General features: G+C 41.4%; 1 protein-coding gene across 1 annotated transcript; it reads left to right on the top strand.

Moving 5' to 3' along the window:
- Window positions 1–27,557: 27,557 nt before the first annotated feature.
- Window positions 27,558–65,851, top strand: LOC117876521 (NACHT, LRR and PYD domains-containing protein 3-like). Its single transcript, XM_034768784.1, has 3 exons — window positions 27,558–29,364; window positions 64,479–64,745; window positions 65,677–65,851. The coding sequence occupies exons 1-3, from the start codon at window positions 27,602–27,604 to the stop codon at window positions 65,849–65,851; spliced, it is 2,205 nt and encodes a 734-aa protein (XP_034624675.1). The 5' UTR covers window positions 27,558–27,601.
- Window positions 65,852–72,089: the final 6,238 nt, after the last annotated feature.

Raw genomic sequence — 72,089 nt, 5'->3', positions numbered from 1 at the left:
AGCTGGAAGCCTGAGAGTGGGTGCCCTTGCTGGATCACGGAGGCAGAATACAGGTGCAGTCGTGCTGATCTGTGACACTCTGTGACGCTTGCTGTAGACACACATCGGCCTGACGTGGAGGATGCATAGGATGGCAAGGGTCAGGATGGCAAAATTAAGATTATTGTGGGGCCTCAGTTCTGCATTTCTACACTTTCCAAAGTTGTCTTTTCTTCCTGTAACTTTAACACTGATTTTCTGGCATTTGTGGTTTTAAAATTGCAGTGCTCTATTAAGATTTGTTGTTATTAAGTTACTGGAAAATATTTACAAACTTGACTCTAGCTTGATAAAGACTTTTGGCAATTGTATTTTTTTTTTTAAGTGTACAGTTAGAATATATTGCTCTGCAGCAATGCATTTATGTGTTTCAGGTTGCTGTCCTGGAGCATTTCTTACTGAATATAGGTGTGCTGTGTCTTTTGTTTCAGAAAGTTTGTAATCGCAGGCATTTGAACAACTCTATAAATGAAACTGATGGTTCATTTTTCTTTTCACAGCTTGTCTGTCAATCACATAAATGAAAATACAACAAAGGAGTTGAAAGTTTTGCAGAAGAAAAAACCTGATCTGTTGATTGTGCATGATCGAGAAACCAACCATTGGACCCTAAAAACACAGACAAGCAGGCCTGTGTTTCCTCTACGTCCTCACCATACATTCATTTGTAAATTGTCTTGTTGTGCAGCAATGATGTGGAATATTTTTGAGAGTCACTGGCTGGTTTCTGGACTTGTTCTGCTGTTAAGCATTGTTGTATATTGTCTTCTCTGGTTGATGAATATATAAGTATCTGAAATACTCCTGTTCTCCTCCCTGAAAGGAACCTTTATGATGCAAGATGTTTGAAGTGGGAATTGAAATATGTCTGACTTCCCTTTAAAGCCAGAATGTTAAAACACTTTGCTTGGGTAATGTGAGCATATTGCTGCAGGATGTACATCCAGAGAGGTCCCACCACCACGGGAGATTTGAATGTACTGGTACTAACGGGGTTTTCCAGAGACCAACAAGGAAAGGGCTTTTGGCATCACAAGGCTGAGCCTGAATTAAGGTGGGGCCTTCTTTTGATCTAGCAAACAGACAGAGCCTTCTGCCTAAGCGGGCCCCAATCCTTGGGCTTACTAGGACCCCATAAGACTGAGGGTGACCTCTGGTAAGCTTTTAGCATGTGTGTAAGAACTGGTATTGTTTTGTATATGTTTCCTCTGTAATGTTTTGGATATGTTGTTGTAGCTCCTTGAGAAAGATTAACCACAAGTGCTGGATTCCAGGCAGACCTGCTGGGGAAATCACAGTGAAGTGCAGCCTTAACAGCAAGCCTTAACCTCCATTTGGTGGGAGAGAGAGACAGGTCTCTGCCAAGGGAGGTGATGTCTGGGAGCCTGCACCTTAAGGAGAAGCTCTCAAGGAAGACCAGCAGGGGAATCAAAACTGCAGTTATCGCTGAACCTGGGACATACCTTATTCACAGAAATGAAGTTTACCTAATTCCTCTTCAGTTCCTGAGTCTGTTTGTTGCACAAGTGCCAATATCATGGGGCCATGCACACTCTTGATGCTGCTCCATACTGGCATTGGGAGTGTAACCAGCACAGTACAATGCTGTTCATGCAGGTTTTGCAATATTAGCAAGTTGTTGTTGACAATTGTGACACATTTCTCTTTTCAGGTCTCTGCTCCTTTTGAAAGACAGGAATAAATCCTTCAGGCACCTGGGCAGGCTGCAGATCTGCACATTTCTGAATCTCAAAACTTGTACCTAACTGTACAAGTTCATTGTATTATGGCAGGAATCTGTGTGCAGATGTGGTTGCCCCATCTTAAAGATATATTGGAATTGGAAAGGGTTCAGAAAAGGGCAACAAAAATTATTAGTGGTATGGAACGGCTTCTGTATGAAGAGAGATTATTAAGACTAGGACTTTTCAGCTTGGAAAAGAGATGGCGAAGGGGAGATATGATTGAAGCTTATAAAATCATGACCGATGTAGAGAAAGTAGATAAGGAAGTGTTGTTTACTACTTCTCATAACACAAGAACTAGGGGTCACTGAATGAAATTAATAGGCAGCAGGGTTAAAACAAATAAAAGGAAGTATTTCTTCACACAACGCACAGTTAACCTGTTTACAAAACATATTATTCAATTTTTTTTCCAATTTTCATCCTACTTTTGTATCATTCAAATTATAAAAACTCATTTTTTATTAGGAAAATACAATACATTGAATGAGATACGTATTGTGATAATACATTAGTCAAGTAAGGCTATGTATTAGTCTAGAAGTTACATAGAATAAACCAACAAACAGGCACACACGCAAGCGCTGAAGAGAATGTGCATCTGAACTTACTGATGAATCTCATGCTCACCACGTACATATTTCAAGCTGTTACCAGATAATGATTTAAAGATTTGACCCATTAAAATGGGAAGAAAATGAAAATCTGTATCCCAATACGTTTCAAAACACGAGGAAGTATTTGAAAGTTTTTAAAAAAACAAACAGGAGAAAAGGCAGAAGTTGAGTGCATGCACTGCAAAGGGTGTGACATCGAAGCTGATCCTCAGGTTGACCGGATTAAAGAACATTTGGAGAGCAAACAACACAGTTCTAAAACAAGAAGGCGAAAATAGAAACAAGCAAACATTGGAATCATCATTCATCTAGTCACAGCAGAAAAAGCGAGATCAACAAGATGTACTAAGTGAATTTGGACGTGCCCTCTGCTTTTCAGGGCAGCCGTTAGGCCTTGCTGTTGCTCCTTTCATGAACTTTATATGAAATATATGTGCATCTGCAAAATCCTTGTCAAATTCAATCTGACCAAGAAATATTTGGAGGAGAATGATGTTGCTCTGACCAACAAAATTAAAGAGAAGAAGGCAGGAAATATAGTTTTTTGATTGTTGACAAATCACCATTATTCTTGACCGCCCTGTCCTGGAGATTTTTGTTTTAATTTTTTTATTTTGTTGTGGTGAAGCCTGCACTTGTTTTGGCAGATTTGGAGTTTGTGAAGTTAGCAAACAGTCAAACAGTTGCAGCTTGTGTCAGTAAAACTTTAAAATGAATATGCACTTAGCTGGAAGGATGTGGCAACACTGAATTCCACCTCTGCTTCTTACTTCACAAAGTTCTCACAAGATGTAAAGCTGAATGAAAAACCTGAATTGCTTCATTTGTCTTGCCCAGCTCACCTGCTGCACATTGCTGTCAAACATGCAACAGGTGTTCCCAAAATGGCTTAATTAAAAAAAAGTTCATAATAGATGCTGGTGCAGTTTTCAAGCATTCAAGTAAAACACAAAACCCTATTCTATGATGGCAAAGAGATTGCATTCAAATGCAGCATTCCAGTTCCAGTTGTACAGGCAAGATTGTTTAGTCTGTATTTGGCTGCAGAGAATGTTCAGAAGGCATGGGCTATCTCAATGTGACTTTTAGATCACAAAGAGTTCAACAGTGGAAAAGCGGCAATCTCAAGCAGCTACACAAGGAATTAGGCAAAGCCTTCATCAAAAACTCGAATTCCTGATTGAAACACTTCAACCACGACATGACACACAGAAGAAATTGGAATCCAATTCTTTACCAGATGGCACATTTTCTAATACAGAGGTGTATGGCATTCTGGTTAACTATATCTCTGCAGAACTTTCTTGCAAAAGGACATCTGGGGAGATTCCAGAAAAAAAAAAATCTTTTCACGTCTGTGTTGCCAGTCACTGCGAAGGACAACCTTGCAAAAGGTTTCAAAAGTTTTTACGAAGAGCTGTCAAAGACGTGGGAAGCTGTCACTCACAATATATCCCCTGAAGCTTTTCTCAGCGAATCATCATTCTGGAAAGTCATTGTGCTGTTTGACTCTCATCATAAAAGTGTGGCCTCAGCTGATTCATTTAAAGAGTGTGTTCATGTAATCTCCCCCTTTGTGGCTTGTAATAAAGAAAGTGCAAAACTGAAAAGTGAATCCCCTGCCTACATGCCAATCCCTTCTCTGGACAACCGCTCCATCACTCCTCTTGAATTCTGGAAAATTCCAGAATTTTTACAGCACTGCCTTTCCAACTTTGAGCCATGCTGCCTCTCACATTCTTGGTGTCTCACCTGGCTTAGCTGCCGTGGAGAGAGTATTTTCAAAATTTGGTATATCCAAGACTGTAGGAGAACGGGCCTTGGAAAAGACTCCTTAAAAAGATTGTAAGCCTACATTATGCAAGACTTTTGGAAATTACACTGAAGGACTTCACATAAGGCGGTGAATGTTTGTAAATAGGTGCGGAATGAATTTTGTTATGTGCATCAATATGGAGGTGATGTGTGGTGGGGGTGGGGTCGAGGGGGCGGAGTGTGGGAGGGCTGGGGCAGAGGTTGGGGAGGGGCATGGAGTGAGGGCTCCACCTGGGGATGTGGGCTCTGGCGTGGGGCCAAGAATGAAGGGTTTGGGTTGCAGGCTACCCCAGGGCTGTGGCGGGGAGAGAGGACTCCCCTTGCCCTCTCTCGCTGCAGCAACACCTGGACAGGGGGTGGGTGGGAGGAGAGCATTTCTCCCCAGCTGCAGCAGCTCTGGAGCTGGGGAATAGCATCTCTTCCTCACCTCTCCCTGCTGCGGCAGCTCTGGGGCTGGAAGAGAATGAATGTCTCTTCCCGCCTCTCCCCGGCTGCAGCAGGTGTGGGGCTGGGGCTGCGGGAGAAGCGCCTTCATGTGTCCCCACCACAGCCCTGAGCACCTGCATGGCCCTTGATAGGCTGCTGCATGGCCGCGCAGCTTAGCGGGAACTTACATTTTCACTTTTTAGGTGATAAGTTAACATAAAGTTCAAACATTGGATCTCTTTATGATGTCATATGCACTGTCAGTGATTCCATTAACTGTTATTGTGAAAGCATCTGTGCAACTCTGCTATGGAGACAGTTACTTCATTCAGGATAGTTACACTATGGCGGCAGCTCACTGTGATGGGTTCCCTTCCCCCCACTCCGGGGTGCAACCTGGAACTTACTAGGGTACCGCTGAGCTGGGTTCCCTCTCACACAGTGATGTAATAAATTGCAAAGCCCTCCAAGCTTGCCCTTCCACAAACATTCACAGGCAGGGGCCACACCCAGCCATGTTCATGAATGCTCTGGCCAGCCCTGGCATGAACCAATGATAGAGAGATTCCAGCTAAAATACCCCCAGCTCCCCACCCTAAGAGCCCAACCATCCTGCCCTGGTCAAAAGCCTGACCAGTATGCATTTATTACCCAGTCTGCCTCTCCCTCGATATGGAAAGGACAATGTACCTGCTCCCTGTTCCTCAGCAGATTTCCCTTTGCACTTCAAACAACAGATTGTTTTAGGTAAAAAGTATAAAATAGATTTTAAATGATTATAAATAATAGCAAACAGATCAAAGATGGTTACCTAAGAAATAAACAAAATCACAATCTAAGTCTTATACACTAGATAGGATTTGAATCAAGCAGTGTCTCACCCTGTTACCTACCACAAACAGTCCATTAAGCACATACACAGGCACGATTCCTTCTTCCCTGCTTGGGACCAGCCTTCCACACTTCAATCTTTGTTCCTAAAGTGTTCCCAGGTGTTGTGTGGGGAGTGAGGCCCCTTGGTGATGTCACTTCCCCCTTTTGTAGTTTCTTCCATAGGGCGGGAACTCCTTTGTTCCAAGCCAAGTTCCCAGCCCAGTTTTTGGGAAAAATGCAGGTACCAAAATGGAGTTCAGTATCATGTGGTCTAGTCACATACCCCTGCATGCTGGATAAGTCATTATCCATAGGTTGTCTGAAGCATCCCCCAGGTGAGGACAAGCTCTTTTCATGGCCCATTGTTTTCGCTGATGGGCCATTAGCACTGTCTAGCTTCTTTAAAGTTGTGGGTTTCAGAGTAGCAGCCGTGTTAGTCTGTATCCGCAAAAAGAACAGGAGTACTTGTGGCACCTTAGAGACTAACAAATTTATTAGAGCATAAGCTTTTGTGGACTACAGCCCACTTCTTCGGATGCATATAGAAACTGGGAAGCTCTCAGCTCTGGCTGGTGCTGAGTTTACAGAGACTTTCTAACTAGCTACTCCCGAGGATGTAAAAAGAAAAAAAACAACAACAATTCAGCTTGTAAATTCCCCTTACCTTGTCTTTTGTTTGCTCATTTGAACACTTCTCTTAACAAAGGACCTTGTTAAAAAAACTTAACACCTCTGCCTTCAGGCAAGGAGAGATAAGATATGCATCTATCTACCTCCAGCTCAGCTTTCCAAGCAGCTAGAAGGAAAAAAAAAATCTCACTGGCTTTTGGGTTTAAAATGATCCCACCGCTCTGCCACACAAAGTTGTGGGTGTTACCCAGGAGCAAGCACATTTGAAATACAGATGCATAGTCAATATTCATAACTTCAGATATCAAAATGATACATTCATACAAACAGGACAATCATATTCAGCAAATCGCAACTTTTCCATTGACACCTCACATGACACATTTTGTACAAGGTGCATCATAATTGTCATAATCATACCACTATGGTGAACAGAGGTGCCAACTTCCCTAGTTCCCAGGGGGTGCGCAACCCACTCTCCACCTCTTCCCACCCCTGCTTCAGCCCCGGAGCACCTACAGTATCAGCACCTATGATAGTGAATATGGGGTGAAGAATATCACACACACTACAGTTATTTCAGCTAAGTTCATCATATCATAAATGAACAGAATATACATTTATGGGTAGATCCACAAAGGGGACTTAGGCTTAGCATTGCAAAACCTAATGCTTCTTTAGGTCTTGTCTACATTAGAAAATTAGGTCAGTTTAACATAAAAGTCAGAATTGGTTTAAAAGAAAATAAAAGATAAAATGTAAACTAATACCTAACTTAGCTAGCTAAATGGATTCAAAGCCAAGGTTTCTCTCACCACATGCTCTTTGAAACTGGCTGGAAGCCTCCAAACCAGACCCTGCCCTCAGTTCTGTGTTTCTTCATTCTTTTATTATACTCCCCACTTTGAGGATTATTTCCAGCTGGGGTCCAGGCGACATGAGGTGTGGGGGATGGGATACCCCAACTGTTTGTTTGCCAATACAGTATGTAAATTTCTCGATTACATCCTTCTTCCTGCCAAAAATTGACTGACTAGGTGACAGTCCACATGACTTTGTTGACACCTGGCTTAGATGTCGGTTTTTCTTTTGTTTCTGAGGAACTGATTTGTGCTTGCTTTTCAAAGCTTGGCACATGTTACAGCAACATTGTACAGTAGAAGCTTACAACTTTACATACAATGTTGATACACATATTTTATCAGGACAATGATGTTCAGCAGATTGAATTTTCAAATGATACCTCACAAGGCCTACTTTGTACAAAATATATCATAACCTTATAAAATGATGAACATGGAGTACAGGGTGTCACAGTTACTTACCTTGAATAGTAACTGGAGTTCCTCGAGATGCATGTTCCTATGGGTGCTTCATTATCCATCCTCCTTCCCCTCCTTGCTTTGGAATCCCCTATCCAGGTGGGGATTCCTTGGTACAGAAAGAACTGAAGTGGTGGTTCATTTGGCTCTGCCCTACATGCCCTCAGTACAGGGCATGAGGATAGCTAGGGCACATGTGCAGACCGCCTGGACATTGCTGGAAAGAACTCTTTGATGGAAGACACATGGGGCACACGTACATCTGAAGTGCAGCATCCACAGAGATACATCTCAAAGAATTCAAGTTACTGTATCTATACTGTAAGTAATCGCTCCTTCTGATAAAGGCTACCTTTTGAGGACGAGGTGGGTTATTGTTTGGGACTCTGCTCATTGTCAGGAATCAGGGCTTGCTGCAGAACAAATCTCCAAGCCACCTAATGAGCACAGTTGGCCTGTAGTAAGCTGCCTTATTGGCTACAGAGCCTGATTTGTTGGTAGAGTCATCAGAATTGGCTCTTCAGCCCAGTAGCAGCAGCTGTTCAGCAGCTGCTCAAAGCATTCACCTGAACCTGCTTGTTCCCTGCCTTGGCCCTGGCCTTGCCCCTGTCTTGCCTCACTCCAGGTAAACTGGTTTTATCCCTGCCTTCAGGTTTTGGCATGTCATCTCTGGCTCTGGTTCTGATCCTGGGTGCTGATTCCTGACTACCGACTCCTGCTCTAACAAGTAGGCCTCATTCCTGCTCTGACCACTGGGCATGACCACTCACATCACCATCACTTCATGCATCTGATGAAGTGGGTTCCAGCCCATGAAAGCTTATGCCCAAATAAATTTGTTAGTCTTTAAGGTGCCAGATCCTCGTTGTTTTTGCTGGAACAGACTTACATGGTTACCCCTCTGAAACTTATCACCATCACGGACGCTCATGGATTGATTAGTTTCTGTTTGGGATGGGGAGCAGCTGTTGGTTTTGTTTCATTGTGCAATTGTATTTTTAATGTATGGCAAATGTGCCTAGAACTTGGCATAGGCATTTTTTTATATAAATTATAAATGTGGAGTCATAATCTTAGAGGTAATTATTACATTTTGTACAGATAGCTTATATTATTATTAATTATGATTACATTTTGTCACACCAGTGTTGGGGCACAGGCCAGAAACCAATCTCTGTCATCCCTCTGTGTCATTTGCTCCTACTTCCATTTGCTCCATGGTATTGAAATCCAGTGTTCTGCTCTCTCTGCTAAGTGGTGTTCTTAAGGTTTCTCTTGATCTCCCTCTTTTCCTCACACCAGTTGGTTTCCACTTGACAGCTTCCTGCAATAGTCTGTGTGTTGGCATCTGGTGTACATGCCCCAAATACGTCCAAGGCTTCCTTTTCATTTTAGTGGAGTTGAGCTGGTGGTTCTCTTCATTGATGATAAAGTCTCTCCATCCAGTGCCCACAATCTTTCTTAGGCATTTATTTTCAAAGCCATCTAGTTTTCTATCTAATGTCTCAGTAGGTCTCCAACCCTTGTGGCCATTTGTTAACACTGAAATCACATTTTAATTATAAATCCTCGGTTTTGTTCTAGTGCTTTGATTCCCATACATTGTTGAGTTTAGTGGATGCCTTTCCTATCCTTGATGTCATTTCTTCTTTCTTGAGGTCTCTGTTGGCCAGTATGGTGCTGCCGAGGCAGATGAACTGTTCTTCTTTCTTGAAGTTTTTGCTTTCTAATATGGTATAACTGCTTGATGTCTGGGTTTCAAGGATGTTTGTTTTGCCATAACTGATTTCTCAGCCCTTCTTCACCTGCTGTTATTGCCAGAATGTCTGACTTTGTTTGTAGCTTTTCAGGTATGTCATGGCGTAGCACAATGTCATTAGCAAAATTTAGGTCATCTTGGCATTTGCCATCAACCCATGCTATGCCAATGTTGGTATTGCTATTACACTTCTTCATTATCCAGTTCATGGCAATGCCAAACAGCAGCAGAGATAGAACGAAGTTCTATTTCACACTAGAGTGTACATTGAACCATTCTGTTATTCGCCTTTATCACACACTTTGTATCTTTGTACATAGCCTTGATGACGATGAAGACTTTAGCCAGGATTCCATAGGACTGAAGAATATTCTGCAATGGATGTCTATACAAGTTGTCCAATACTTTCTGAAAATCAATTAACTTGATAATATGGGGAGCCTGCTGTTCTATACATGCTTCTGTGATGGCCCTTAGTATAAATAACTTATCTACACAGACTCATAGAATATCAGGCTTGGAAGGGACCTCAGGAGGTCATCTAGTCCAACCCCCTGCTCAAAGCAGGACCAATTCCCAACTGAATCATCCCAGCCAGGGCTTTGTCAAGCCTGACCTTAAAAACCTCTAAGGAAGGAGATTCCACCACCTCCCTAGGTAACCCATTCCAGTGCTTCACCAGCCTCCTAGTGAAAAAGTTTTTTCTAATATCCAACCTAAACCTCCCCAACTGCAACTTGAGATCATTACTCCTTATTCTGTCATCTGGTACCACTGAGAACAGTCTAGATCCATCCTCTCTGGAACCCCCTTTCAGGTAGCTGAAAGCAGCTATCAAATCCCCCCTCATTCTTCTCTTCTGCAGACTAAATAATCCCAGTTCCCTCAGCCTCTCCTCATAACTCATGTGCTCCAGCCCCTTAATCATTTTTGTTGCCCTCCGTTGGACTCTTTCCAATTTTTCCACATCCTTCTTGTAGTGTGGGGCACAAAACTGGACACAGTGCTCCAGATGAGGCCTCACCAATGTCGAATAGAGGGGAATGATCATGTCCCTCGATTTGCTGGCAAGGCCCCTACTTATACAGCCCAAAATGCCGTTAGCCTTCTTGGCATCAAGGGCACACTGTTGACTCATATCCAGCTTCTCGTCCACCGTAACCCCTAGGTCCTTTTCTGCAGAACTGCTGCCTAGCCATTCGGTCCCTAGTCTGTAACAGTGAATGGGATTCTTCCGTCCTAAGTGCAGGACTCTGCACTTGTCCTTGTTGAACCTCATCAGGTTTCTTTTGGCCCAATCCTCTAACTTGTCTAGGTCCCTCTGTATCCAATCCCTACCCTCCAGCATATCTACCACTCCTCCCAGTTTAGTATCATCTGCAAACTTGCTGAGAGTGCAGTCCACGCCATCCTCCAGATCTTTTGGTCTTGAATCCAGCCTGTTCTTCCTTAAGTTTGGCATCCACTGCCTCTTTCATCCTGTCTAGTATCACACTACAGAAAACTCTCTCTACAACAGAGAGTAGTGTAACTCCTCTCCAGTTGTTGTAGTCTTTTCACGCTTTTTAGGTATTCTGACAATATTTTCACTAGTCAGGAGAGGTCTCTTTTCCCCAGGGTTCATTGAATAACCATGTTAATTTCATTAGAAGGGTGGCACTTTTAGCATTTCTGCTGTGGTTTGATCATCTCCCACCACTTTGTTATTTTTCAACTTCTTGATTGAAGCTTGTGCTTCTGACATCTCTATTGGACCCATGCTAATATCAAGGTGATCAGATTTGCACATTCCATTGAACTTTGGGGTTAAAGTAGGGCTGTGTCTGTTGAGGACTTCTTCAAAATGCTCTGCTAAGCTGTTTTTATTTGTTCTACCTGAGCTGTAAGCGTTTCTCCATCTTTGCTTTTCATTGACCCATTTCCTGTTTTGCAGTTTCCACGCCATGTTTTAGTGATTTGGTAAATGACTGTGGTTTCCTACCATAGCAGCAGCTTCAGCTTCAGCTGCCTGGTCTGCAGCACATCTCCATTAATCTTTCCTTGCATTGCTTTTCACTGCTTTGCCTGCATTCTTGTTCTATTTTTCTTTTCCCCATGATATCCTGGGTCTTAGCATTCAGGAGATTTCCTTTTAGTGCTTTTCTTTCCTCAATGAGACACCACGTTTCTTGGCTTTATCCAATTCTTGCTCTATGTTGATAGGCAACTGTGACTGCTGCAGCTTAAAATCAATATTGAATCATATTGTCTTTGAAAACTGCCTGTTTCTCTTCAGATCCAGTCAGTGTCTTACGTTCCTGTGCCTCTAGAAGTGTCACAAATCTGTGGTTAGTTCAAGCTGGAATTTCTCACAGTACTCTTTTGTCTTTAGTTCTGTACTGTTGAATTTCTTTGTCGCTTTTTGTTTAAAGCTGATCTTAATTTCAGTTTGGCAATGCAAAAATTCTAGTTATCTCAGCCATCCGCTGCTTGATATTCCCTTGTGTCTTGGACAGATGACCTGTATCTCAAGTTTATGCAGATGTGACCACTCTGGTTTTTTTTGTTTGTTTTGCTATCTGGCGAATTCCATGTTTCTTTGTGTACGTCTTTATGGAAGACCAGGCTGCTTGCAACAACTAGCTCAGACACCAAGCACAATGTAATGACTCTTTTGCCATTTTGGTTGATGATTCTCAACCTACACTTCCCCACTGCTCTTTCCCTTCCTTGGTTGTCACATCCTAATTTAACATTAACAATAACTCCATCACATGGATTAAGTCATGTTTTGGTACTCTCTCAATCATAGAGTCAGAGAAATGTAGGGTCAGAAGGGATCTCAAGAGGTCATCAAGTCCAGCCCCCTACACAGAGGCAGAACCAAGTAAACCTGGACCATCCACACGTGTTGGCCAACTTGTTCTTAAAAACCTCCAATGATGGGGATTCGGCAATCTCCCTTGAAAACCTATTCCAGTGTTTAACTACCATTATAGTTAAAACGTTTTTCTTAATATCTAACCTAAATCTCCCTTGCTGCAGATTAAGCCCATTGCTTCTTGTCATACCTTCAGTGGACCTGGACAACAATTGATCACAGTCCTCTTTATAACAGCCCTTAACATATTTGAAGACTGGTATCAGGTCCCCCTTTAGTCTTCTTTTCTTAAGATTAAAGATGCCAATTTTTTAAAATTTCCTCATAGCTCAGGTCAGTTTTGTTGCTCTCCTCTGGACTCTCTTCAATTTGTTCACATCTTTCCTAAAGCGTGGCACCCAGAATTGGACACAACTGAGGCCTCACCAGTGCTGAGTGGGACAATTCCCTCCTGTATCTTACATATGACATTCCTGTTAATACATCCCAGAATGATATTAACCTTTTTTGCAACTTCATCCCATTGTTGACTCATATTCAATTTGTGATTCTCTAGAACCACCAGATCCTTTTCTGCAGTACTGCCACCTAGCCAGTTATTCCCCATTTTGTAGTTGTGCATTTTGATTTTTTTTCCTTCCTAAGTGAAGTACTTTGGACTTAACTTTATTGAATTTTATCTTGATGAATTCAGACGAATTCTCTAATTTGTCAAGATGGTTTTGAATTCTCATCCTGTCCTCCAGTGTGCTGGCAGCCCCACCCAGTTTGGCGTCATCTGCACATTTTGTAAGCATACTCTCCACTCCATTATCCAAGTCATAATGAATATATTCTCTTACAACACAATACAATATTTATTATATTATACGACATACATATATGGTGACTTATTTTATATGGCACATTTGACATTTTGAAAAACACCTAGACCTGTGGAGTGACATTTCCATTAGAATAAAAAATAATTTTAAATACAATTACCTGGTGGAAGCTGAAAACAGAGCTCTCTTCAGCTTAGTACTGTGCAAACTTACAAATGTGCTTTAATTTTTTGCATTGTAAGTAGCTGTGGGAATATAGGCCCACATTAGTTTTGGGTGAACTATGGTTTTAAACTGAGCTGAGCTATTAGCATGAGAAATAGGCCCAAAGGATGCGACCAAAAAGAATGGGATCATGAGGAAGAAGAGTTGTTGTATTAAACTTGTACTGACCTTTGAAAATACCAGTTTTATCTTATTTTTGGTTTGGTGAAGTAACATAAATAAAACACGGTTAACTGGGAACCAGGTGTAATAAATAATTGGCTGCATAAGAAACTTCTTCATCTAGCCTTAGCTAAGGTCTGATAATTAGCAATGATATCACTGGTTAAAGGGTATAAAAAAGTAATCTCTGAAAGGGTTCATTGCTAATACCTGCCTAACCCAGTTGGAGGCGACCAATATGGGTTAAGCACTCCATTCTTGATCAAATGCTTATAAATATTTTTCCGAGTGGTAGCTGTGTTAGTCTGTATCAGCAAAAAGAACGAGGAGTACTTGTGGCATCTTAGAGACTAAAACATTTAGTTGAGCATAAGCTTTCCTGGGCTAAAGCCCACTTCATCAGATGCATGCAGTGGAAAATACAGTAGGAAGATATATATATACAGAGAACATAAAAAAATGGGGGTTAAAGTGCATGAAGTTGAGCGTGTACATAGAAACCTTTGCAGGATTGGGGTCTAAATGAGTTCTGTTCTCAGTTTCCATCTGATGCTTATATTTAAAATATAAGTAAGACTTTGCAAGAATAAGGGCTGTAGTGTGGCTCCATCTGGAACACTGGCTCTCTAGTGCTGCTTGTTACTGCTGGGGGGGGGGTCTATGACAAATGACGACAAGCTGCTGCCCCTGTTCCTCACACAAACATTGTGTGCGTATCGCACTGATGGCTTTGTAACATTCATCCCAGCCTCAGGTCACCTGCAGGTTTAACCTACTGTAAATGGTGGATTTGATGTAACTTGAAGTTGTTAAATCATGATTTGAGGACTTCGGTAACTCAGCCAGAGGCTAGGGGTCTATTACATGAGCAGATGGGTGAGGTTTTGTGGCCTGCAATGTGAAGGAGGTCAGACTAAATGATCATGATGGTCCCTTCTGCCCTCAAAGTCTAGGAGGCTGAGAGATGATGCAGGCAGGTGCTTGGCCCATTTCCTGTTTGTGGTTGAAGGTATTTGGCTCATTTAAGACCATAGCCTGGCCAAGTCAGGGTCAACCATGGCAGTTTTGCTCCTCTAATTTTTCAACCTCTCGGGTACTTTTTCACTTGCACAGCCACTGACACAGTCTGACTGCACCTTGTCCCTGAACTGAAAGCACAAAAGTTTACATTCGTGACCAAACATGTACAGCTGGCCCAAAAGAAACACACTTTTTGGGCATGTCTACACAGGAGCTGGGAGCTATAATTCCCAATGCAGGTATTCAGACACCAACTCTGCTTGAGCTAGCACCCGAGAACAATCCTGCCCAAGAACCCGGGTACATATTCAGGCAGCTATCTCTACCTGTTGCCCATGCCACCATGGCCACACTCCTATTTTTAGCACACTAGCTTGAGCAGAGCTTGCACGTCTGCCTACCTGCACTGGGAAACATGTTCCCAGCTGCAGTGTAGACATGTCCCTGTGTCACAAGCTAATTACTCCTGTCCTCCCGTATTTTTCCTACACGTACACAGTCCAAAAGGGTCTTGGTGGTGAAATTCATCCTATTGCACTGCAGAAGGAGCACCACGAAGAAAACACAGAAGAGGAACAGAACTTTCCCAGCTTATCAATAAAATCAAGGTGAAATTATTTCAAGCTGAGTGAATAGACAGGAAACAGGGGCTGCTTGTAAATGTGAACATGTTTTCTGTTGCGACAGTAGTGAGCCACAAGCTTCCTTCTGGGGTGAATTTTAAAAGTCGAATTCACCCCAAATTAGCTCTCTTCAGCAATGCACGGTAAGCACAGACTGAGTTATATTTCAATTGAACTAAATCATATTAGATACAGCTTTATGAAGAAATTCTAAATCTCTTATTAGGAGAGAAGAGGAGGTCTGAGCTGTTTGTTTTCTTCTAGAACTAGAGTGGCTGTAATCTCATAATTGTGTCTTTATTTAATCTCCAGGTACATGTTTTGTATTTAAACCTTAAGGAAGAAAAGTGTTGTGAACATTGCTCTAGTTTGCAAACATCTTTGCAGATCTATGTATGGGAAAAGTAAAACTGTAGTCCTAATGTAAACGTGTGAAGGAAGTTGGGATTCAGAAAAACACTTAAAACAGCATTTCAGTCCTTTTGCTGTGCACTTTATTGTCTGAAATCCATCTTCAAAACTCAGGGCCTCTCCCTAAGCAATTGGAATTTTTTATAATTCCCCCCCCCCTAAACTATTTAGCAATGTGTTCAGGGGAAACATTTTAAAAAGCTCCTTTTGGAAGTTTTGACCCAACGGCCTCACTTTTATTTTACCTCTCTGGCTAAAGAATCGCAGATGCCACAAATTCTCAACTTTTTCACACACATTGACAGGAATCTCTCAGTCATGGGCCACTTTCAAATTTTTAAAAATGGAATTTTAAAGTTATTTCCCATTTTTGATCAAAACTGAAAATTTATGTTCCAACAAAAGCTGCAGCAGCCTTTCTGGGACACAAGGATTTGTTCCAACTCAACCAAGGAACTCTGCTGCACCAGCGCTCATATTGGTGACTGTGAGTACATTCCTGGGGTGCCTCAGAAGCAGTAATGACAGGGCTTCCCTGGTTTTTGACAGGGCTACCTGCCAGTGACCAAACTTCTCTCATTCACACACTCCTCCAAAAATAACATTTTTTTTCAAGTTAGCCCCTGGGTCAGAACCGTTATTTGGAACCCGACTGCTTCGTGTTATCACTGCTGGGTTAAGTGCAAAGGACACAGCCTCCACATTCCTCTAAAAGCTTTGAGTGTCAACTAAGAAAGCTGGGGCATCAGTTAACACTTTCTCCCCCGGAGTGTAAAGATTTACACAGCACTAAGATGATTTTCACCACCTCTGGGGTTTCCTTAGCTCTGCTGGTCTTCCAGCTCTGCTCTCAGGACACTCAGCCAGTCCCTTTCCACTGTTTTAAGCCCTAAGCAGGCACCATCCCCTCCCCATTTTCCCTGTGCCCCCTATCCCTTGTCTATTGCTCCACCTCCACTGACTGGTCCACTTTCCCCTGTAAACTATAAGCACTCTGTTTGTTTGTTTTCTCTCCTTTTTTGTGGGGGTGAGAGTCTGAGCAGCATGTCGGGGTTGCCAGAGGGGTCTGAATCTCTCCACAACGCACATGAGAGATGGAGAGAGAGAGCGTGAGTGGGGCAGACATGTCCAGAGGTGACAAGAAGCAATGTGTTTAAACTGCAGCAAGGGAGGTTTAGGTTGGACATTAGGAAAAAGTTCCTAACTGTCAGGGTAGTTAAGCACTGGAATAAATTGCCTAGGGAGGTTGTGGAATCTCCATCTCTGGAGATATTTAAGAGTAGGTTAGATAAATGTCTATCAGGAATGGTATAGACAGTATTTGGTCCTGCCATGAGGGCAGGGAACTGGACTCGATGACCTCTTGAGGTCCCTTCCAGTCCTAGAATCTATGAATCTATGAGACTTGGCATTGCCTTAAAATCACCTAAAATGCAGGCTCTTGCACTTGGTATTTCAGATTTTTCTAGGAGAGGGCCCCTGAAAACCTCACCTCCAGTCATAGGTTTGTAGCCTTCCCACAGCTCCTTCCTCTTTGCTGCCTACAGTCCTGAGGTCATGAAACCACTTGAACAAAACCCATTTAACTGGTTACATGAAAATATTTTTTGTTTTTATAATTGCATCTTTCTAGCTGCTCCTGCAATTTTATGATGCCAATAGCTGCATGACGCTGTGTATTGCTTTCTGTGCCCTACAGGGCTATGCATGCCATTAATTTTTCAACAAAGAAAAAATAAAATAAATAATGCACATCTTAGTTTAAATCCTCTAATTTGCCATTTGAGATCCTTCCTAATATCCCATGATGAGTGGAGGGAAGTCGCTAACTGACGTCCTTGTGCAGCGACTGGGCAATATGCCGTCATATGAGGCCTGTTATAAAAATCAAGGAAGCATTGAAGATCAGTTTTAATTGGAGATGTTTTAGTTTCTTTATTGAGAATATAGCCATTTGCTCAAAGCTTTTCTGTTCTTCCTCCTAGATTTTTTGTGTGTGCTTCTGTGTTTGAGCCCCGAGAAAACTGAAGGAAACAAATCAAACAAATCTAATTGGTAGCTTTCTAGCTAATGGTAAATTCATCACTCCCTGCATTTTGACTTGGAATGGGGTAAATTTAATCTGAAGTAGTTATAGTTTATCCATTCAGTTCCAAGCCAGCACTGGTTCTCAGGACACAGGGGCTGATACTCCAGAATCTGATGCACAGATTCCAGACTGTGCTAGGTTATTTTCTAATTTAGGTATCCTCACCCCAAGGTTTGGAAATACATTCAGATGCTAAATACTATTCTAGCACCTTTCATCCTAAAACTGCAACTGGCTTTACAAACAGTAACTTAGCTGCATAACACTCCTGTGATTTAGATGAGCACAATTGTCCCCATTTTACAGATAGGGAAAATGAAGCACAGGAAGACAAAACTAGCTATCCAGTGAATAACTTGTGAGGAAAAGCACTGAGGAATTATAAGCCCCAGTGACCCGCTCTCACCACTAGGCTACACTTATTTCCTCTACATGGGAATTACAGTTGTTATTCCATATTAACTATTAATAATGGGACTTTACATTGTATTTTAGGTCCCCCCCCCCGATACTGGTGATGGAAAACCAAAGCAGCATCAGTGACCTGCTTGTAAGTGCCTTTGACAACATTCTTCAAGATGACTTCAAAAGATTTAGAGACAAACTATCACACTCTGACTTTAAGGGGAAGGGTCCCATCCCCCGAGGTCAGCTGGAGAATGCCGACAAAATAGACACTAAGAACCTCTTGATGAAATTTTATGGTGCAGAGACTGCAGTAGATGTAACGGTAGATGTTTTCATTCAGCTCAATCTCAGAGATGCTGCTGAAAAACTCAGAGAAGAAAGAGAGAAAGGTAAGAAACCTAAAGTTCTTAAAACCCGGGGGAGTCTCCCCCAGGGCAGCAGGAGCAGAAAGAGAAACTGGCTGATGGCAGGAGTGACAAATTCTGAATCCCAGCTGGAAATGAGGGGGACTCAGATCAGAGATGCCCACAGCAGATTCTCTGACCTGCTCCACTCCCTTTTTACCACTCAGTCAGCACAAGGGGAGCACAGGAAGCCTGTAACTCTCCATCTGAGGAAATCCCTAGTGTGGGGTGTCCCCAGTGGGTGTAGAGCCAACAAAACAGTGCAGAGAGTGTCCTGGACAGAGAGGTGGGGAGGAGGAGTAGCTAGAATGCATCCCCAGCCGGGGGACGCTTCCTTGGGGACCTTGGTAGCTGGTGCAAGTTAGAACAGCTCCCAGGCTGCTGTAACCTGTGCTGCAGCTGAGACATAGAATTGAGGATCTGTAACTGGAAACTGATCACAGCAGAGATTCTGGCCCAGTAGATTCTCACCAAACAGCTGACTGGCCCTGTGACAGTGGTCCCAGTAGGAGCCAGTTGAGGTCATTCAATTAGGATGAACAGCAAACAGAATGGGGCGGACAAACCCCAAAAGCTGGCAGATATTCCAATATTCCAATTTACCAAGCTAGCCTGAAACAGCTTCTGTATTACCTCACCAGTTACTCAGAAGTCCAAACAACACAGTTTCCTTAAAGTACCCAGCCTCAGCCCTCCATCCAGGTACCCACATCAAAATATGATGAAGATTTCTGAAAATCTTGTTCCATCATAGAAAAGAAAAGGTTCTCCTGATCCCAAAGGACCAGCCACACCCCCAGGTCAAATTATAACTTAGATCTTATCCAAAATACATGCTTATCACCAATTCTTATTAACTAAACTAAAAAAATTTAAAAAGAAAAGAGAAAGAGAGTGTTGGTTAAAAGATCAATATACATACAGACATGAGTTCAATTCTTGAAGTCCAGATACATAGCAGAGATGATGAGCTTGTAGTTGCAAAGAGTTTTTAGAAATAGTCCACAGGTTATAGTCATAGACTCATAAACTTTAAGGTCAGAAGGGACCATTATGATCATCTAGTCTGACCTCCTGCACAATGCAGGCCACAGAATCTCACCCACCCACTCCTGTAACAAATCCCTAACCTATGTCTGAGCCATTGAAGTCCTCAAATCATGGTTTAAAGACATCAAGGTGCAGAGAATACTCCAGCAAGTGACCCATGCCCCATGCTGTAGAGGAAGGCGAAAAACCTCCAGGGCCTCTGCCAATCTGCCCTGGAGGAAAATTCCTTCCTGACCCCAAATATGGCAATCAGTTAAACCCTGATCATGTGGGCAAGACTCACCAGCCAGCACCCAGGAAAGAATTCTCTGTAGTAACTCAGATCCCACCCCATCTAACATCCCATCACAGACCATTGGGCATATTTATCTGCTAATAATCAAAGACCAATTAATTGCCAAAATTAGGCTATCCCATCATACCATCCCCTCCATAAACTTATCAAGCTTAGTCTTGAAGCCAAATATGTCTTTTGCCCCCACTACTCCCCTTGGAAGACTGTTCCAGAACTTCATGCCTCTAATGGTTAGAAACCTTCATCTAATTTCAAGTCTAAACTTCCTAATGTCTAGTTTATATCCATTTGTTCTTGTGTCCACATTGGTACTAAGCTTGAATAATTCCTCTACCTCCCTGATATTTATCCCTCTCATATATTTATAAAGAGCAATCATATCTCCCCTCAGCCTTCTTTTGGTTAGGCTAAACAAGCCAAGCTCTTTGAGTCTCCTTTCATAAAACAGGTTTTCCATTCTTCGGATCAGCCTAGTAGCCCTTCTCTGTACCTGTTCCAGTTTGAATTCATCCTTCTTAAACATGGGAGACCAGAACTGCACACAATATTCCAGATGAGGTCTCACCAGTGCCTTGTATAACGGTACTAACACCTCCTTATCTTTACTGGAAATACCTCGCCTGATGCATCCCAAGACTGCATTAGCTTTTTTAATGGCCATATCACATTGGTGGCTCATAGTCATCCTGTGATCAACCAATACTCCGAGGTCCTTCTCCTCCTCTGTTACTTCCAACTGCTGTGGCCCCAATTTATAACCAAAATTCTTGTTATTAATCCCTAAATGCATGACCTTGCACTTTTCACTATTACATTTCATCCTATTACTATTACTCCAGTTTATAAGGTCATCCAGATCTTCCTGTATGATATCCCGGTCCTTCTCTGTATTAGCAATACCTCCCAGCTTTGTGTCATCCGCAAACTTTATTATCACATTCCCACTTTTTGTGCCAAGGTCAGTAATAAAAAGATTAAATAAGATTGGTCCCAAAACCGATCCCTGAGGAACTCTCTAGTAACCTCCTTCCAGCCTGACAGTTCACCTTTCAGTATGACCCATTGTAGTCTCCCCTTTAACCAGTTCCTTATCCACCTTTCAATTTTCATATTGATCCCCATCTTTTCCAATTTAGCTAATAATTCCCCATGTGGAACCATATCAAATGCCTTATTGAAATCGAGGTAAATTAGATCCACTGCATTTCCTTTGTCTAAAAAATCTGTTACCTTCTCAAAGAAGGAGATCAGGTTGGGTTGGCACGATCTACCTTTTGTAAAACCATGTTGTATTTTGTCCCAATTACCATTGACCTCAATGTCCTTAACTACTTTCTCCTTCAAATTTTTTCCAAGACCTTGCATACTACAGATGTCAAACTAACAGGCGTATAGTTACTCGGATCACTTTTTTCCCCTTTCTTAAAAGTAGGAACTATGTTAGCAATTCTCCAGTCGTACGGTACAACCCCTGAGTTCACTGATTCATTAAAAATTCTTGCTAATGGGCTTGCAATTTCATGTACTAGTTCCTTTAATATTCTTGGATGAAGATTATCTGGGCCCCCTGATTTAGTCCCATTAAGCTGGTCGAGTTTGGCTTCTACCTCAGATGTGGTAATATCTACCTCCATATCCTCATTCGTCATCCTACCATTATCCCTAAACTCCTCATTAGCCTCATTAAAGACTGAGGCAAAGTATTTGTTTAGATATTGGGCCATGCCTAGATTATCCTTAACCTCCACTCCATCCTCAGTGTTTAGTAGTCCCGCTTCTTCTTTCTTTGTTTTCTTCTTATTTATAGGGCTATAGAACCTTTTACTATTGGTTTTAATTCCCCTTGCAAGGTCCAACTCTACATGGCTTTTGGCCTTTCTCACTTTATCCCTACATGTTCTGATCCCAATAAGGTAGCTTTCCTTGCTAATCCCTCCCATTTTCCACTCCTTGTAGGCCTTCTGCTTTTTCTTAATCACCTCTCTGAGATGCTTGCTCATCCAGCTTGGTCTACAACTCCTGCCTCTGAATTTTTTCCCCTTTCTTGGGATGCAGGCTTCTGATAGTTTCTGCAACTTTGACTTGAAGTAATTCCAGGCCTCCTCCGCCTTTAGATCCACAAGTTCTTCAGTCCAATCCACTTCCCTAACTAATTTCCTTAATTATTTAAAGTTAGCCCTTTTAAAATCAAAAACCCTAGTCCAAGATCTATTTTTGTTTATCCTTCCATCTAGTTTGAACTGAATTAGCTCATGATCACTCGAACCAAGGTTGTCCCCTACAACCATTTCTTCTATGAGGTCCTCACTACTCACCAAAACCAAATCTAAAACGGCATCCCCTCTTGTTGGTTCTTCAACTACTTGGTGAAGGAATCTATCAGCTATCACATCCAGGAAAATCTGAGCCCTATTACTAGTAGTAGCACTTGTCCTCCAGTCTATATCTGGGAAGTTAAAGTCTCCCATGATCACACAATTCCCATTAGTGTTTACTTCATTAAAAAGATTAAAGAGGTCTCCATCCATATCCAAATCGGATCCCGGCGGTCTGTAGCACACCCCAAGCACTATCTCAGAGGAAGCTCTAGTAGCTTTCTTTCCCAGTGTGATTTTGCCCAGACAGACTCTGTCTTATCCATTCCATCACTTCTTATTTCTTTACAGTCTACCTCATCATTGATATATAATGCTACTCCACCACCTTTGCCTTTATTTCTGTCTTTCCTAAACAGCACATAGCCTTCAATACCTGTACTCCAGTCATGACTACTATTCCACCATGTTTCTGTTATCCCTATAATATCTGGTTTCACTTCCTGCACCAGTAGCGCTAGTTCCTCTATTTTGTTACCTAGGCTCCTCACATTAGTCTAAAAACATCTTAATTTTTGCTGTTTGGCTTCACTGACATTCTTTACCCAATTAGGCACAGACATTCTACCACCAGTATCAATTATTAGACTGGTATCTACACAACCCTTCCTCCTTACGTCCATTATCTTACCCATGGCTGTATCCTTTCTTACTTTGTTTTCTTCCTTCTCAATGTTAAATTCCAGCGTGGAGATTACCTGGACATCTCCCAACCATCTCCCCTAAATTCTTAGTTTAAAGCTCTCTTAATCAGTTGTGCCAGCCTCCATCCTAGAAGTCTATTTTCCTCCTTACTCAGGTGAAGTCCATCCCAAGAGAACAGTACTCTGTCCATGAATGCTTCCCAGTGGCCATACATCCCAAAGCCCTCCTTATAGCACTGCTGCCTGAGCCATCTGTTGATCGCCATAATCTTGTCACACTTTTGTCGCCCTTCTCTAGGAACAGGCAGAATCCCATGAATGCTTCCCAATGTCCATGTTCAGTGTGATTCCAGTCAATGACTGGGATCCAAATCCGTGTGGCTTAGGTTTCTCCAGCATGAAACCAGAAGCAGATCTGAGATAAAAAAGGATCAGGTCCCAAGGCTTTTATATATTTCCAGAAGCCTCTTGACCATTCAGTCCCGGGTGAACAATATGCTTCTGATGTGACTCCTTGTTTCCCAAACAGCACTAACAATTAACTATGCAGATTAACACAAGGTAATTTTAGTTTGTCCATTAACAGTTCATATACAGTTTACCACAAAATTTAAGAGACATATAAACAATGCCAGGTCTAATGGCACAAGGAATGTAGCAGAAAGCGGAAGGGGAATCCCCAGCTAGCAGAGAACTGGCCTAGGCTTCTCCTGTGCCACCATCTCGTGCAGTCCCTAGCACAGCAGGCATGGAACGAGCACTATTGTGCTCCAGCAATTTCTGCAGCTCTACTGGCCACTTGGGATCACAGCCGGCTGGTGTAATTTAGAACAACCCTCAAGCTCAGACCATTTGAGAACTAGCCCCAGCCTCAGGATCAGGGAGCTGCAACTGGGGGAGGGCAGGAGGGGGGAAGAACAACCAGACACTACTGTGGCCGCAGCTATAGTGCACAGCAGAGCATCTACCCCCTAAGGGAGATCTTGGGTCCTTTTATTCTTGTTAGTTGTAGTTTCTAAACCTTTTTCCTGTGAGGACAGCCTTTAAACATCAAACCAATCATGAGGGGTGAAAGGATGAAGCAGCGTCTGCATTTCTGTAGCTGGAAGCTGAAGGGACCTAAATACACCCAGTGGACTTAACAACAGAATTACATAGATCTGTTTGAGATGTACCTAAGGGCTAACCCTTCCTAGAGCCTGGAGGTCAGCTCTGTGCATGCTGCTGCATTTGTGGTGGGCATGGGATCCATAGAGAGAGGGAGGTGAGCTAGGGCAGAAAGCTGAGGAGAAGGAGTAAGGCCAGAGCACGGCCAGGGAGGGGGAAACACATTATCTCCCAAGTCCCATTGGACACGTCACTAACTGGCCTGGGGCTGTATGGGCTGTTTATCAGAGCTCCATCCATGCAGGTGGATCCCTGGGACAATGTGGCTCCATTGGAGTTGTGCTGCCAGGGAATGGGGGGAGCAGGGGAGGGGCACAGGGCACGTCTGCACATATCAGAGAGATTTTTGCATCATCATCATAATTGAGCCTCCTTGGGCCAGTGTGGTGCCTCTTGTGGTGACAGCAGCAGTAGGGAACTCTGATTTTGCTGGAAAAGGGAAACTGCTAAGGGACAAATATTAACTATTGTTTAAATTTGTGAAACTTTGACATTTTACATCATTTTAACAAACAAAAATATTGAAAAACATAATAGATAAATTAGGTGACACTCATGTTTCAATAGCCAATGTTTTGTGAATTCTTGGATCAGAGAAATGCTTTGGAAAGACGGGTGCAAATGCTTTTAGGCTTAGGAAACTTTTGTAAGCCTTGCTCCTGGCCAGCAATGATCAAAGAGACATTCAGTCCCTTATTCCCAGCAACCACAATCTTCTTGAGCTGCCTGGCATGCATGGGAAGTGTGACTAACAGGGTACAGCACATTGTCAACAGAAAATTGGGTTTTTGTCAAAACAATTCTTTTGTGTGAAAATTGTCAGCATTCCATGGGAAAAACAAACTTTTCTTATGAAAACAGAAAAAGTTTGCTTCTGAAATGCTGCTGAAGTGCTGTATGGGAGTCATAGTTCAGGTGTCTCATGACCCCTTTCTTCTCTATGGGCCAGGCTCCCTCTCTGGACTACATGTCCCATAATACTCCATGGTGGCTCAGCAAGAGAGAAAACCATGGTGCATCATGGAAGATGTAGTCAGGCTAGGGAACTTGGCCCATAGAGGAGAATGGGAGCATGAGACAAACAAACTAAAATTTCCATAACACATTGCAGCAGCATTTTTTTTAATTGAAATTTTGGTTTTCAGCCAAAACTTTTTGGTTTTCAAGGTTTTCTGTTTGTTTTGTTTTTTTTCCTACCAAAACCTCAAAATTTTCCATGTTGGGGAAAAACAATAAAAAAATAAAAATATTCTCCCATGTGTGCTGCTCCTGCTCAGCAGTCAGATGTGAAGGGGAACAGGCTCAGAGCTCTACCTCCTCTCTGATTTTCATTGACCTTTTGGGGTGCTGGTTCTCCCATGGTTACAGTCCTTCTGCTCCCCTGAGAGCAGGTACTGCAATTATCTCTGGTTCTTGGGTGGGAATTACAAGGATGTGCGATTAGGACCCTGCCTTCTCCCTCTGCACCTGTGTAAATGCCAGGTCCAATCTAGCTCTATTATAACAATAGCATCAGTGACACTGGTTATGGTGAGGTGGCAATGCCATGATAAAACCCTGGGTAGGATTTTCTAACTTGTGCATGTAAAACAGCAGGGCAGATTGGCCGTGGCTTTAGGTTTTTTCTCCTTTCCTCTGTAGCAGGGCCGTCCATAGGGGGGTGCAGGGCCTGGGACAACACCTCCCTCCACCCCAGGCCCCGCCCCCATGCCAGCCCTTCCCCCAAGCCCCCACACCGGCTTCACCCCCTCCCCATCCTCACTCCACTCCTTCTGCCAAGCCCCCACCCCCTCCCCCAAGTGATGCTGGGAGCTGGTAGGGTGGGACAGAGTGGGGTGGGCTGGAGCCGGATTGCTATGTCCGCTTCCCACTGGTGGGTGTGGGGACAGGCCTGATGCCTGCTGCTGGTGCCAGGCCACCTGCTAATCCCTTGGGCCTCCCTGGACCCCGCATCCCCCTGAAGTGTGGGGCACCCCAAAACATGGGTCTCGGGGCAGTTGGCCTGGTCCATCTTATGGATGGGATGGCTCTGCTCTGCAGTGTGTGTGTCCGGGATGCTAGGCAGGATTATCAGGGTAATCATTTCCCTGCCATTGAGGGTGCCTCAAACACTGGTGCACCTCGGTCCCTCTTATCCTGTGCCTGTGGCACATAATAGTCTAGTCTTCTGTGGACTGTAATACTCTGGTCTGATTTTGGTTGTTGGGTTTCATGTGCTGGGGATGGGTGTTGTTGGTTGCCTGTGATGTACGGGACATCAGACTACATGATCGAGTGGTCCCTTCTGGCCTTAAAAGCTATGGTATTATTGCAATTAGATTTTTCAAAGGAAAAGGAGAAAACAGCAAAAGTTGAAGAAGAAGGAAGAGGGAACAACAGACAAGGGGATCTGGGACCACGTGCAGAGATACACCACGCCAAGGAGCAGGGAGAAGAGTATCCCTCTCTGAAAGACTCTGGTAAGACTTAGAATACTGCATCCACCTCTTAGTCCAGTTATGCCGGGTGGATGCATCCCAAACAGAGGGAACTCAGAGAACAACAATAAATGTAATTAAAGGACTGCACAATTGATCTACGAAAAAAGAACAAATAAACTAAACTGTTATGTTCAAAATGTTATAGAGGGATGAATCCCACATGACACATGCAGGGGTGTTTCCTAGGAAGAAGCCATTTCCTGTGCACTTAGTGGCTCAATTTACACTGTATTAGGAATTGTGTAATGACCATTTCTAGAAATGGTTCACATGTGAATGCTGCTAAATCAATTAATGCATTGTGGTTGGTCTGTGTGCTCCTACTCAGGCTAGAACATGTTTTTATTTTCTTAAAGTGTGCTCATATGGTTTAGCCCTATGCACACAGCCTGTAGACTGGTTTAATGGTGCCCGTGGCCTAAAACATTTTAAAGCATGTCTTTCTAACACAACTGAACTGCTGCTAGTGTGCTGTACGGGAGTCCTAGTTCATGTGCATTCTTTCTTCTTTCCTGGCCAGGCTCCCTCTCTGGACTACATCTCCCATGATGCATCATGTGGCTTAGCAAGGGAGAAAACAATGACGCATCATGGAAGATGTAGTGAAGCTAGGGATCTTGGCCCATAGTGAAGACCAGGGCCTTCATAAGCAAGTCAGCTGTCCACTGAAACAGTGGCACTCCATGTCCCACCCTGCACTACTTAGGATTAAAGATGGGCCCAGTCCAATCCTGTCCTCCAGTATTTGGAGTGGCAGTATCAAGGAGTGGGGGTGCAGGGTGAGGCAGAGAAGAGTATGTAGAGGTGAGAAAAACAGAAAGGGATTAAAAGAGCTAGCAAACAGGAGAGAAGAGAAAACACAACCAAGGGGCAAGAAGAGAAGTAGTTTAAAATGACAAAAGAAGACAAAAGTGGGAGGAGAATAAAGAATTAAGATAGAAATTAGAAGAAAAAATCAGAATGAACAAAAAACAAATGAGCCAAATTATCCTTATTCAGAAAAACACTTAAGCAAATTCTTAACTTTAAGCACATGCTCAAATCTCATTTATTGTAATGGGACTTAAATCTGTGCTTAATTGCATTGATGAATCAGAACAAAGATGATAGAGGATCAAGGACAAAATAATTAAACTATAAAAGATGAGACTATTTTTAACCTGTGAAATTCTAGGAAAATATCAAGTCACATGATGGTGGGAATGCTGGGTGAAAGGGGAGGGGGAGAATGGAAAGAGTAGAATGCCACCAATATTTTGTCCTGTCCAACTTTTGGATATAACCGATAAATGGCAGTTCACATGACCTTTGTTTGATCAACTGTACTCAGTACGTCTAATGCTTCATGCCATTGTCATTGAATTAGATTACCAGAAGAAGTATAGAGAACATATACAAGAAGAATACCAAATAATAGAAGACAGGAATGCTCGCCTGGGTGAATATGTAAGTCTAAACAACAGATACACAAAACTGCTTATTGTAAAGGAACATCGGCAGCGGGAGGAGAAAGAACATGAAATAATCACCAGAGGAAGGAGACATGCAGAGTTGATGGCTCAACAAACCAGTCACACTAAGATTAGTGTTTTATTTGACCCTGATAGAAATCAGGAAATCCCAAGAACTGTTGTGCTGCAGGGAGCTGCTGGAATTGGGAAAACAATGACAGCAAGAAAGATCATGTTGGACTGGGCAGCTGGGAAACTCTATCAGAAAAAGTTTGATTATGTTTTCTATATAAATTGCAGAGAAATAAACCGTGTTACTGCAGAACAAAGTGTTGCTGATTTGCTTTTAAACAATTTTCCTGATGGAGTAAGACCAATTAAAGAAATCTTTAAGAAGCCAGAAAAACTCCTGTTTGTAATAGATGGTTTTGATGAATTGAGTTCCTTGCTAGATATTGATGAAGTTAGTCTGTGCACTGACCCATTTGAGAAGAAGACAGTGAAAACCATCCTGTGCAGTTTACTGAGAAAGAAAGTTCTTCAAAAATCCTTCCTACTAATCACTACAAGACCAACTGCTCTGGAGAAACTAAAGCAGAATTTGAGGTTTCCATGTTATGCAGAAATAATGGGATTTTCTGGAGAAGACAGGAAAGAATATTTTCATAAATTCTTTTGTGATGAAAAGAAAGCAACACAAGCCTTTAATTTTGTCAAAGAAAATGAAATGCTCTTCACCATGTGCTTTGTCCCCATTGTGTGTTGGATCATCTGCACGGTTATGAAGCAACAGATGGAAAGAGGGGAAGATCTTGCACAAACTTCAAAAACAACCACCTCGGTATATTTGCTCTTTCTGACCAATTTACTAACTGGTCATCTCACTGGCTCAATACAAGAATCTAAAACTAACCTGTGGAAGCTTTGCTCATTGGCTGCAGATGGAATTTTAAAACAGAAAATACTGTTTGAAGAAGGTGACCTGAAGGAACACAATTTATCCTTGTCTAACATTCAGTCTCTCTTTCTGATTAAAAGTATTTTTCAAAAAGATACTGAATGTGAGAGTGTCTACAGCTTCATTCACTTGACCTTCCAAGAGTTTTTTGCAGCTCTGTTCTATGTGCTAGAGGAAGATGAAGAGACAATGAAAAAATCATTGACTTTTAAGAAAGATGTGAACCACTTGCTAAAAACTTATAGAACATCTAAAAATAATTATTTGATGTTAACAGTACGTTTCTTGTTTGGTCTCTTAAATAAAGAGAGACGAAATGACATAGAGAAAATGTTAAATTTTAAAACAACCTCTGAAATAAAGCTGGATTTATTGAAGTGGTTTGAAGCAGAAGCTAAAAACATCTCCTCTCTGCCCTATAAGACCTATGAGGAACTGTGTGACCAGCTTGAGTTGTTTCACTGTTTGTATGAGAATCAGGAAGAAGAGTTTGCGAAAAGCGCAATGGATAATTTCCAAGAAATTAGACTGGAACACATCAGGCTTACAACAATGGATGAAATTGCTCTTTCATTCTGTGTAAGGAATTGTTGTAGTAAGCAGTCACTTTACCTATGTAATTGTACGCTTGGGATTGGAGAACAAGAAGAGGGATGGAGAGCAAAGCTACGGAAACGATTATTTCCTCTGTAAGTATCGCAGTTTAATATAAATCTGTAAATCCTTAGAGTGGCATCCGTCATGTCACCATTATAATGCCTCCCTTTCAGAGATTTATAAGATATTTGCAGATTTGTCTTGGTCTTTCCCAGTAAGATGAGGTTATGCTATCCATCTGGGCCTGGTCGGGTCGAGGTAGCTGGGTCAGAAAACTTCATGATTCCAGAGAAGGCAGGAATTGGGAAGCAAGGGTTAAGCAGAAGGACCCAGAAACAGCTGGGACCAGTTAGCTTCCTGAAAAACTAGATTGGATCAGATAGAAGGATGAGGAAGCAAGTTGCTTTGAACTGTCAGCGGTTGCATAGCTACGTACCTGTCTGCATTGAAGAATATCTGTTGAAGAGAGATTTCTAAGACTGTTGTTAGTTCGCTTTGTTAAATTTAAAAAGTCTGTTTGAGAGCTCTGATCTCTCTTCCCTAAAAGGAGAAGTAACCAGAGACTCTTTGCTTGATCCTGAATGCATAGACTCTTGGACACATTTGGTGTATCTCAGCCCAGCAAAGGACCACTTGCCACACAAAGGCATAATCATATGTTGTTCAATTAAACAATACCTGTTGCTCTAAGTGCACACATCCCAGAATTGAAACTCAGCTAGCACAAATTGCCTAGGGAGGTTGTGGAATCTCCGTCTCTGGAGATATTTAAGAGTAGGTTAGATAAATGTCTATCAGGGATGGTCTAGACAGTATTTGGTCCTGCCATGCGGGCAGGGGACTGGACTCGATGACCTCTCGAGGTCCCTTCCAGTCCTATAATCTATGAATCTATCTATGAATCTAACTCTGAGTTTCGGGTGCTATATTGTTTAACAATTTAGTGACATCATTTGAAAATTCAGCTGCAGTGAATTTCAGTGAAGTGACTGAGATGGTAAGCCTCACACTGAACAGTGGAAATAAAATAAATTAAAAAAATAAAACAGTTGCCTCATTCATTAACATCATGGCAGCAGTTCCCATCTCTATCACAACCCTAGTAATAGATTTTGAGGCCAGAAAAGACAATTGGGGTCATCCTGTTTGACCTCCTGCATAACACAGGCCATAGAATTTCACCCAATGAGTTTGACTTCCCCCTCCACCCCCCAGGACTCCCCTGCCCCTATCCAACCCCCTGCTCCCTGACCATACCACCCAGAGCACTGGGGCTGGGGGTGCTACAGCCGTGCCACCTGGGGACAGCTGCTCAGGCGGCCCCAGGGACAGCTACACTGCCTCCAAGAGCAGCGGCCCCCCAGCTAAGATTTAGTCAGGGGTATTTATAGTAGAAGTGATGGCTGGGTCAGGAATTGTGAATTTTTGTTTATTGCCCGTGACCTGTACATGACTTTTACTAAAAATACCCGTGACTAAATTATAGCCTTATTTATAAGACAAATGTCATCTGCAAAGTCTAGATCTCCAAGCTCCACATCCACACACTGTCCATTTCCATACTGACTGTTGAAGTCAATAGCAACACTAAACAAGACAAGGCAGAAGACACAACCTTGTCTGACACCAGCATTAACATTAAACCAGTCTGCTAACACTTGGTTTATCCTTATTGCACACAGAGCATTCTGATACAAATTTATAAATTGAATGATTTTCTCTGCCACCATGAGTCCCTATCTACACTGTCAAATGCCTTTTGGAAACCCACAAAATTCAAGAGTACAGGCAGCTGCTATTTATTACTTTGTTCTATGGTCTACACAAGTTCTACCTGGCCAAAATACAGCTTGTTGTTGTCTAAGTTTGCTATCCATGGCTTTTAAAGGTTTGTCTACATGGGGACATCCAAGAAAGTTAATCTGAATTAACTAAAGGTATAAATTTGAAGTGTATTAGTTAAACTACATTAAATTCCTGTGTGGATGCTGTTATGCAGAATTAAAGTGGCCTTAATTAGGTTTAATTTAATTCACTTCCAAAGGCCATTTTAATTCTGAATAACAGCATCCACACAGGTATTTAATGTGGTTTAACTAATCCACTTCAAATTCACACTTTTTGTTCATTCTGATTTAGGATAATTGCATAGAAAACTTTCCCTGGGACTGAAACCAGTGTAATCTTGTGCCAATTGTTACAATCACTCAAATCTTCTTTTTAAGGGAGTTTGATTAAGAACCCTCTTTCCCATTCTTCTGTGATATATTCCTTCTTCCATACCAAACTGAAAAGGTGAAGCAGGATTTTTGCTGAAAGCAGCAGCTCACCCATAACCTTCTTTTACATGGCCCAGCCACTGGAGGGAGACAAATGCTACTCAGGGTTAGTGTGGGTTACACGGCTGTTAGGAACGAATAGCTAACGTGGCATCAGAACAATGGACTGTGGAGTCTTCAGATGCTTCTCTTTGTTTTCTTTTTAAAGAGGGATAATAAATGTCTGCTATGGAATAAAACCTTCCATACCATCTTCAGGAAAAAAGATGAAATATCTGCCTCTGGGAAATAATGGAAGTTCTTAATATCCTCTCTTCTAGGAACCCACTGATGAAAGATCTGAGAACTTCAACTGCATACGCATTGTGTCAAGGACTGAAGGATCCCAACTGTAAACTAAAGACAATATCGTAAGCAAACTCCTCTCTTACAGCCCTTTTGTTACTGCTGTTATGCCAGGAGTTGGGCAGCAATGCATTTCCACTCAGGTCTGGTATTCATCTCTGAGCTGCAAATCATAGTAAATACCTAAAGAATCAAACACCATTTGACATGAAACCATAAACTAACCATGTGGCAAACCCTCTTCTCTGCCCAGTAAGTAGCCCAGGTGTTGGGTTGATGCACAAGGTGGCAGAATCCTCCTCACCCAGAGCACAGAGAGGCTGTGGAGTTTCTTCATGGAGACTAATCCAGCCTAATGCTAATGGTGAGAGAGACCCACCCTCTGCACAGCATCTCACACACCCAGCCTACACCTGCACAGTGGAATAAAGGGTCACTCTGTGGCCATTGGGAAAGGTGCTGGATTTGCCCCTCAGTGAACAAATGTCCTCTGTTCTTTTCCTTAAATTGTCTCATGGGGACAGTGGGGTGATTATTGAATGTACAGAGACTTGGGACACTAGGGCAAGTGACCATTATCTCCTGCTAGCTGACAGCTTTTATGCTTCTCATGTATGGCTCCTGGTGGCCTGTCTGAACTATGGCTCTATGCAGCTACTGCAGATGCTACAGTTCTTACTTCGGGCTTTTCTGTGCTGAGAGTTAATGTGCAGCAAGCTGGGGAGCCGTGCACCAACTGGCTGTGTGGGGTCTGCTGCCACGCACTAAAATTCCGTAGCGCACTTTGACCCTCCCATTCATGATAGTCATGTCTTTCTAATGTGATATGTGTTTTTTCCTTTATTTAACAAAAGTTAATCACATTCCCTCTGTTTTTGCTTTTCATTTCATCCCCACCTCTGTCTGTTCTGTCCCTCTCTCAGCACCTGCCCAGCTGTGCGTCCTTCTCAGCCACCTGACCCCCTCCTACCCCACTCCCCTGAACATGCTAACATGGTTCAAGGGAACAGCGATCTAGGTGAAGACCAGGCACTACAAGTGGGCATAACAAACAGATGGGGGAGGGGGAAGAGGAGAGGGAGGACAAGGATAAATTACAGTCACAATGATCTGAATCAATCATTTCCATGTTTTTCATTTTTCTGAAGGTAAGGTAGAGGTTACATATTTTGTAGGAAGGGTATCTTGTTTTCTAGGCAAAACAACTGTAAAACATCAAGATTATTCATTTATGTGTTTTGTTGTGAGAATGCTACTACAGCCTGATCCTGTAAAACCGTCTCAATGTGATTAATCTCAGGGAAGTCAAAGGGACACTGCTTTACTTAGTAGTTCATTATTTTGTAGTAAGGACTATTTGTGTGAGGCAGGACTGCAGGCCCAGGCCCCTATCAGCAGGCCCATGTTTCCTGAAGTGTCATTAAGCTGTCCTGTCTCCCTAGTGTAGCTGTACTGGGAATTGTATCCATCGTTTTCAGTCCCCCAGAATTAAATTTTAGGCTCCCTAGAAGTGGGAGAAGGCTCCTGCTCTTTGATAGGCTTGGGGTGGGTTCATTGAAAGAAATCTCTGGGGGTCAGGGTGCCTCAGGTATAAACCCCTGGATTGACCAGATGGTCAGAGCTCCTCCACACCAGACCACATGCCTCACTCATACTGTGCCCACAGAACGGGAGTTTATAATGTGTTTAAAAAAAAACACTAACCAATCCAGCATATCCTATGTGCTGTGTCTCTGTTCTTTAGAGATCATGGCTGAAATCCTGACCCCATTGAAGTTGGTGGCAAAACTCCTGTTGACTTCTGTGGTGCAGAGATTTCCCCCTTTAAAATGTTTCATTGATTCATTCTCAGATCAATTCTTGCGGGACTCAGGCTCATTGTTCTGTTGGTGCTCTTTCCCCACAACTACCCTTTTGCTCAGTACAATCCCTTGCTGTGCTGTCTTATCTGTGAAAAGCCGGGGGTGACCATCCCCTCTGCAGAGGGATGACAGTGGGAGACACAAAGGGAAGAGGGACAGAAGCAGAGAGTTGAGGACCTTGGACTGGAGAGGTGGGGAGACAGTGACACTTTGGGTGTATCTCCACTGGAGCTGGGGGTGTAATGTCCAGGTCAGGCAGACATACCCACACTAGCTTTGACTGAGATAACATGCCAAAGCAAGCAGTGGGACAGGTCAGCTGCCCGAGTCCATACCTAGGGCTTTGGATGGGATTGTACCTGGGGCAGCTAGCTCAGCTCACCTCCTGTGCCATGGCTACCCTGCTGTTTTTAGCACACTAGTTCAATGACAGCTGGCCACGGACATCTTCCTGAACTGGACATTACACCTCCACCTTTGGCACAGACAGGCCATTTGTGACTGGGAGTACAGCCGTGCTGGGACAACACAAAATCACATAGCCCAGACATTCCCAAACTGATTGTTGCTGTGCTCCCCTTCAGAGACTCGTATCACATGTGCACCCCTCTCCGACCCCGTCCCTATTGAGCGCAACAAGGCCCTTTCCTGGGGGGAAGGGGCTGGAGATGGAGTCTGACCTGCACTCCCCCCGGGGAACTAGCAGCTTCTATGTCCCGTGGGGCTGGGCTCAGGTCCCTGCTGCTATCCTTGTGATCTGGTGCACGGGGTCACAGCACCATTCATTTCTGTCATGATGATAGGGGCTGGTCGGGCTAAGCTTGAGTGATTGATCCTGTAACCCTGTGTGCCAGGTCACAACGCCACTCACTCAAATTTGAGGGGTACCAGGCCAAATCTGAATGGCACTGCCACCCTGCACATTTTGTTTTTAAACATGGGTCTCTGTCCAGCATCAATACAGTCCTAGCACCCCCCTCCCCGATACCCTTGTCACACCTCCCCAGCGGGGCATGCCCCACAGTTTGAAAACCTCTGATGTAGCAGGGAAGTTTGAAAATCCCAGGGGCTGGGCATCCAGCAGAAGTCTGAGCACTCGGGCAGCTTTGGCATCCAGTAGTGAGAACAGGTTTTCAAAGAACAAGCATTTTGGTTTGAAAACACCCTGTATTCTAATCACCCAAATCTTCAGTAGAGCCCCCATAGAAGGGCCTTTAGGAGTTCCCTCTGCAGACACAGAGATATAGTTACATGGCATGTATGTAACTGGAAATTAGAAACAATCTGGGGGGTTACAATAGAGACTATTTACCAAATCACTTTTCCTGATTTGGTTGTTATATTTTGTGCATCACGTGCTTCACATAAGCCACTGACGGAGGCCCAAGCTGTGCAAAGCAGGGGAAGGACTTGACAGCACTTGGAGCCTTTAAAACCAGATTAGATAGCTTTCTAAAAGTCATGCTTTAATCAGGTCCAAAGAAGGAATTCTGTGGCCTGTGTGTGCAGGCGGTCAGGCTGGGTGGTCATTGTGGTCCCTTCTGGCCTTGGATACATGAGTCTGTGGGTGCCACTGTTCATCCCCTTCCTTTGTGGGCCATGGCAATAGGATTACCTAGATTGCCTCAACATATTCATAACACATGCAGCTCAGCATTAAGATAATGACAATAATCAAATCAAATTTCATGCTGCAGAGGTCAGGAAAGAATTTTTTCTCAGTGCACAACTAGGTTGATGCAATCTGGGTTTTTTTTTTCTGCCTTCCTCTGTAGCATCAGAGATTAGGCACAGCTGGAGATTGGATACTGGATGTAGTAGACTGGTGCTCTGAGATGGTACAGCTAACCCATCTTTCTAGATGCCAGGCTGAGGTATCTTGCTCATATGCTCAGTGATACGCCGATTTCCAGATTTGGAGTTGGGAAGGAATTTCCCCAGGTCATATTGGCAGGGACTTTGGTGGGGTTTTACTCTTCTTCGGTAGTGTGTGTGTGTTGGGGGGGCAGATTGTCTACTGATATCATCTGGGTGTATCTCTCCAAATCACTTCCCTGCCTTTGCAGGGGCCTCAGCCACTGGTGGCAACTCAGTCTCTCTTATTCTCTGCTGCTGCTGGTACACAACAGTTTAGTTTCCTGAGAACTGAAATTTTTGTGCTAACTAAAGTCTTTGGGCTTAACATAGGGCTACCCTGGTGCTGTGTAGTGGCCTGTGATATACAGGAGGTCAGACTAGATGATCTGGTGGTCCCTTCTGGCCTTACATTCTATGAATCTGTGACATTGTAGTCTATATGATTTTATAAAAATATGCTAATGAGTGAATACAGTGTAACTGGAATATGCTTCATGCAAAAGGTCTCTTGTAAGGTATCATTACAAAGGATGACCACACTCAGTAGTTTATAAGCTATTTGTATAAATGTATCACTCTTGTATCTGAAACTAGAAATATGAGCTATAACTCTGAGGGCCTATTGTAATTATGCAAAATGTGGGCCATTAATGGTGGTTTGGAATCTTGATGACTCCCATTAAGCAGGACAATTGTCTGCAGATGACTATGTTTTACTTGTAAGTCTCCCTGTATTCCTGTGAGTCAGGCTGGGAGGAATAAAGGCTTGGGGTCTTACAGTGACATGTGATCATGTCACCTGAACTGGAATCCATCTTTAACCTGGTGCTTTTCCAGTGAGGAGGGTTGGGAACCCAGAGGGACAAAGGATTCCCGCCTTATGCAAAAGATATGTAAGGGTGGAACAGAAGAAAAGGAGGGACATCATGAAGAATCCCCTAGCTACTACCTGAGCTGGAACAAGAGCTGTACCAGGGGAAAGAACTGTGCCCAGGCCAGGAAGGTGTCCAGTCTGAGGAAAAAACTTACTGAAGCATCTCCAAGGCTAAGATTATCTGTATTCAGTTTGATTAGACATAGATTTGCGTGTTTTATTTTATTTTGCTTGGTGACTTACTTTGTTCTGTCTGTTACTTCTTGGAACCACTTAAATCCTACTTTCTGTATTTAATAAAATCACATTTTACTTATTGATTAACTCAGAGTATGTATTAATACCTGGGGGAGCAAACAACTGTGCATATCTCTCTTTCAGTGTTATAGAGGGCAAACAATTTATGAGTTTACCCGACATAACTACTTTAGGTATGTACATCCCGTGCACGGGTGTCAGAGATTTTTCCCTCAGTGGTACTTGTCAGCTCGGCACATGCACCCTCCACTGCCACGTTCTGGCATGTGATAGTATAAAGAGTGAAGCCACCCCCAAGCTTCCTCAGTTTCTTCTTAATGTCTGTGGCAATTGTTGGAGTCAGTTGTGTTGCCTTCGCAAGTTTTCTTATTTGTATATCTTTGTAGATAGCTTTTCCCCATTTGCATAGTTAGTGTTAATAATTAGAGTGTTAAGTTTTCTATAGTGTATTTTTACTCTGCAGTTCGCCCCTTGTAATGGTTCTGCTCTTGGTACCAGGGCATGCCTTGGTCATCAGGCATCAAGCCCTATTTTTCATGTTCTAAAATGACACCTTGAGTGACTCAGACTGTAGTTGTCTAAAGTGCCTGGGTGACTCTCTCATAAGGGATCTGTGTCAAATTTATAAAGATGTTAAGCTGAGAACCAGGAAAGAAGAGAGACCAGGCTGAGATTTCTAGTGATGGAGGCTAATCTGTGACTACCTTTAGAGCCTTTCCATTCCAGGCAAGTGCCCAGTGCTTTAGCATTAATGCAAAGTGCTCCTCCTGAGCTGACTGAATCCTGGGACCATTCACCCTCCCTGGTGCCAAGGAAGAAACACAGTGCTTCCAAAGATGATATTGGAAGGGGAAGATCCCCAGCTTCTAAGTCCAGCAAGCTTGCAGACAAGGGTAAGAGCGGAGTGGACTCATGACATAAACACTCTTTGGGACAGCCGTCAATTCAGGTGGCACCAGCACAGGCACCATCAAGCCTGGGCCCAGAAGTGGTACCTTTGATTCCCTTGCTACCAGGGTCCACATATAAACTATAGCAGTTTCCACAGTGCCCAAGATCTGCATCTCACAGTACCATCCAAAGGAGAGCCAGTGATGATGGGGGTGCTACTGTCATCTCCAGACTGTCAGCACCAGTCCCTGGCTCTGGTAGGAACAGCACCTTCCTGGTCGGAAGAAGCCAATTCTTCATCAGATTCAGAGATCTGCTCTTATGTTTCTCAAGAGCATGCAACACGTGGATGTTTCCTCCTAGAACTTACTGACCTGGATATTCACAGGCACCTTCATCCCAGCCAGTTGGCATGGACATGTGGCCTGACAGGAACTGGGTCCAACTTCTTTTCCAGGGCCATTTTGGAATTTCTGGGGACCACCTTTGTCCAGGTCGTCTCTGTGGCCGTCCCATCCCATTTTATCAAATAGGTGCAGGGAATCATCCCACCAGAGGTGGGAAACATTCCCAGTCCTGATCCGGAGGAGGTGGTTCTGGTGAATCACCCCACATACATACCAGAGGAGGCTCCACCTCAACATTTATTGGCTTTGTCCTCTTCTTTGCCAGATGAAGCAGTACCTCAGAAGGGTCCTCATCCCCACCTGATGACTGCAGGATTCATCAAGAAGTTTTAAAAAGGGTGGCCACTGCCTTTGACATTTTAGCTGCAGTTGATCCTTCTTGATGCCAGGTTTGGGTGGACAGTCTTTCCATTTTTATTCTGGCAGAGACTGACCCCACCTTGCATTTGTACCACTTGTGAGTCACCTAATGTGGAATGCACATGTGTGATCACTCAAAGAAGATGAAACAGTTATTAACATGTTCTGTAACTGTTGTTCTTTGAGATATGTTGCACGTATCCATTCCACATCCCACCCTCCTACCCCCCCCCCGATATTGAGTCTTTTTGGTAAGAAGGAACTGAGGAGGGTCAGGGGCAGCTCCACCCTTTATACCATCACATGGCAGCGTGTGCCAGTGGAGGACACATCCCTGATGATGGAAAAATCTTCACCAGTTCACTGAGCATGCACGTGCTCCTAAAGTGGAAAGGACATCTTGAAGAACAATAGTTACGGAATAGTTAGTAGCCGTTTGATACAATTCAGGAGTAACTTTGATCTGTCCATTTCTTCCCTTCAGGTTGTCCAGTTGCAAACTCTCATCTGCTTTCCCTGAGGACCTCTCCCCTAAGATTCTTTTTACAAACCAGTACCTGGAAAAGCTGGATCTGAGTTCTAACAAACTGGAAGATTTAGGACTGAAACATCTGTGTGAGGGATTGAAACATCCAAACTGTAAGATACAGAAACTGCTGTAAGTAATCCAGTGCTATATTTTGTTAGTTCTTGACTTTTTTTTTTACTAATCTGTGCATGTTGTTTCACCACCTGCCATGTCCTATCTTTCAGTCTGTTAGTTCTTTGAGGCAGAGACTATCATATTTTTGTACAGCACCTGGGACACTGGGGCTTAGACCTGGTTGTTGCCTCTACATGTTACTGCAGCGCAAATATTTATTAATCAATAATAAATACCATCATGTGCTGAGATCCATCCAGTCTTGCAAAGTAAGCAAGAGTAGGATGTGTCAGTAGTAGGAAACTACTCGATAGCACTCGTCACCATGTAATTTTTATAGGTTTTCATGTTCCTTTTATGGTTTATATCCCACACTCTGGTCCCATTTCTGGTCATGTACACATTTGGTGCCATTAACTATTCTGATTTTTTTTTTAATTTTTAAATTTTGTTTTGGGGAATGCTAGGGGTGCTTGTGTGCATATGTTTTTACATGTGAAGACTGTGTTTTGAGAGAAAAATTAAAGAAAAGAGAAAATAAGTTATTTTGAAATAAAGACTAGAGTTGAGAAAACCAAGAAAGCCTGTGTCACAGAGCACATGGCAGAGAGAGTAACAAAAAGTTTTTAAAAGTGCTTTAGAGAAAAAAGTTTTTTTTAGAAAAAAATAAGGGTTATTTTGAAAAAAGAATAGAGAGAAAGCAGCAAGAGAGCCTGTGTCACAGAGCACATGGTAGAGAGAGAGGAGAGGAGAGTGAAGCAGCTTACCCTGCAGCTATCTCTAGGAAAAGCCACCAATTCCGGGAGCAGGGAGGCTTAGGGGCAAACCATGCCTCTTGGCTGGACCAATCAGAAGCTATTCTATGGCTACATCATACAGGACTGGCTCTAGTTTTTTTGCCGCCTCAAGCGCGCAAAAAAACAAAAAACCAGAACCCTCCAAGAGCGAACTGCCAAAGAAAAATAAAAAGAAAAAAACTCCGGAATGCCGTCCCCAGAATTGTGCCGCCCCAAGCACGTGCTTGGTTTGCTGATGCATCCAGCCGGCCCTGACATCATAGAATGCATTCTTCCTGAACCAATAATCAATCGTTCAAAAAAAATTCCACATTTTTTTGTTGTGACTGGATTATTTGAAAAACTCTAGCCAACTCTAGCCAGTCTAGTTTGACTGTATAAAACTGTGCATTTTTGATAACTGCAATTTTAAATTGGGAACATATACGCTGCGGCCATGTCCTTTTACAAAACACTTACAGACACCAAGAAGCCCAAAATGCTTTTGGGTGCACCTGCTTCTGTTCAGAAGAGACAACCCATTTATATTTATTTCGCTAAAGAGGCAGATCCAATACAAAACCCTACATTCCAGCCTGAAATTGAACTGAAGAACTAGGAAGACTTTACGGGATCATTGCTGGTTGTAAATGAGGAAAAACCTGTAAAAGATAGGGTGCAGAAAATTTTGGAAGAAGCACTCAAGGATGGAGGTAATATAGCCTGTGTTATTTTATAACAAATTGTTGAAAAATTATAAACATTTTATAAATATTTATTGTTAAATATATTTGTTTTTTTATAGATGCAGGTGGAAGAAAAACCTATAAATGTTGCCATGGCCCCTGTGGGATTGTCTGACGATAACAAGGCCGAGAGCCAGCCGATAAACCGTGATTCATGGAAAAATTGTAATGTTATTATGGTAAAAGCAGCTGAAAGTTTTTACAGTCATAAAAAATTATTACAATTATGGACTTAAATTATTTTTTTGACAGATAATTAAGCCAGGACTGTACAGGATCACACCCTGGGTGTGTAGCAAATGGCCATCAGATGCAGAGCTATCTGAACCAGAAGTGCATGATGAGGTAAAAACAGCTTGGAGTATTCTGAAGGAAAAAAGCTGTAAAATTATAAGAAGATTAAACACCACTACATGATTGTTTTTAATAACAGGGCATTGATTTGGAGAGGCAGATGGTTCCCAGTGGTGTGACTGCCAGGGATGATGATGATGGTGATGATGATGATTCAAAAACAGATGAGGGTATGATCGAGTAAATTTTTTTGCCTTTTTTATTTTTAAATTACTGCATCAAAGAATTTAAAACCTACTCTTTTTCTTTGCTTTTGACAAACATCTTCAGAGGATGAAGATGATAAAGAGAGCTGACCTTCAAGAAGAATAAGCCTGATATTCACATGCTGCTTTTGCATGAAGCAAGATTTAAAAAAAAAAAAAGGCTGTAAAAAGTAAGGAGGCTGACCAGCAGAGTTCTGAAGATGATGTTCTGACCACCGTTATTAGGGCTGTTGTAGTAAAAACCATTTACCACTGTTTGAAAGGACAGCTTTCTGATAACTGGTTTCAGAGTAGCAGCCGTGTTAGTCTGTATCCGCAATAGTATCTGTCTAGTTTGCATATCAATTCCAGCTCAGCAGTCTCTCGTTGGAGTCTGTTTTTGAAGTTTTTCTGTTGTAATATAGCCACCCGCAGGTCTGTCACTGAATGACCAGACAGGTTAAAGTGTTCTCCCACTGGTTTTTGAGTATTATGATTCCTGATGTCAGATTTGTGTCCATTAATTCTTTTGCGTAGAGACTGTCCGGTTTGGCCAATGTACATGGCAGAGGGGCATTGCTGGCACATGATGGCATATACCACATTGGTAGATGTGCAGGTGAACGAGCCCCTGATGGTATGGCTGATGTGATTAGGTCCTATGATGATGTCACTTGAATAGATATGTGGACAGAGTTGGCATCGGGGTTTGTTACAAGGATAGGTTCCTGGGTTAGTGGTTTTGTTCAGTGATGTGTGGTTGCAACCAAAAAACAGACTCCAACGAGAGACTGCTGAGCTGGAATTGATATGCAAACTAGACACAATCAACTCAGGATTGAATAAGGAAATACAAACATTGAATCTATCTCCCCTTGTAAGTATTCTCACACTTCTTATCAAACTGTCTGTACTGGGCTATCTTGATTATCACTTCAAAAGTTTTTTTTCTCTTACTTAATTGGCCTCTCAGAGTTGGTAAGACAACTCCCACCTGTTCATGCTCTCTGTATGTGTGTATATATATCTCCTCAATATATGTTCCATTCTATGCATCCGAAGAAGTGGGCTGTAGTCCACGAAAGCTTATGCTCTAATAAATTTGTTAGTCTCTAAGGTGCCACAAGTACTCCTGTTCTTTTTTCTGATAACTGTGCAGACTGCACAATAGATGCTTCCAGTCAGCGCTGCCATGATTGTGTGTTTTGGGATCAGTCAGAAATATTTCACCAGATTAGACAGAATTCTTCTAAACTGAATGTGGCATGGATCCTAAATATGATTATGTTTGAAGACTACAATCTGAAACAGCTTAACATGGCCACTGAAACTGTAACTGAAGTTGTCAAAATGACCCAGGAGGTAGTAGAGTCACCAGGCCTGATGGCATTGCTGATAGACTGTGCAAATAATGTGTGAGCAAAAATTGGCTGATTGGTGTGTAGGAGGGTTCATAGAATATATTACAAAACTTTTTACATAACAAAACCTCTTCCTAAAGGGTAAAAAAAAAACCCCAAACCTGAATATTGATTCTATAAAATGCAATGTAAATTTCAAAAGACTTGTATAACTGCTTCACAAATGTGACCACAATGAGATTGCTCAGTTAGGGCAAACTGCAAAGAATGGGGCAGACGACCCCCCAAATTGGTGGTTATTTCTAACATTTAGATTCACCAAGCCAGAAACAAAGCATTACCCAGAAGCCAAAACTACAGTTCGCTTAAAGCAACACAGCCTTGGGCTTCCATCCGGACACCCAAGTAAAATGTGATGAGAATTACTGAAAATCTTGTTCATCATTTAAAAAGTTCTACTAGTCCCAAAGGATTGGACATATTATGCACCAGGTTAATGAATATTTCAGATCTTACCGAAATACATGCTTACAGCCAATTCTTATTAACTAAACTAAAATGTATTAAAAAAGAAAAGAGAGTATTGGTTAAAAGTAATCATACATACAGATATCAATAGAGTTCTTAGGTCAGTTTCATAGTAGAGATGGCAGGTTTCAGAGTAGCAGCCGTGTTAGTCTGTATCTGCAAAAAGAACAGGAGTACTTGTGGCACCTTAGAGACTAACAAATTTATTAGAGCATAAGCTTTCATGGGCTACTGCCCACTTCTTCGGATGCATATAGTAGAGATGGTGAGCTTTAGAGTTGCAAATTAGGTTGTAGTTCAATGTCTGATATCAGGGTGACCCAGACTGGAGCCGGGGACCTCAGTCTCAAACCTCAGACTCAAACTTCCCCTAACGAAGCTTAAGCAGATCTGAGATAACACGATCAAGGCACAAGAGTTCTTTTTATAGTTCTTTGGCATCCCTTTGACAGCGGGCATTCTTTGGGTACAGCATTGTGGCTTTGAAATAGAATCACCTATTTCCTATGTACACACAGGTAATTAGTTGCATTCATCAGCATGAAGCAATTATTCATTAAGCAGTTCGTACAGCGTTTAGTACAAACTTCAAAGAGAAATATATATATTGAAATTATTACACCCAAGTTCCATCTAAATGTTAACACCCCCTTTTTCTCTCTAAATCAATGGAATATAGTAACAGACAGGAACCATCTGTATACATGGTTAACATCTTACAAGATATAAGTACATACATATAATTAGTATTACCTTTGTAGCCTTTTTTTTAATTTAAATTAAGTTTTGTAATGTGGTGTTACACCACCGTAGATTCAGCTTTGACAGCTACAGTTTCAAGCTTAACAGAGTGAAAGTCACCTCTGTCACTTACTTCAAAGTCAGTGTCTCTAGGAACACATAAAGACCAAGGGTAGTGACCACATATACATTCACAAGTACAAGGTCTAGTCTGTTTTACAAATTTTATTAAAGTTACAGGGTTATGATTATCCAAGCATATAAAAATTCTATACAGACTTATGCACAAGTTACGAATATGGTTCTACTCACATCTTTAACAATAGCATTAGGGCCTGATGGGTCCCTCATGGCTTCGTCATCAGTAGAGGGATAGTTTCTGCTGGAGTCTCCCAGAGGGAGCTCAGTTTTCCTGTTCTGGACATCCCCTTTTTATAATTTGATTTTGTCTATATCTACATTCTGCTCATATCCATAAAAGTGTCAACCCGTCTTTTTCTCTTATTGGTCTGTGTCCCCTGGAAACTTAAGAGACCCCAATTTTCTATAGGCTGTGTAAGTTCCCTTTATTCTCATTAGCATTGACACACAACCTGTATCCCATGATTAAGACACACGTCTGAGACAGATTCACCTTTATGATCTAATATTCATCTGGGTAATTTTGTGCAATATCACCACTTGGTACCCCTTAATTATTCTTGGGGTATTTCTCAGTTATTTATGTAACCATTTCTTGTCTCCAAGGCTGAAAATAGCTAGTCTATCTAACATGGCTGTTAGCTATTTATAAGGAATAACCCTAATTACCATTGATATACTTCTTTAATATGTCTTTAAAGGTTGAATTTGGGTCATTTAGCCTGCTAGTTGCTTAACCCTTTATGGCCCAACATATTCTGCTTTTAAGAATTAATGTAATATATGGTGCTTTGCTTCTGTATTAAGTAAAACAAAACCAAAAAGCCAAGCTTGTGTTTTCCTATATATACTTGTGTTTTAAAGTAAGACGTGTCAGAAATGGCGGGATTGCTAAAGAAAATTTATTACTCTCCTGGGGAAGTTGGAAGTTTGGGGGCTGTAACGACCTTATTTCAGAGCACTAAAAACATGGTAAAACTTTTACCAGAAAACATGTTGCAGCTTGGCTTGCAGATCAAGATGGTTACATGTTACACAAGCTGGCAAGTATTAAATTGAAAAGAAATAAAACAGTTGTGTCTGATGTGGATGTGCAATGGTAGGCTGATTTGGTCGACGTACTCTAAATACAATTATGGTAATAAATAATATTTTAATGTGATAGACATTTTGTCTAAATGCGTCTGGGGAAGAGGTGGCAAAGGCATTTAGACAAGACTGTGTGCCTCAAAACTTTTCCTCCATCTGTCTGTAATTTTTAAACAAAGCTTTAAAGTCTTTGTTTAAACAGCAAGGTGTACACCATTTTGTTACCAATAACGAAGTCAAGGTGGGGATCGTGGAGAAGTTTAACAGAACTTTGAAATAAAAGTTAATTGTCATTAATGGTCTGGAGGATGGCGTGGACTGCACTCTCAGCAAGTTTGCAGATGACACTAAACTGGGAGGAGTGGTAGATACGCTGGAGGGTAGGGATAGGATACAGAGGGACCTACACAAATTAGAGGATTGGGCCAAAAGAAACCTGATGAGGTTCAACAAGGACAAGTGCAGAGTCCTTCACTTGGGATGGAAGAATCCCACTCACTGTTACAGACTAGGGACCGAATGGCTAGGCGGCAGTTCTGCAGAAAAGGACCTAGGGATTACAGTGGACGAGAAGCTGGATATGAGTCAACAGTGTGCCCTTGTTGCCAAGAAGACTAACAGCATTTTCGGCTGTATAAGTAGGGACATTGCGAGCAGATCGAGGGACGTGATCGTTCCCCTCTATTCGACATTGGTGAGGCCTCACCTGGAGTACTGTGTCCAGTTTTGGGCCCCACACTACAAGAAGGATGTGGAAAAATTGGAAAGAGTCCAGCGGAGGGCAACAAAAATGATTAAGGGGCTGGAGCACATGAGTTATGAGGAGAAGCTGAGGGAACTGGGATTGTTTAGTCTGCAGAAGAGAAGAATGAGGGGGGATTTGATAGCTGCTTTCAACTACCTGAAGCGGGGTTCCAAAGAGAATGGATCTGGACTGTTCTCAGTGGTACCAGATGACAGAACAAGGAGTAACAAGTTGCAGTGGGGGAGGTTTAGGTTGGATATTAGGAAAAACTTTTTCACTAGGAGGGTGGTGAAGCACTGGAATGGGTTACCTAGGGAGGTGGTGGAATCTCCTTCCTTAGAGGTTTTTAAGGTCAGGCTTGACAAAGCCCTGGCTGGGATGATTAAATTGGGATTAGGTCCTGCTTTGAGCAGGGGGTTGGACTAGATGACCTCCTGAGGTCTCTTCTAACACTGATATTCTATGATTCTATGAAAAGATATGGAGGTGTTTTACCACCAGTAGCCCCTTTCAATACATCGATGTACTGCAGGTCTTCATAGACAGTTACAACAGAAGTTATCACAGAACTATTAGAGGACAACTGATTGATGTGACCCTCACTAACTCACTGAGCACGTGGAAAATCATCTACAGGGATAGTTTAAAATAAAGGTGCCACAAGTGTTTCTTAAGAAAGGTGATCACGTAAGGGTGTCTAAATTGAAAGGATGTTCTGTAAAGGGATATCAGCAAACTTTTACTGATGAAATATTTATCATGTCTTGTGTTTTATCCTTTAATTCTAAATAGTAGTGTTAGGGCCTGAAGGGTCTCTCATGGCTTCATTATCTGTAGAGGGATGGTTCCTGCTTGAGTCTCACAGAGGGAGCTCAATTTTCTCATTCTGGGCATCCCCTTTTTATAATGTGATTCTGTCTACACCTACATTCTGTGCATGTTCATAAAAGTTCCTTCCTCTTTTCTCTTATTGGTCTGTGTCCCCTGGAAACTTCAGGGACCCCAATTTTCTACAGGTTGTGTAAATTCCCTTTATTTTCATTAGCATTGACACACAACCTGTATCCCATGATTAAGACACATCTGAGACAGATGCGCCTTTACGGTATTTTTATGATCTAATATTAATCTGGGTAATTTGGGAAAATATTACCACTTGGTACCCCTTTTTCCATAATTTTAGGGCATTGGGTTATTTCTTGGTATTTTATGTTGTCATTTTTTGTCTCCAAGGCCAAAAATAGCAAAGCTAAAGTTTTGCAGGCTTTAACCTACAGGTTTTTGCATTTTAGCTTGTTTTATTTATGTTTAATACTTAGTTCCTCTAAATACTGATTAATTTTACACTTTTATCCTCCTACAAATAAACTTTAATTAACATACAAAGAATATATGTAATATAACATATTTATTAAATATAACATCACACAATAAATGGATAATAAACTAAAGTTATTGGCTACATTTCCCCCCTTGACAGGGTGAGTGTTATCTCATTATCAAGTGATAATTAGATAATAAGAGCCTTGTCACATACATATTACTTGATAGTATACAGCAATGATTACTACAGTAGTACACATAGTGAGAATTCTATGGACAATAATTCATTCCTTTCATTCAATTTTTATCCTCCCTGGTGCGGATTTAGCTTATGTGAGCTACTACTGTCCAAAATTGTAGAGAGTGCTTCATTTGTTTTATTTGTTATTCCTAATTTTAATAAATCTTGAACTTTTTTATACAATTGTTTTAGCGGTATGGTTAATGGTGGTATATATGAAACAGTGGAGTACAGTAAAAGCTCTGTTATCCGGCATGTTGGGGGAATGGGGAGTTGAATTATTAGTTGAATATTCTGGTTATCCGAGAGTTACACTTTACCGATGGAATACCAATTTTCAAAGAATTAGAATACAATAAAATGAATCAAGTATAAATTAGTATTCAGGTACTCACCAATCCAGTAGTAGTACTGCACTGCAGAGTGGCTGGTTTCTTGAAGCACTTAGGTGTATACCGGTAAAGTTTTCTATACAGTACGTTATCTTATGACACTACATATCACTATGGGCAGTGCATGGCGTACACTCAGATCACTAAAAATGCATTTAACACTAAAAGTATACTGAACATAATGTAATCTTTCTTTGATGATTTAGAAGGCACTTCAGAATCTTGCAGTGCCTCAGGGTCATCATTATCAACATCAATTGTCATTGTAGATGTGGAAGGTGTAGGAGATTGGGCCGAATCTATAATGACCCTATGACACACCCTGGAAGCTGCTTTTTTGAATAAATCCCTGATATTAGCTTGCTTACTCATCTTCTGCCTCTTTTGCATAAAAGTAGAGTGCAGAATTTGCAATTGCATAACCTCTTGGGCGGTGTACTAGTCCTGGTTACTAGATTGAAGATTTGTATTGGGAAATATAAGAAATGCCGGTTAATTGAACTTCCTGGTTAATTAAGTGCCGGATAACAGAGCTTGTTAAGAAATGTGGTTTTTTCTTCCCCTTTTTCTGCTACTGGGATGACTTCTTTGATTCTTTATTTTCTCTTTGTGGTTAATGTCTTTGGTTACTTTGACTGTGTAGAAATATTTTCTTTCCAGTAACTTCATTTCTATCATGTTAATAGAATTAATCTACCTTTTTAAATTTTGTTTCTGATTTTGTATACAGAGGAACTCAATTTATTTATAACATAGTGTGGCCCAGTTCATTGGTTACATAAATTGTGTTTTGATACAAACATATGATAGGAGCATAACTTGATTTCAAATTTTCCCCAAGCATTTTGTTTTTGGCCTTTATTAAAAAGGCTTTTGCCTTTTGTTTGAATTTTCCCAATTTGATAGCTACCTGCAAGAGAATTTGATTTAAATGTTTGCAGACAGGTTTTTAGTTTTACTTCCTCTAGCGGTGTGCCACTGGTATGCCACAAAAGATGCTTTGGCATTCACATAATTCGCCCAGTCATCACCTCAAAGGGTGTATGATCTATGGCAGCAGTGGGAGTTGCCTGAGTGTTATTAAAATGAGTGAACTCAGACTATTTCAATTGCATCCATTGGCATTTACCAGTTTCTGCTGCAGCATTAGTTTGATGGTGCAATTTTTTTTTTAGCTTTCCTGATGATTGAGATTTATATGGAATGTGCAATCTTATTGCACTCCCAACAACTGCAAACATTTTTGGAACATTTGTCCAGTAAAATGTGTTCCTCCATTTGACTCTACCTTAGCGGGGAGTTTTCAATGAGCGAAGACTTGTTTTACCAGGATTTTTGTTGTGGCTAAAGCAGCATTTGCCTTAAAAGGAAATGCTTCCACCCATTTGGAAAATGGATCAATAACAAGAAGATATTGGTTTCTTCTGATCATAGTAAAAGCAATATTCTTTTATGATTCTTATTTTGGGAGAGATTAATGTGAAAAACTGGGTTAAGGTTTTTCTTTAATCAACATAACATAACATAAGAACATAAAACTGGCCATACTGGGTCAGACCAAAGGTCCGTCTAGCCCGGTATCCTGTCTTCCGACACTGGCCAGTTCCAGGGGTCCCAGAGGGAATGAACAGAACAGGTAATCATCCAGTGATACATCCCCTGTCGCTCATTCCCAGCTTCTGGCAAACAGAGGCTAGGGACACCATCCCTGCTCATCCTGGGCTAATAGCCATTGATGGACCCTATCCTCCATGAATGTACCTAGTTCTTTTTTGAACCCTGTTATAGTCTTGGCCTTCACAACATCCTCTGGCAAGGAGTTCGACAGGTTGACTGTGTGTTGTGTAAAGAAATACTTCCTTTTATTTATTTTAACCCTGCTGCCTATTAATTTCATTTGGTGACCCCTAGTTCTTGTGTTATGAGAAGTAGTAACCAACACTTCCTCATCTACTTTCTCTACACCAGTCATGATTTTATAGACCTCAATCATATCTCCTCTTAGCTGTCTCTTTTCCAAGCTGAAAAGTTCCAGTCTTATTAATCTCTCCTCATACTGAAGCCATTCCATACCCCTAATAATTTTTGTTGCCATTTTCTGAACCTTTTCCAATTCCAATATATCTTTTTTGAGATGGGGCACCACCACCTCTGCACACAGTATTCAAGATGTGGGCGTACCATGGATTTATATAGTGGCAATATGATATTTTCTGTCCTATTATCTATCCCTTTCTTAATTATTCCCAACATTCAGTTTGCTTTTTTGACTGCCGCTGCACATTGAGTGGATGTTATCAGACAACTATCCACAATGACTCCAAGATCTCTTTCTTGAGTGTTAACAGCTAATTTAGATCCCATCATTTTATATGTATAGTTGGGACTATGCTTTCTGGGCACACATGAGGGTTTCTAGAATACAACAGGGCATCCAGCAATGGAGATAGGATCCATAGTGGGGATATTGTTATATCTTTGTTATGTAATGACAAAGTCCAATGTGCTAGTTGAGCATTAGACCTCTGTCCATTCTTGATTTAGTTAGAAAGCAAGAACTGGAGAGGGGTGTGTATGTGGAATGTAGAGCTTGGTAGTCCAGCTGGTGACCAATAAATCTTTTTATAAGTGGAATATTTAATTTCCATTAGGCTTATTTTTTTAGATCATAGGCTATTGGCCTAAATTTTTTTATGCCTTTCTTTAGAAGCTACTGTTGCAAGTGCAATTGCACTCAGAGACTTTCTAGATGATATGGTTTGCTGGGATCTGGAATGATTATCACAGATGCTTGAATTACTGCTTGCTTCAATTTTTACAAATGCATTTTACATGCTGGTCTGTTCTGGCCCAAGCAATCCCTTTTTTCTCAGAAATTTATACAGTGGACCTGCAATGGAAGCAAATTTAGGAATGAAGTTTTGATGGTGTCCTGCCAATCCTAGAAAAGATCATAAAAAAGTTATCAGTGGACATGAACAATTCTCAAATTGCATCCGCCTTCTGTTGGGCTGGTGGTTAACCTCCTTAAGACAAGGTAATACCTAAAAAAGCAACTTCTGTTGGAGAAAATTTTATTCTATGATTACAATGACTACTGTCATTCTTTTACACTTATGCTTGTGTTTAGTAAAAGCATCTACATATTTAGTTACCAATGGCTGCACATTTACACCTTTGTGGCAATATTTTTCTTTCCAGGCATTTTATTAGATTTCCTGCACACAGTCTATTATGAAACACATATGGGAATTTTTCTTTCCTCTGTCTCATGCTAGCTATCAGGGTGACCACTGACTGTTCTGGGTGCATATTCCATTCTAACTGACATACAGTGTCCTCAAATAATCTTTCTCCTCAAAATTCTGGTGACAATGTATTTCACATAGCTCTGTCTGTAGTTAATTGTAAAAGCATAACCAAATCCTTTTTATCTAATTGAAATAATTTTACTATTTTTTCTAACTGTGCTGCAACTGGATTTTTGTTTTGTTTTGCATTGGCCCTACCATTTTTGCAATGGATTCTAAGGTTTTTACATTTGTTATTGCTACTATTGAAGAGACATGACTACTAAATCACAAAGGTTCCAATTTAGAAATTGATATTTTTCTCCTTTACAGCTATAATGGGGATTTTCTTTCCCTCTTTTTTTCAAAGGAACCGGTGTCTTCCATATTTGGGCAGCTTCTACAGTGGACAATTTAGGTGGGGAGTTGTGTTCTAACCTTTATGCCTTTTTTGGTTGGGGTAGGTGTCTGCATCTTGTGAAGGTCTGTCATGAGCAGGTTTTTCTGTGGGGATTCTGGTATTGGCTTTAAAGTGGCTTGGGGTACAGTAGGCGTATCGGATTTAAAATGAATTATGCCAGTTGTTCTTTTCATTATTCCTTCTGGTTTAATGGCTTAAAAGTATTAGACTCATTTGTTACAGTCACAAATTGGAGAGACTTTTGTCTTTCATGGAAGGCATCAGTACTTAAGACTGCCTCCTTGCATGTACTTACAAGTTCTATAGTTCCCTGAGTTTCTTGTAATAAGCGGCATAATTGTGGATGAGTTTGTGACATGTCTGACTCTTCTTGTTGCTCTCATGACAGCTACTAATTTCTGTTTGTTCCCTTATCAAAACTTACACCAAATCCATCTATGACTTGCTTCTCCCTTTCTTCAATGCTGACTGCTTCTTCAGATTCCCTGTTTTCTCCCCCCAAATCTTTTGTGTCTGTGTCTGATACTTCCTTTAGTCTTAACTTTTCAGATTGTTCAAGTTCCTTTTGCTCTTTCTGTTTGATTTTAGCTCTCAATCTGGTAAGTGAGGGTGAGATTCTACCTCCACTTGTTGTGGGTTGTTTTTCCCTAGAACCCCCAGGACCCACCATAGCTACTGGAATATCTGGAATTATATTTACAACATATACAGGTGGCAACTGAATTTTTGTACATACAACTTTCTGATTTACTTGGGGTATCTCCCCATTCTCACCTTCAATGTTTATTACCTGATGATACATACTTTTCAGAATGTCACAAGTTTGTTTTTAATGCCTGCATTCAGTGAGCTTGCTCCGCTATTCTTACTTCTTGCCCAAATGAATGTTTTTGATTCATTGTTGCTTGATCAACAACAAAAATGAGGGCAATGAAAATGATTAGGGGGCTGGGGCACATGACTTATGAGGAGAGGCTGAGGGAACTGGGGTTATTTAGTCTGCAGAAGAGAAAAGTGAGGGGGGATTTGATAGCAGCCTTCAACTACCTGAAGGGGGATTCCAAAGAGGATGGATCTAGGCTGTTCTCAGTGGTGGCAGATGACAGAACAAGGAGCAATTGTCTCAAGTTGCAGTGGGAGAGGTCTAGGTTGGATATTAGGAAACACTATTTCACTAGGAGGGTGGTGAAGCACTGGAATGGGTTACCTAGGAAGGTGATGGAATCTCCTTCCTTAGAGGTTTTTAAGGCCCGGCTTGACAAAGACCTGGTTGGGATGATTTAGTTGGTGTTGGTCCTGCTTTGAGCAGGGGGTTGGACTAGATGACCTCCTGAGGTCTCTTCCAACCCTAATATTCTATGATTCTATGATCTCTCCACATTGTAATCTTATAACTAGCTCTTTGTAACTGCTGCTTGCAGCAAATCAATTCTTTTACAAGACCATCTCTCTGATAAATAAGCACTGCATTTATTTCTAGTGTCTGAATAAGCTGCTCTCATAATTTTTTACTATTTTTTCCCCTGAATATGGCTTGTTGTGCTTGATCCAACTGCTTTATTTTCCTTCTGAAGTGTTACTTATTATATATACATAATCCATTTCCTTCATCTCCTGAGATTTTCTCTTTAATTTTCTTTCTCAAAAAATGGAACACCTTAAAGTCTATGGATCTGGGTGATTTATAGGGGTTTGATAATTCTGCATTTTTGCTGACCCTTCATCATAGGTTTCAATATAGTCTCGCACAAAGGTCTCACGGGGTATCTATGGGGCTAGTAAGGCAACTGCCTGAATTGGCATCTGACTCTGTTTAATGACTCTTTTAAGGGTTCTCTATTACAAGTTAGGAAGGTGTCCCTCCGTTAATTGCTTCTTAATTTAAATAAATATTCTATAGGGTATTACCCCTGCCAAGAAGTGCTTGTGGTGCTTCCTTCTCCTTCAGCTGAGAGGAGGGATGGTGGCCAAGGTAACTCCACAAAGTTTTATTTGATCCTCCATCGGTGGTGCAGTCCAGAGAAGTCCAAAGTTTGGGGAGTTTATTGATGATGACGAACCATTTGACTCACTCTGCCTCACCTGATAGGCTTTCTACCTGTACATGAATGCTGGGTCCCTTACACACAACTGCTGTTTATTTGGTACCACTGTATGATAATCTTCCCCTTAAATATTAGCCTTAATTAGTTTCAACACTTGCAGTATGAATAAGAGGATATTTCCCCTTTAAATATTTCCTGAGCTCAGTTGTTACAACATCATGTAGACAAACAAGCAAAACCACACAATGCAATCGCAAGCATAAGCAAAAGAAGGAAGTTCCCTCTGTTAGTTACTGTGAGCATGACATGATTCTCCTACTTGCATGATTTTCAAAAGTAGGGGTACATAAACCTTGTTATCTAAGATGGCCTTTTTTCCATCGTCCTTTCTTTGTTCTCTAGAACCACGGCTTGGATGCCAATCTGTAGCCTTTTATTTTATTTAAAGTAAATTTGTAATGTGGTGTTACACCACTGTGGGTTCGGCTTTGGCAGCTATAGTTTCAAGCTTAACAGAGTGAAAGTCACCTCTGCTACTTACTTCAAAGTCAGAGTCTCTAGAAACACATAAAGACCAAGGGTAGTGACCACATATACATTCACAAGTACAAGGTTACAATTAAAGTTAGGATTACCCAACCATATAGAAATTCTATACAGATCTATGCACAAGTTACAAATATAGTTCTATTCACATCCTTAACAATAGCATTAGGGCCTGATGGGTCTCTCATGGCTTCATCATCAGTATAGGGATGGTTCCTGCTGGAGTCTCCCACAGGGAGCTCAATTTTCCTGTTTTGGACATCCCCTTTTTATTATTTGATTTTGTCTATACCTACATTCTGTGCATGTCCATAAAAGTTCATCCTTCTTTTCTCTTATTGGTCTGTGTCTCCAGTTCATTTGCAAATTTGACACCATCAGATCAGGATTAAACAAAGACTGTGAATGGCTATCCAACTACAGAAACAGTTTCTCCTCCCTTGGTGTTCACACCTCAACTGCTAGCAGAGCACCTCACCCTCCCTGATTGAACTAACCTCGTTATCTCCACACTGATATATACCTACCTCTGGAGATTTCCATTACTTGCATCTGAAGAAGTGAGGTGCTTACCCACGAAAGCTTATGCTCCCAGTACTTCTGTTAGTCTCAAAGGTGCCACAGGACCCTCTCTTGTCTAGCACTGTTATGCACAAAGTAGGAGTGCACATGCAACCGGAACATTCCTGTCTAGCGGTGATGAAGAGAAAAAGAGCAGTGTCACACTGGCCGTTTACAGGCCCTGCCCCAGACCCTTTTAAAATAAAAAGGTATTGGAGCATGCCTCAGCCATAAACCTAAAAGGCGCCCTAAGAAGAGGAGGTGGAGTGTCACCCGTGGTAAAAGGAATATATTTTAATGGCTCTCATTCACTGTAGTTCTGAAGAATGAGCCAATTCAGAATTTGATCTATTTCAAATAGCCCCCACACAAACCAGCACTAAGGATAGCTTTTATGTAGAGGTGCCTTCTTTTGCTGCTTTAGCAGTGAATGCCCCTCTACAATTTTTTATTTCAGGACCTGGAGATCATTACTTAGACCTCAGGTACACACTGCTATACGTGTGCTGCAAGGTTGTGAAAGAGGATGGATCAGACATTGATGACAATGCCAGAGTTGCCCTAACAAACTACCCCATTGCCACCTTTTTTAATCAGCTGGATGTTATTCAAGGTGACCATCTTATCAGCCAGAGAAACAAATGTTACCCTTACAGAGCTTCTATGGAACTGATTCTGAACCACAGCCATGACACCCTCACTATGCAGTTTTCTGCAGGGGGTTTTCAAAAATACAGAACAGGGGCCCGTGAGAGCGTGGTTTTGGATGGTGCGGTTAATGGGGGATTTATGTGCAGGGCTGAACTAATGGCTGGCATCAGGAAATTGGATTTGCTGGGACCTCTACATAGTGATTTGTTTGTTCAAGAAAAACTGCTGCTGAACAGCATGGACTTGAAACTTAAATTCACGCTTTTGCCTCATGACCAGGAATGAAAACCAGAATCATGAAAGTTACTTGGGGGAAGGGGGGGGGGAAGAGTGGAGGGTCCATTTGCAGCATTCAGAAGCTCTAATGACCATCAATGCCAAGTACCCTGTAGACAGGGTGGACATAACCGTATTTAGCATTCCGGCCGGCAGTCGTATCAGTAACCAGGAAGACCTCTTTTTGGAACAGTTACTTAAACAGATCATTATTGGTTTTATAGATAATGGCAACTATGTTAAAAACCCTTTCAACTTTAAACATTGTACTGTTAATTTTGTAGCCTTATATGTGGACGGTGAACAGGTGCTGGCTAAACCTCTACAACTGGATTTTGAGAATGGGAACTGCATGAGGGAGTACATGCAGCTCATGCAAGTGACAGGGAAATATGTAAAAGACTGAGCGCTCTTGACTGACCATGGTGAATTTGGCCAAGGTTACATGCTGTATGCCTTTGAGCTGACTCCAGACCAGGAGTGCGCTGATCATTATTCTCTGATTAACATTGGAAACCTGAAAGTGGAGATTCGGTTTGCAATGGCGTTGTCCTCTATAGTCAACATGATAGGTATGCGGTTTTTAATAACATACTCAAAGTGAGCTGTAGAAGTGTCCTGTTTGATTATATGTGATTATGAACACCATGCAGTTAAAACATATTTTATCAAAGGACACTTCTTTTTTAGGGCGTTGTGTCCAGAAGACCTCTGGGGCTTATTGTTAACACACACACCCATAACTTACTCTTTACCTAGGGAACACTGGCTGACCCTCTACTTACCAAAACAGGGGCCAGATGAGTTCTTTGATTCCTACAGATTTCCCCCAGACAGTAATTTCTTTCCTAAATCTGTCATGAATTTTTTAAACCATAACTCTTATAACATTGTGTTTCACCAGTGACATTTACAGGACCCTCTAGCTGTAATCTGTGGCTATCAAATATTTTTTTTAAAGAAACGTAGTAAGGATTTATCTTTTGATCAGATTTTAAAATTGTATGCAAATGCTTTATGTTTCAACATATCCAGACATGTCTGTCTTGTTGTGAGTTTAAAGATGTGCATCAATAAAGAAGGTGGGTTTAAAAACCAATAAAGCACATGTTTTTTGTTCAAGTGTTTATTTTACACTGTTAACCACTTAGGCCTTTTAAACAGCCTTTGTTTTTTAGGAGGTATATTTCTAAAAGGAGTGATGTTACTTTTGGCCTTGCAGGCTCCAGATCTGTTTTCAGACATTCTAAAAACTCTTTATTGGCGATATCCTACAATGGATGTAGGCACATTCAGCTCTGCGAAGGCTTTTATAAAACATCCTACCCTTTAGGAAGCCTCCTGTTAGTGAAAGAATAAGAACTGGTAACCCTCTTGACTAAATTGAGCATGTTACTGCTACTCCTCGATACACAAAGCTTACTTTATCATCCAAAGATGAAACATCTTTACGCTATCTGAGTTTAGTTAACAACATTTCAGCATTTTTCTTATAGCGCGCATTTATCCCCTCCAACACCTCCCAAGTGACAAAGTCCCATGAACCTCCCTTGACTTCAGGAGGTCGAATTTGCTGCTGTTCTTACTCAGGGAGAAATAGACTTATTTTAGTCTTTTCTGCTTCACCCTGCTTGGCAAACACAGGACCCTCTTGTAAAATTTAGCTTTTTCATAGTCAGATAAACTGTATCTTTGAAAAATGTCTTTCATCTCTGAATTCAATTGGTGAGTTGTTGTGGTTCTGATATTTTCTTTGACACTGGAAGTGTGTTTCATTTGTTCTAGCTAATGGCTAGGAATGAGGTACAATTTTTCAGCATGTTCCATTATCAGTTATTTAAAAGGCCTGACAGTAGATGGAGTGCAAAGCTCAACAAAGGACCAATAACCCACCTGGCCTGTTTCACAATCAGCTTCTGTCTTTTGGGGGACAGCTTTTATCAGCCACTTTTTAAATAATCCCCCATTTCTTTTGTAGTATGCTTACTTGTTGAGGTTTCAGGGGAATGTTTCCTTTTAAAGTGTTGAGTGCTACTTCTGAGAAGGCCGCTATCAGGTTGTCAGAGGCCGAGCAAAGAATAGCCTTCCTTCCCTGTGGTCTGGCTTTGATGAGGAGTCTTAGAAGAGACAGGTTTCTCTGCACACAGCTAGACATGCTTGTCAGGAGGAGCTTTTTTTTTTTTTTTTTTTAAATACTACTTTTTATGTTGTTGTTTTTCAAGGTGTATACACACTACCACAGGACCAAGGCGGGAGGGGGAGAGAGGGTCTGTTCTTAACCTGTAGGCTTTGGGCATTGATGCATTTAAATCCACTATGAGGTACCCAAAGGGTTTTTTGTAGTGTCCTCAAAAGCCTCCCAAAAATGTGTTTTACTAGGGTACATTTGACGTGCCAGGGTGGTAATTTGCAGTTTATCTCAGAGGTTTTTAAACAGAACCACAGATTTAGTATTTAAATTAAGTGTTCTGCTTGCCCCCCCCCCCCCCCCCGACCTCCTGACAAAACATCTTTTGCAGAATGTGCATAATACTCGGGTTCCTGTACCATACGTAGTTTGTAAAGGCTTTCTCAGTTTCATTGCTTTCAGAAGAAGACTCCATCAGATCATCTATAATTACCATATTCACTTTATTACTAGGAAATAAATGCTCATAGGAAATAAATGCTCATGATAAAAGTATCAGGTTAAACCTTTCAAAAATGTAATACATGGACATTTATGTAATATCTACTTATACAATGGTTGCCAACAGCTATAACACCACACAATACTTTCAGGTATACATGAAACTGTTAGTACCAGTACTGTTTTCTAACAATTGCTTTATTACAAAAACAAAAACAAAAACAAAAAGATTTTTCCAGAATTTGAAGGGCCACAAAGCAAACAGGAAAAGGGGTGAACAAACTGAATGTGGTAGTAAAACAGGGAAATAGAGGCCTCTCAGAGGATACACTTTAACTTTGACGATGCCAAGATAGTGTCTGATATCCCCCAAATCCTCATACTTGATAACACGGTGCCCAACCAGGTATTGTTTAGTCTTGTTAACAAAAGGGTAGAGGCTAGTGAAATAGTAATAATGAATCTGCATAGCCTTTATTCCCATATGGTTTTTACCTCAAACCCGTCTTTTCAGAAATTCAGCCTTAATCACTCTTCAGTTGTACAGATGTCCATAGGTCACATTAAGCAAAGGAAATTTGTAATCATTCTCACAATGGTAGATGGGACAGCCGTGAAAAAAGCAGCAGTTAAATTCAAAGGCCATAGGCTTATCGGCTATGACAGCATAACCACCCAAAAAATAGGGCCCTGCTTTAAACTCCCCACCCTGCAAAGTGTGTTGGATGTGGATGTTCTCTGTGTGGGCTATGTACAACAGCTATTGAATGGCTGGCATGGACTATCTCTTCTGCTGCTTATGGTAACTGGCTAATGAAAAAAGGCTATGGTTTGTGGTTTTAAAAAATTAAACCAGTACATGGCCATGCAAGTTGGCACTAATGTAATGTACTGACAGGGGGCTATACACTTTGCTACCACCTCCTCACTATCCTGGCGTAGGTTTTTAATAATCTACTTAGTCATTTTTATGACTTCTTTTCTGAACCGGTCATAAGTCTCTCACAAAATTTCAACATCTTTCTGGCAGTAACAGCGCAGTTCTTTCTGGAGACTGAATTCATTATGGTGATTGTGTTGGTACCAGTTCAGAAATCACTTTTTTTCTTCTGACATCATGTATTCTACTCCAAAGTACTCTACCCTGGGCACAGGACTCATGTATTTCTCATTTTCAGCTGTGCTAAAAAAAAATGTGAAAAATACCCCTTGACACTATCAAATCCCAGAGTTATGGATCCCAGCAATAATTTGATGACATAATTTTAAAAAATCTACAGTGTTTACATCTTTCCAAGGCCTCCTTAGAGAAAAGAGTGGGTGATTTAGCCCCAGAGCATCTAAGTCTAGGTGTACAAAAACTTTGGGACCCAATTGGTTATTAAAATCATCTAGCAAATTGAATAGTGATGTTAATGGCCGCCATTGCCAGAGTGAAGTCCGTCACTCTGTCCAAATTAGCAAAATGAAATTCCTAAAAATACTCATGAGCCTTACATTTTCTTAGGCGCCTTATCCCATGTCTCACACATTCCAAATACACCTGAAGAGGTGCATTCGGAGCAGGAGATTCTACACCTTCAGAAGTGGGGGTTGGGAAGGTCTATGTCCGTTTCCCTTTCTTGGCTTTTAGATCTCTCCCAGTTTTTTTCCTACCCCTCTTTACATTTTTAAATTTCACGTTTAGTCACAGCTGTCCTTCACCCTTCTCCTCTTTCTCCAATTTTACAGTCGTTGCCTGTGAACTTTCTGTTATCTTTTGGTTTAAGGCCTCCCTCTTTTCTGAAGAATTTTGCTTTTGAAACATATTAAAATCTAGATTCTTAAGCTTTTTCTCTGTTGAATGCATAAGAGACGTAGAAGCCCTGAACAGCTCTTTACAACCAGCAATTGTTGCATCAAAACCAGCAGATGGCCTGGTATTTGTAGCAAAGGCTCTGGGTTTTTCAGAATCAGAGTTTTTGGCCCCTGGAAACTGCAGCTGCTACAAGGTTGTTTGCCTTTGCCCTTTTTAAAGCCGGTTCCTTATATGTTGTGAAGTCTCTGGATGTGCAGGGTTATTCAGAATCGGAGGGGGTTGGCCCCTATGTGTCACTTGTTCCTATCCCTGGAAACTGAAGCTGCTTCAGAGGAGTCTTTGCCCTTTTTAAAGGCGGCTCCTTTGATCTTTCTTCTTGTAAGATAACACTTGATAAGTCTGCCAATACACATAAATAAGATGTTTTTAAAACATAAACCTGTCTGATATCCCCATATGGCCCCACCCCCACCACACATAACCTCCATATTGGTGCACATAACAGCATTCATTCCGCACATGGATGTAAAAATTTAGATGGAACATTGAATCCATCTTCTTTTTACTAACAATCATTTCAAGTAAGGCAACACCAAAGTGTAAAAAAAGAGATGGGAAGGAGAAACTTTCTCTTGCCACTACAGAAAGCAGCACAGCCTTTATAGCATAGTCATAGCAAGTGTTTTGTAACGGTTTCAAAAACCGTTACACGTGTAAACGCATAACCCATTAGTATTATAGGGAAGAAAATGTGTTGTTTTAAAAGCAGCTGTTAAATACATTTTATTTTTACTGTAAATGGTAATATTGCTATCGCCTTACAATTTACATACTAGGCTTGTCCTTTAGACTAAAATTTTTGTGTCACAAAGATGATCATTATTTAGTTATGGAAATTGAGTAAACTTAGCATCTCTTTAGGCTTACATTATTTAATGTTCAGACTATGCTTTTGCTTCAAAAATTAACAGCTTTTAAAAAAGCATGGAGCTTCAAATAGGCGTCATTGCCTACAAAACATCCCTAAAAGAGGCCTTGTTATGTTCATCTCATTCAAAAATAACCAATGCTGTTTTTTCATGTTAAACTTTTAAACTATTTTTAAAGAACTTTATTTGATATGATTAAACAATACATGTTTAGCAGAAGAACATGATAGTGTTAAATGGGGTGGGGGTGGGGGAGAGTGATGACAGGGGCGTGGGGAGCTGTTTCTTCAGGTAACAGTGTCAGAGGCTATCTCTGAACTTCATGCAATCACAAAGCCATGGCTTTTGTCTTTTAATATTTTTATAAAAGCATGCTAATATAGTTTTTTTTCCTATTAAAAATGATTTTGTTGCAGTAGTTAACAGCTTCAAATAATAAGGTGGGAGATATTTATCTTACTCCTTCATGCAGTTACTCATTCTACAGGGCTTTTGTCTTTTTAAACTTTGATTGTAAATGATGAGGATATGATGTTCACCCTTTACAAAGCTTAAATTAAAAGGACTCCTTACAGATAAAGTCAATTTCCAGTAAATTTTTAAGAAAACGGAATAAAGAAGTTTGATATAACTCCTGGTACAAAACTAAATCTGTTTTTTAAAACTTTCCTTGGTTTAAATTTTAAAAAATAGCCTCTTTTACATAAGCTGCTTTTCATTTTAAGTTAGCCGGAGTGTGTTTTGCATAATTTCTTTACAGAAGTTTTCCTTTAGGCAAACATTTTAAAAAGCAAGCCTGTGTTTTTTGTTTTGTTTTGCTGTTTTTTTGCAAGATAGAGTTTTCATATTGTGCTTTGGGCAAAACTGGTGTATTCTTTTTTGAGATTTTCATATTATACTCTGGCAATCTTTATAGTAGAACTTCTTTTTTTAAAAGGTGCATCTTTATTTCCCTACAAAACTCAGTCACAGTGCTGTCTTTTATGTTAGGAAAAGAATCAAGAAAAGGGTTTGTTTCTTCAGATAACATTCGATCAATGTTCATCTTACATCTTCACTCAGTTGGGTGGGGGAGGGGGCTCTTGTAAAATCTTAGTATGATATGATTGGTTCAGGAAAAAGCATTCTATAATGTAGCTATAGAACAGTTTCTGATTGATCCAACCAAGAGGCATGGTTTGCTTCCAAGGCTCACCACCCAGAATAGTTGTTATTTCACTACAGGCACCAGCTGGGGTAAGGTGCTTTGCTCTCCTCCTCTCTCTCTGCCATGTGCCCTGTGACACAGGCTTTAAACTCTCTCTCTTTGCCATATGCTCACTGACACTGTATTTTCTCCTCTTCTCTCTCCTTTAAAATCTCTTTGTCATGTATGCACTAACAAAAAGGAAATCTCTCTACCATGTGCTCACTAAACTTTCTCTCAGCCTAACAAAGAAATCTTTATTTTCTTTAAAACTCTTTATTTTTCCCTCTTTTCTTTCATACAATCTTTGAAATGATCTCATCTGTATTCTTTAATTTCTTTAAAACCCATTTTCTTTAATTTTCCTCTTTTTTTTAACAATCTACCTTTATTTTTTTACTCTTTTCTTTAATTTCTCTCTGTCGCTCTATTCTTTATTTTCTTTAAAACTTTTAAAAACTTTTCCCTCCTTTCTTTAATTTCTCTCTCTCAGCCTAACAAAAGATTCTTTCATTTTTCTCATTTTTCATGAAAGTTTGAAGCAACCCCATCTTCATTTTCTTTAAAATCCTCTTTTCTTTAATTTCTCTTTTTCTAACTCTTTATTTTCCACTCTTTCCTTCTTTCTTTCTCTCATCTCTATTCTTTATTTTAAAATAACCCTTATTTTTTTCTAAAAAAATTCTTTTTTCTCTAAAGCACTTTTTAAACCCCTCTTTACTCCTCTCTCTGCCATGTGCTCAATGACAGAGGCTCTCTTGCTTTTCTCATCTGTATTCATTTCAAAATAACCGCTTTCTTTTTTTTCTTTAATTTTTCTCTCAAACCCAGCCAAACATAGCATGCACACAATCACCCCCAACATTCCCCAATACAAAAATAAAAAATGAAAAAAAAAAATCCAAAATGTCAGATAGTTCCAAACATGTACATGGCCAGAAACAGGACCAAAGGGTGGGAAATAAACCATAAAATGGTGTGGAAACCTGTCAGAATTACATGGTGATGAGTGCTATCAAGTGGTTTACTACTGTCAATATGTGCAGGGCAGGAAATCCTAAACTTCTGCTGGAATTGGTGTTGATGGATCCTTCACTGAGCATCCGTGGTGGGAGTCTTGCCACTGTGCTGACTTCCTTCAGTTCTGCCACCGTCTTAGCCAAGCGTCTCGACTTCTCCATTCTCATTGAATTCCATAACCACAAACTCACATGTTAGGGCTTCCCCTCACCCTCCCGTCATGCAGACAAAAAGCAAAAGACCAGAGTTTGAAGTGCAGGCAATGCAATATTTATTGGGGTTACCAAGCAAGCATAATCCATAGCTCTGTATACCAGTAGAGCTTTTCCCTGTTCCCCCTTCCTCTTTCTGAGCAGGCATAATTAAACCTGTAGTGCATGCCCCTGGGACCACACTGTACAACTTATGGTCATGTTCCATTTTGAAGGGTCATGAATCTGGGGGCTTTGGTACCACCTCTTTTGTATCCCATGGGAGGGGTAGGGAGTGAGGTTCTGTTTTTCTTTTCAGGCTTTTCTTTGGCTTTTAAGGTTTCTTATGCCTCCCCTACCCCCTGTACCCCCCATTCCTCTTGCCCTTCCAACTGGTTGCTTGACCTTGTCTTGAGATAGGATTCAAGGCAGTCGTCAAGTGTACACCCACTTCCCTCTTTGACCCAGACTGTGAGTGCAGGGTGGGCAGTGGAACTGGTTGAAAAACCTAAAAGAAACATTGTGAAAATTTCAGAATCATTTAAACTTTATTAGTTTCCAAAATGCCAATGGCTTTGTGTTTGTCAATTTTAAAAACAATTATAGAAAATGTTTTCATTTAAAAATAAGATGAATCAGAGATTATAGTGTAGGCAAGAAATCTGCAGGGGAACTGGTAGTGCACTCCACTAGTCTAATGAGATGACCAAAGCTCTCATCTTCCATGAGAGCTTAGCTTGTTAACCATGGCCACTGTACAGTGCAATATGAATCTTCCTTATCCATGGCCTCTGCTGCTTTGTGCACCATGTAACATCATAGACAGATGTTTAGAATTAGATTACAAGCTGAAATACCTGATGCTCCCAGTTAATTCTTTGCAGGGTATCATGCTAAGCATCATGGTGTCTTCTTTTCTTGTGGCAGAGGTTGAATATCCTGAAACTGCCTTTCCACAGGAGATTTTGTGCGTCAACTTCACACTCTTCTGTCCTGCACAAGGTCAAAAGGGAGACTTCGCCATAAGATGCCTAATTGTACATTCAGTGTCCAAAGCAGCCAATCGTGCAGAGAATGTGAATGTCACATTATTGGATGATCATCCAATTTCGGTATTTTTGTGGGACATTATGTGAAATATTCTGAAAATCTTCTTGGACTGTGTACAAATACAATTTGAGTCAGGAATATATCACACACTTTATTTTAATAATTAAAATGCATTGGGTGACATATAGACAGAACATATAGAAACATAAACTACCAAGTTACCAGAAAGAAGGAAGTGTCACTGCACTAAGTGAAGTGAATACTGACCTCTTTATGGAAGGAGATGGTTATTGTTCTCTCTGTTCACTTTGCAGGTTGTGGCAGTGCAGCCTCACAGCTGCTTGCTGTGGGGATCTCTCTGCTGCCCTCAGTACAAACCAGTCCCTGACTGAGCTGGAGCTGAGTGGGAATAAACTGGGAGATTCAGGAATTAAACTTCTGTGTGAAGGACTGAAACATCCCAGCTGTAAACTGCAGAAATTAGTGTAAGTCATTGCTAGGTTCCTTGATACTTTCCTTGTTAGACCAGCCTTTGCAAAAGCCCTGTCTAATTTTTCACTGATAATATTTTGAGGTCCTGTTTTCACTTATGAAAATTTGCAGGAGCAACTGGATTTGCATTTGCAGGAGCAACTGGCTATACAATTACTAAATTGTGTGCACAAACATTTGGGCAGGTAAATTTGGGGTTTGTACATTCAATCTTATGGTTGTATACAAACGTTCATAACAGCCACGAGAAAATCCATTTTCTGCAGGGCACTGTACAGCACTTCCCCAGCCTAGGGCCATTTCTCCCACAAGTGTTCACTTTACATCTACATGCACTTTTGTGCTCTCATATGAAAATGGTCAAGAGTCACAGAAAGAGTTGATTTCTTCTGACTATGAACAAGGAACCTTATTAGACTAAGGAAAAGACTGATATGCCTAAAGTTATTCTCTCCCCTTCACTCTTGAGCTTCTTCCTGGAGCCTTCCCTCACTCCTCATACCTAGCTTGATTCTACAAATTTAAAGAAACAATGCACTCACACAAGCACTGGAGAGGGAGTTTTGGGCTTCCTTTTAAGTTTTGAATTTTGTTTTTATAATGAAGGAAAGTTTATTCCCACTCCCACCCCCACATCCCTCCTGCCCCTGACTTGCCTTGTTCTCAAAAATAGCTGGACTGTTTGTTTTATCTCAAACTTCCCAAGACATTCACACTTGGGCAATAGTGAGCAGAACTGGAATATTTCAGCCAAAGGTAAGTTTGAAAAAGTCCTGAGTGACTGAAAATCACAGTACCAGAGGGGAAATCCTGAAGCATCCTGAACTGTAGATGTCACTAGTGCTTCAGTACACTGGTGAATGACTTAAATGGAGTGGGTGGTCAGTTCCTCTCTGTTCACTGTGCCCATCTCCATCTCTGCAGGATTTGGGATTGCCATCTGACTGATGCTTGCTGTGGAGATCTCTCCTCTCTGCTCAGCACAAACCAGTCCCTGAGAGTGCTGAACCTGAGCAGTAATAACCTGAGTTATTCAGGAGTGAAGCTTCTGTGTGAAGGACTGAAACATCCAAACTGCAAGTTAGAGAAGCTCGAGTAAGTGACTTCTGGTTTCTGTATCAAAAGCATCCGTTGCAGTGTGTGCTGGGCTTCCAGTCACCTAGCTGTGTATGGACTGCATGGACCAATGAGGTGAATTGGGCTGATCCGTCAGGGCTGAGGGCAGGAGTGTGTTCTGTGTCTCCAGGAGGTGCTGCAAACACAAGTGCAACCCAGGGAAGGGGCCAAAGTGGCTTTAAGCCACTTTTGTGTCATTTTGACTACAGGCTGGTCAAGGCCTTAAACATCCAACAGTGTAACTTAGGCAACCTGCCTCCTCCCAACTCTTACACTGGTTCTTGCACAAAGCAGCCTGTGACTGTCCAGCACAAAGCTAGCAGTGGAAGAATTCCTCCCTCCCCGCTAGCTAAGGAGATGTAACTGGCCTCCCCGTAGGCTGCTGCAGCAGTGTGTAGGGACTGTAGAAGGAGGGTGAATTCTTCCCGGTGTGTTTAATTCTCACGAGATGCAAGATTTTCAGGGCAGGGACAGCGTCTCCCCCAGTGTTTGTACAGCAGTTAGTACAGCTGGTCTGGAATTTCCCACTGTTTTATTTTTTCAATAGAAAAGGTGGTTTCCTCCTAACTGAAATTTTGTATGGAAAAATGTTGATTTTTGTGAAGCTCTTTCAACTTTTTTTGTTACAAAAATCAATTTAAAACATTTCATTTCAGGTCGGGTGTCTGTCTGAACTGCCGCAGTGCCCCATGGGAATTGTAGTTTGGGTCCCTCATTCCTCCCCCCACCCCCCACATTCTCACTTATGAGCTGCATTCTCCTTCCAGCAAACGTCCCCCACGATGGGCCTGCACTACAGAGCTCAGGCACAGGAAGAGACTGTGGTGCATCATGGGAGACAGTGTGGCTAGGGAGTGAGGCGAATGGAGGCAGCAGGGATCCCGAGAGAAACAGCAGCAGCTCTGGCAGGCTGCCATTCAGTAATGGCAGCCTGATCTGATACAGAATGTTTTGATGCAGTAATATTGATATATTTCATATAGATGGAAAATGTAGGACCAAAACTTCTAAATGTTCCCAACTCAATTTTTTTCTGAATATTTTGTTTGTGAAAAGTTTCAATATTTCAACCTCTCCAATTTAGGATCTAAAAATATGTCAAAATACTGGAATTTCCAAAAAGATGGAAATGCCATGTTTGATAACCTGCAGTGGCTGGTATTCCTTGATCACAGAGTAAGAGTTTTTGTTTTGTTTTTGTTTTTAATTTTAGTCAAGCAGCCGTGGAAAGCTCAGTGGGCAAGTTCACAGCTTGACAAGTAGACAGCAGCAGAGCTGGTTGAAAATTTTTTGTCAAAAATTCATTTGACAGAAAATTGAGGTTAGAATTAAATGAAAATTTTCATGTGAACTATCTGCTTTCCTCTCAAATGCCCAGTCCTTCTTTTCAGAAACCGGAACGCTCAAATTTCAAAAACTTTCAGCTGAAAACTAAAACATTTTTGTTTTTTCAGGGTTCTCCGCCCAACTAAAAGGTGAACATTTTAGGGGTGAGGGGGATGGAGGGAGGGAAACATTTTCTAAGCAGCTCTAGTTGAAATGTTCTCAGCCAATTTGTAGAATTTTGGTCAATTTTTGGCTAGTGAACCCTTTACAAAACAATTACCACCCCTCCCCCCACTTTATCTGGATTTCTAAAATATTCACCAAATAATACGAGGCCCAATTGGATTATCCTCCCATAGTGTACTGCACACACAAGTAGGCTGAGCAGATAGCAAATGTGAAAAATCGGGACAAGGGATAGAGGGGTAATAGGAGCCTATATAAGAACATAAGAACGGCCGTACCGGGTCAGACCAAAGGTCCATCTAGCCCAGTATCCTGTCTACCGACAGTGGCCAATGCTAGGTGCCCCAGAGGGAGTGGACCAACAGGCAATGATCAAGTGATCTCTCTCCTGCCATCCATCTCCACCCTCTGACAGACAGGCTAGGGATACCATTCCTTACCCATCCTGGCTAATAGCCATTAATGGACTTAACCACCATGAATTTATCCAGTTCTCTTTAAACACTGTTACAGTCCTAGCCTTCACAACCTACTCAGATAAGGAGTTCCACAAGTTGACTGTGCGCTGTGTGAAGAAGAACTTCCTTGTATTTGTTTTAAACCTGCTGCCTATTAATTTCATTTGGTAACCCCTAGTTCTTGTATTATGGGAATAAGTAAATAACTTTTCCTTATCCACTTTCTCCACATCACTCATGATTTTATATACCTCTATCATATCCCCCCTTAGTCTCCTCTTTTCCAAGCTGAAGAGTCCTAGCCTCTTTAATCTCTCCTCATATGGGACTTGTTCCAAACCCCTAAACATTTTAGTTGCCCTTTTCTGAACCTTTTCTAGTGCCAGTATATCTTTTTTGAGATGAGGAGACCACATCTGTACGCAGTATTCGAGATGAGGGCATACCATCGATTTATATAAGGGCAATAATATATTCTCAGTTTTATTCTCTATCCCCTTTTTAATGATCCCTAACATCCTGTTTGCTTTTTTGACCGCCTCTGCACACTGCACGGATACCTTCAGAGAACTATCCACGATGACTCCAAAATCTTTTTCCTGACTTGTTGTAGCTAAATTAGCCCCCATCATATTGTATGTATAGTTGGGGTTATTTTTTCCAATGTGCATTACTTTACATTTATCCACATTAAATTTCATTTTTCATATAAGAAAAAGGCCCAAATATTGGGACTGTCCCTATAAAATCAGGACATCTGGTCACCCTACATAAAAGCAATGTTATCTCCTTCCTAACACCAAACCAGTCAATCATTGCTAAATCTATTAGGAACTCATGTATGGCTGTCTGTCATATCTGATAATGTTGTCACAGCATTACACATGTTCTCATGTGGCTGTATAGCCTGATCCATGAGGCGCAAGACTGCAAACATGTCACCCAGGAAAGTGCAGGCTCCCATGGAAGACTTTGCATGATGCTTGGCCCTTTTTTCAATCAGTTTTTCTTGTCTGTCTTCCTCAAACTGTTCACAACCATTATTGACAGTAGCTCTCCCTTCATGTCTGTCCTTGGCTGTGTCTTAAAAGTTATCTCTGTTTATGCCACATAAGGTCAGATTCTGCTTAAGGGTGATTTGAAACATTTTCTTTGACTCTCCCTCCTGAGCTTTCTGATTTTCAGCTCACCATAGGAAACTTTCTTTGGTAGTCCGTTGTTGCCCATTCTTATAACATGACCTGTCCATCTAAGCTGAGTTTGGATGATCATTGCCTCAGCGCTGGTTTTTGCTTTTTCAGGAATGTTAGTGTTTGAGACTTTGTTTTGCCAGTTGACTTTCTGAATGGAGTGGAGAAAGCACATGTGGAATTTTTTAAGTTGCTTAATGTATCTGTTGTAAGCTGCCCAGGTTTCACTCCCATATGAATCAATTCCATTGACTGATGGTGTGCTGGTTGAGTATCCAGTAGCAACGTCTAAAGGCCTGACTTGCCTTCCATATTCTATCTCATATTTCTTGATCCAGGGAACCATCATTTGAGATGGTGCTACCAAAGCATTTACAGTGATTGATGTTTATTAGTTCTGTACCATCAATTGTGATGTTTGGCTCTGGAGTAGTAGTAGTTGATGGAGCTGGTTGAAAGAGGACTTCAGTTTTTTCCAGGATGACAGTGGGTCCAAACGGTTTAGCTGCTGAAGGGTGAAATGTTGTTGCTGAGATGCTGTCAAGGCTACTAAGCTGTTACAGCTGCTCAGTGCTTCTGTTCTTTGAGCTCCGATGTTATCAGCGCTAGCAGAGAGTGCTGCCTGCTAATTCAGCAGACCTCAGTGTTACTCAGAGAGAAGAACCACTGGCATGGTTGGGTGATAAAGGCACTTTGCCAGGTTTATTGCCCTCAAGACACAATCCTAACAACTTGCACAACTTGCACAAGTACATTAACACATGAGTGCCCCGTGACAAGGAGCGGCTCAGTCAGCAGTGGGAGTCTCTGCTGTCCCCTAGGCCACACAAAGGGTTAAGGTGAGGTACCCCGACATTTATAGACTGGGATAGAAAACTTATGTACCACCTTACTTGTTTCATGACATGTGTTTGTTGCCCCCTCTTGTGCCTTATTCCTGATATCCCTATTCATTATTCTGTTAAACAATCTGATCTTGTGCTAGATTAGGGTGTATTTGTACTAGCCTTCTGGAATATATTTACATAAATATCTAGTGCCTAATGCTTCTTAGAAGTATCTATGTTTTAGCAATGCTACTGGACAGTGAACTCATAAGCATCTGCTTTATTACACGGCCCAATGTTAGTTCACAGCCTCTGTTTCAGACATCGGATCTTACACTCAGGCTCTCTTTCTCTCTCTGCTACAGTTCACTCTGAGAACTTATCAAGGATAAGCGGTAGGTCACATTTAACTATGACTAAATAGAGCACAATCATCTGCAAAAAGGGCTTCATGTTTGAGTTTCTCAAGAACTTTCTCTTTGCAGTAAGCATTTGGAGATTGAAGAGTTTTCCATCAATTCTGTATTTTGTGTACATGCCCTTTTGGAGGTTGTCAGTTTCATAATTCAGAATGGCTGGAAAGAAGAGACCAAAAGGGAATGGTGCCAGTTTGCAGTCTTTTTTCATCCCATTAGATATGGGAAATGGTTTAGAGAAGCCACCATCTGAGAACACTTGACCAGTCATGTCTTCGTGGAATTGACGTATGGTGATAATGAATTTGGTGGGGCAGCCAACATTTTCTAGAATTTTCCAAAGGCCATTTCTGATCAGTTTCAAACTTTTCAAAAAGATCAATAACAACAACATACAGTTCCATGTTTTGTTGAATGCATTTTTCTGGAATCTGTCTCACAAAAGTAAATCATGTCTGTGGTGCTCCAACCTGATCTAAATTCATACTGGGTCTCTGGTAGAAACTTCTCTGATACTATCTTGAGAAGCCAATTGAGCAAAATATGGACTAGGATTTTACCACCTACAGATAGCAGGGACAAGTTTCAGAGTAACAGCCGTGTTAGTCTGTATCCGCAAAAAGAAGAACAGGAGTACTTGTGGCACCTTAGAGACTAACAAATTTATTAGAGCATAAGCTTTCGTGGACTACAGCCCACTTCTTCGGATGCATATAGAATGGAACATATAATGAGGAGATATATATACACACATACAGAGAGCATAAACAGGTGGGAGTTGTCTTACCAACTCTGAGAGGCCAATTATGTGTGGCTTATAAGAAGTGTGAGAGTACTTACAAGGGGAGATAGAGTCAACGTTTGTAATGGCCATACCATCAGGGGCTCGTTCACCTGCACATCTACCAATGTGATATATGCCATCATGTGCCAGCAATGCCCCTCTGCCATGTACATTGGCCAAACTGGACAGTCTCTACGCAAAAGAATTAATGGACACAAATCTGACATCAGGAATCAAAATACTCAAAAACCAGTGGGAGAACACTTTAACCTGTCTGGTCATTCAGTGACAGACCTGCGGGTGGCTATATTACAACAGAAAAACTTCAAAAACAGACTCCAAAGAGAGACTGCAGAGCTAGAATTGATATGCAAACTAGACACAATCAACTCCGGTTTGAATAAGGACTGGGAATGGCTGAGCCATTACAAACGTTGACTCTATCTCCCCTTGTAAGTACTCTCACACTTCTTATCACACTGTCTGTACTCGGCTAGCTTGATTATCACTTCAAAAGTTTTTTTTCTCTTAATTAATTGGCCTCTCAGAGTTGGTAAGACAACTCCCACCTGTTTATGCTCTCTGTATGTGTGTATATATATCTCCTCATTATATGTTCCATTCTATATGCATCCGAAGAAGTGGGCTGTAGTCCACGAAAGCTTATGCTCTAATAAATTTGTTAGTCTCTAAGGTGCCACAAGTACTCCTGTTCTTCTTTTTGCAGATAGCAGGGAGATACCCTGATAATTACCACAGTCGGATTTGTTCCCTTCATTTTTGCATAGTGTAACTATGACATATTTGAAGCCCTGAGGAATTTCCTTGGCTTCCCAGATATCCTTAATGATTTTGTGTAGAAACACAGGAGTGTGTGATATTTCCTAGATACGATTTGAACACTTTGGCTTGTGCCCATGGCTGTCTGTGTAGTACATAAAATTACATTTCTACATTTAATACTGATTATGGGGAATGGTCCTGAAATTGGTGCTGGCCCTGAGCCCATTGCTGGAAGCCCTTGGTCAGCACCT

This window comes from Trachemys scripta, chromosome 4, assembly GCF_013100865.1.
Source record: "Trachemys scripta elegans isolate TJP31775 chromosome 4, CAS_Tse_1.0, whole genome shotgun sequence".
In the NCBI taxonomy this organism is placed as follows: domain Eukaryota; kingdom Metazoa; phylum Chordata; order Testudines; family Emydidae; genus Trachemys; species Trachemys scripta.
This window is presented reverse-complemented; position numbering and strand designations above follow the sequence as displayed.

What these genes read in the sequence shown, in the direction of transcription:
- LOC117876521 (XM_034768784.1), top strand. Translation starts at nt 27,602, where the DNA reads ATGCTTCATGCCATTGTCATTGAATTAGATTACCAGAAGAAGTATAGA. An exon ending in AAACGATTATTTCCTCTGTA is followed by an intron (nt 29,365 to 64,478) that starts AGTATCGCAGTT and finishes TAAACTACCAAG; the next exon opens with TTACCAGAAAGAAGGAAGTG. An exon ending in TGTAAACTGCAGAAATTAGT is followed by an intron (nt 64,746 to 65,676) that starts GTAAGTCATTGC and finishes CCATCTCTGCAG; the next exon opens with GATTTGGGATTGCCATCTGA.